Source organism: Lampris incognitus, chromosome 4 (genome assembly GCF_029633865.1).
Source record: "Lampris incognitus isolate fLamInc1 chromosome 4, fLamInc1.hap2, whole genome shotgun sequence".
NCBI classification, from domain to species: Eukaryota; Metazoa; Chordata; class Actinopteri; order Lampriformes; family Lampridae; genus Lampris; species Lampris incognitus.
In genome coordinates, this window is record NC_079214.1 from 52097728 (window position 1) to 52169816 (window position 72089).

A 72089-nucleotide genomic window follows, 5' to 3' on the forward strand; every position below is an offset into this window, starting at 1 on the left:
TGCAACTTTCTGGTTCGTAGAGCTGTTTTCACTGGGAAATCGGTATCATAGCTTTTGTGTACCAATTTAAAATGCTGCTCCAAATTACCCTTCTTCGGTATATCCACACTAGCATTGCAGATCAGACACATGGATTTTGCGTTGGAATAAACGAAAAAATAATCTTCCTCCCATTCATTGTGGAATGATAAGTTTTCAATCTTTTGGCTTCTGCCATTTTTGTTGTCATTACCGAACACGCAAAAGAAAATTAAAGAGAAGTCGATCTTGTTAACGTTAGTCACAGCTCTCGTCTCTTCGACACCGAGTGAATGTAAGGTTATGCCTTCATACGTCAGAGCTTGCGAGTGAGATAATTTGCCAATAATATCTTGATTGACGTTGAATCTAATACAGGATTAATGCATACCTTGCCTCTTAATGGTTAGTCAGATTCGATGTCAATTAAGTTGTGAACACAAGGGACTGCCAATTTTTTTTTTCCAAAATCTAACTCCATTTTTCTAAATCATCTCGCAATCGACTGGCAATCAGCCCGCAAGCAACTGGTTGATCACGATCGACTGGCTGGGCACCTCTGGTCACTGGTACTCGCTAGAGTACCAGTGACTTGGTGCAGCTGCTCATCCTACATTAGTTGGCAGCACTGCTAACTCTTTAGTAACACATGCCCTCAATAAGCCTCATGCCAAGCGAGTATGTATAAAATGAGATGCTGAAAAATCCTGGTAGGCAAATTTGCAAATTTTATTGAATTTCACAATATTTAAAAAATTAAAAAAGTAATTCACTAGGAGGCATAAAATAGTCAATGCTTAACAACTTTTTAAACCGTAAAATAAATGTTATCTCTCTTAAGCAGCCGTAGTATGATTGTGCAAGCTGTTAGGTTCAACATGCATTGGTGGTATCAATTTTTCTGCTCTCTCAACTTTGAAAGAGATAGCCTGGTTAACACTGAATATTTCCTGCCTCTATTGTGTTACAAGTGACAGATGGTCTGGATTGCAGAGCTTGATATGAGGATATTGAACAAAATGCTTACATTTTCCTTTAGAATATCATCTTTCCCTCTGCCCTGAGACTTAACCTCAGAAAGGCAGCAATAGCTTAGAATTAATGGAATGCCATCTCAGAATTTCTCACTGCTGATGATCGGGCTGAAGGGTTTTTCGGAGTCGGCCATGCAAGCCTCCACCTCCTCCACGGTGCGGGGGACACAGGTCAGCAGCTCTATGCCGTTAGCGGTCACTGCGATGTCGTCCTCAATACGCACCTGTGCACAGCGGTCATACGGCACAATTAGCTCAATCATAGAGGCTCAGTTGGACAAAGCAGGTAGAGCCAGTTAAGCAACAATCAGCTGTATCTGAACCAAGATCTATTTAAGCATTCTAAAACATGAAAAAATAATTCATTTGTTAAGACTGATTTGCAATCATTCAGTCTGACAGCATCTCATTTCAGCTACTTCATTGTAGGAATGAATACGTTAACTTTTTGATGGCAGGAGTCTTCATTTATCCAAATTTGAATAAACAGTAACTTCTTAGACTGAATTATATAAACCGATCCGGTGCTGAAATGTACAGCATACAGCAATGCCAAGATCAAACTATTAATATCTTGTGTAATTAAGGTGCTGTGGGGCTTGTTACTGAAAGGTAACAGATGGTTAAACCGAGACTCGTAAAGCCACGGTCTATCATCCTGACGATCATATTTATGTTGAAACTACCTTTGCGTGGAGGTGAGCTACATGTCGAGAAGTCAAAGCCTGTCATAATGACTGTTTTTGAAATTGAATGAAAGAGACTTACTGAGAGGACTAGAAAGTAAGAAAAACCTTGGGTTTACTTTTGTAATTTTGGTCTTTTGACTATGTATATTCCATAATCTTGCATTTTGTTGCTAGAGGGGATATTTTAGCTCCATTAGGCAACTGAGTTAAGTCATCTTATGGACCCAGTATCACAATAATGTTGTGTAGAATGGTTTCTAGTTGTTCCTTTTAACAAATAGTTGATAATTAATTCCCTCCAAAGAAAGATACAACGCTTGGTAACACAGTAGAATGGGGGGGGGGGGGGTAGCAAATTTTACTGTTTTTTCCCTTACTTTCAAAAGTTTCCCTCCCCTAAAAATGAAAATGAAAAAATAATAATTTAGACAAATGAACTATGCAGGTATACTGACCCCTCCAAAGCCACGGAAGCGAGCCAGCACTTGGTTGTTGATGAAGCAGTTCTGGGCAGGGTCAGCCAGGGCCTGGTCCAGCAGGTGGTCGATGAAGTAGATTCCAGGCTCGACGGTAAGGACCATCCGCTCCTGCACCGGGCGGCCCATCCTCAGACTCTTTAGCCCAGGCTCGTTGACCCTCTCCGTGCCCTGAACAACCAGGGGTCCATTTAAAAAAAAAAAAAAAAAATCACAGCTACAACCTCTGCAATCTAAATCCATTACTGAGTACTCTGTGAATACTGAGACAGAAATAAGTCTGTAATAATAATAACGGTGTCAAAAAGAAAAGCAACATAAAAGGTTACCAGGAAAAAGAGAAACAAAAACGGAAAAGTGTGTTGAGACAAAGGATTCATGATATGTCAGAATTATACCCAACTATAACAAACCTACAGTGTTCACGCTTCATGCAGCTATACATTTTTAATATAAATCCATCCAAACATGACCACTCTTCTTCCAATTCACATAAAGTGCAGTATGTTCTTTATATTCTGCTATTGACTATAGGTCTGGGGTATATTCAAGAGTACAATCACCATAGCTGTTTATGGGTGGAGGAAGGGACCTCCCATTCATCCCCCCTACCAGATTCTCCTTACTGGCCAGAAGCAAGAGATGAAGGGCTCAAGAATGAAGAATCAGTGCACCTCAGTCAAAAGTGCAGCGCTGTTCCTCATGTTCAGCCATAACCTTGGTCTTCAGAAAACACTTCACCTTCCCAGAGCTGTTCCTCGTCTTCAGCCATAACCTTGGTCTTCAGAAAACACTTCACCTTCCCAGAGCTGTTCCTCGTCTTCAGCCATAACCTTGGTCTTCAGAAAGCACTTCACCTTCCCAGAGCTGTTCCTCGTCTTCAGCCATAACCTTGGTCTTCAGAAAGCACTTCACTTTACCAGAGCTGTTCCTCATCTTCAGCCGTAACCTTGGTCTTCAGAAAGCACTTCACCTTCTCTTCTACCAGTCTCACCAATAAACACTTTTTTGCATGGTTCTTACCTCCAACTTCTCCATTATGCTAAATCGATAACCCAAGAACACAGTTTTCACTTATTCTACTTTACGGGTGCTGTTTCCATTGTTGCACTCTGCTATCTAAGAATTTAAAGAAATAACTCATGTTTTCTGAAGCCTATCCCTAATTTTATACTCACCGCTCAAGTAGCCATACAGCCATGCAGATGAGTGTGCAGGAACTGTCTAAAAAGTGCAGCACCGAAAAAAGATACTACAAAAATATTCAATAATTTCACTCTTAAATAGTGTCCCCAAAATCACTTCACACATCAGTGGTCTCCTGTTGGTTATACTGCAACACTTAGTATGGGAAAAGAAGCTTTTGCATAATTATATCATAATTTTTATTAAAAAATATTCAATAACTTCACTCATACAGTGAGTGTAGTGTCACCAAAATCACTTCACACATCAATGGCCTCCTGTTGGTTAGAGAAAGAAAGAAAGCCACTTTATTTTGTCATTGTACAGGTTACAATGACACATTTAACCCATCCTATTGTATAAGAGCAGTGGGCAGCTGCACCACCCAGGGACCAACTCCAGTTCTTCTTTCAATTGCCTTGGTCAGGGACACAGACAGGAGTATTAACCCTAACATGCATGTCTTTTTGATAGTGGGGGGAAACCGGAGCACCCAGAGGAAACCCACGCAGACACGGGGACAACATGAAAACTCCACACAGTAAGGACCTGGGACGGCCTGGGGTTCGAACCCAGGACCTTCTTGCTGTGAGGCAACAGTGCTAACGACTGCCATAATTGTTATACTGCAACACTTAGTTTGGGGAAAAAGGCTTTTGCAAAATTTTGGGGAATCTTAATATTCAGTGTGGTGGGGACACTACACTGTATAAGAGTGAAGTTATTGAATATTTTTGTAATACCTCTTTTCAGTATTGCACTTTTTAGATGGTCCCTGCACACTCGTCTCCAGCCGGCTGTCAATAAAGACCATTGTTATTTGTCCAGCTCAGAAAACGGCTCGTGTTGTGAAAATTAGGTTCTAGCTCATTGTCCAACTTTGGTAGGAAAGAGGCATTGTTTATGTTTGAACAACATTTCGCTTGTGAGTTATTGATCCAGGATGATCGAATCTGTGAATATATTTCCAACTTAACTGAATTTCTTAACCCGAGGGCACAGTTTACAAATTTGTATACATGGATCATGCATTCATAATTCGAGGGCATGGATTATGAATTCGAGAGCACGGTTTATAAACCGTGCACAGATTTACACATGGGTCTTTTTTTCTTTTTTTTTAACTTAGCTGACCCCAGGGGGGCTCCATACAATTCAACAATCCTCGTTGACTGGAAAAAAAAAACACTCCATGGTTCAGCCAAAGCTAATGTAATGCAACAAGTGTCAATCACAAGGAATTCGAATGGTCGTTTTAAAACTTTACAGTCAATTTTATCACTAAATGTCCTCTTAGTGTTTGCTGTATTCCTGCTAGTAATCATTTGTAGGCTGTGTTTCAAGAAGTGTGGTAGGTAGGTATGGTAGAAAACGACTGTAATCGACCATAAAAAGCTGTTGTTTTTGAAAATAACCACTTGAATTAACTATGATCGACTGCTGTAGCATCACGTTAACTTAAGAGTGTTGACTTGCCCTGAATGAAGATTGTGGAGTTGTCCACCAGCAACAACAATGAAATTTAGATTGCAAGCCAGATCTGCGTATCCAGTTTGACAAAATGGAGAGATGACTGTGAAAATGAAGCCTAACATTGTGCTACATAAACGGTGTGAATAAAATAGGAAAAGCTACAAAGAAAATCTGACCTTATCCTTTAAATTTACCATGCTGTTGTGTTCAATTGAAGTACATTCTTGAAACAGAAAATGTCTATGGAGGCAGTTGCATAAATTAAATCCAGTGTTCATCTTTTTGGAGGCGGCACACTCCTTTAATAGCAGGACATAAGTTCAAGCCCGTGTCAAGAAGCTTCTGCTCTTCTGAAGTGTCCTTGATCAAAACATTTAGTCCATATTCACTTTAAATATGCTTAGGAGGTTGGGCAAGTGGAGAATTTCCCCTTCGGGAATTGACAAAATATCATGTTATTCATATAACCTTCTGGTCAATAATATTTCAGATGTAGAGAATAGAACTGACCTCAGGGTAGCCTCCCACATCGTGCACATCAATGCCCAGCAGGTGTCCCAGCCCGTGGGGCATAAAGACAGAACCCAGATGGACCTTCAACATGTCCTCCACGCTGCCCTTCAGGATACCGATCTTCAACAGCTCTTCCAGATGGACCCGGTCTGCCAGGCGGTGCATGTCTGTCCACATCACACCTGGGGCACCATGAGCCTCAGTAAGATGAAAGCCTAAAATATGACTCACTACCACAAGCCCTGCTGCAGGCTTGGTTATATGAAAGGCGTTTCTGAGAGAAATTCATCAGCTTGATATATACTTTAGTACCGAGTGTTTACGACTTTCTGCAAACTACATTTTATAGGCTTTTTCAGATTTTTCAATCCAGAATAAAATTTCAGGGCAATTCCACCATCATATAAACTGAAATTGAAAACATGAAAAAGTAGAGCCTGCTAAACTATTGGCCAAGCGGTAGAAAAGAACATGAAGGTAACCCTGAATGTGGCTAAGTGGCTGGTATAATTTACAGTGGTATTTCTTAACACTAACTGAATGCATCAGTGCATCATGACTCTAATGAATAATATTTACCATCAGACTAAGTGTGTATAAAGGCAACTGCCTTTGTGTGTTTCTAGAAGGTCAAATGTAATGACTAGGGTTTAGTTTTTTTCTATTAATTAAATATATATGCTAATGAACAACATATATATAGTCTGCTGTGTTCAAGCAGTACATTTGTCAGGGCCAATAATATTCAAGAGGTAATTTTTCTCAGTTTCACCAGACACTCTTCAGTGCCACTTTGCTCTGTCCTGTACAACAGCAGTTACTTGGCCTATAAGGGGATACCTGGTTTGATGGCGGCCATCACAGTTCGGGAAGACTTGAGCACTGCCTCGTAGATGCCCTTCTGGTCTGGAGTGAACTTGCCGTTGGCTGGGAAAGAGCAGGTGATGTCTGAGGAGTAGCAGTAGTACTCTCCACCCATATCAAACAAACTGCAAAGGGTAAAACGTCACAGGTCAGATCAAGTCTAAATGATTTATATCTTACATGATAGAAACAAGGTCATTACGAAGGGCTTCAAACCAAACCAACCAAACCAAACCAAAGCATGCTAGATACATAAAATGAAAGAAACCCCACTATTATAAAGATATTTAAATACCACGTTTCATTTATTTTTTTAAAATTTTGAGATACTTTTTTAAGCCCAGTGGGGAAATTATGCTCTGCATTTAATGCATCCTAGCTGTGTAGCTAGGAGCAGTGGGCACCTGCTGTGCAGCACCCAGGGACCAACTCTAGTACGTCTTGCCACGCCTCGGTCAGGGGCACAGACAGGATTATTAACCCAAATATGTATGTCTTTTTTTGATGGTAGGGGAAATCGGAGTTGCTGGAGAAAACCCACAGCAGACACAGGGAGAACATGCAAACCCCGCACGGGACGACCCCACGGTTGGACAACCCCAGGGTTAGAACCCAGGACCTTCTTGCTGTGAGGCGACAGCACTAACCACTGCACCACTGTGCCTCATGTTAAGATGAAATGTACGTTAGGATGAAGCCAGAAAAACCTAACAGAAAAGACAGCAGTGATTGTGTGCGTTTTTCCTTTTAAGTGTATCAAAAGAGACCCCCTGCAATGTCTGACCAGATGTACATTCCCTGAAATTACAGACAAACCAAAGCATGCCCTTAAAGGTAAAATAAAACCACTAAGCTTTAATGTAGTGACTAGCCCGGCCTTAAAATCAGCCACTTTGAATGTTCATTGATGAAGAGCCACAGCATGTTTCAGGACTAAACCCAGACCAGTAAGTCTAGACTATTAGTGATTGCAGTGCAGCATGATATGAATGTAGAAATTGAATGTAGATGTGGAGTAAGCCTATTAGAGGCATTGCACATTGGTTTGGCATAAAAGGGACTAAATTGGAGGTACTTACCACATGTCTCCATCTTCAATAGTCTTGTCATTGGGAGCTCCAGCATGGCCGTAGTGTAGAACGGAGGAATTGTTGCCCCTTTTGAATAATGAGACATTAAGTTAACACGGGCACTTAACAATATTTTAATTTCAGATTTTGAAAACTGTAATGCATATGGTATACACATTGAATACATCAAGTGTTGGTCTCGTGCTTTATGGGCTAAAAAATTGTTCAGTTTTATTTTTTCAATTTACTCCCCTTGTCATCCCAATTTGACATGTGTAATAATAGCCTTTTCCCCCAGGGACCCACCCCTTCAGGGGTCGTGGAGGGCATAAAATTCCATTCATGTCCTCCGATACAGCCCAACAATTAAATACTAAAACTAATCACACCAGCCACTAATTGAAGTTTACGGGAGGGAAGTTTCACATCAGATGGCAACCACTAGACTAGTTTATATTAAAATAATCCCTGATTTATATGCATATAAATGTATTTATATGCTTTGAAAAATGTAGATCAATTTTAATGAATTTTTTTTGTAATCTAGAGGCGATATATAAAAACCTTTATGCAACTTTTTTGGTTCTTTTTGGATATTCTTGGTATAAAAGAGTGCATTTATTTATTTAAAACAAAAAGTGCTTTTAGATGTTATCCTGAAATGTTGCTTCACCACTCTTCTGAGGGTGTTAGTATACAGTGCACTACATGTATAATTCATTATATCATATGTGCATCAAAGTTTTTTGCAACATAAGTAGACGACATAGTAGTAGGCTCCAACTTTTGCTGTGGAAAATGTGTCTTTTTCGTTCTTCTTTTTCCCCTTGATGCCAGCACACACAAATAATTCAATAGGTACAATACTAAAAGAAAAATTCAACAAAAAACTTAAAGTATAATTTTAGCATATGATCTTTCAAAATAGTGACTGGGTAATTCCGGACCCCTATGTTGATGGTGTGATGGTTTTGTCATACAAAGTGACAGACTGACCCCCTCTCGCCAGCCCAAAATTATTTTTGCAGATTTCTATAACGTGATACTACATAAGCATATATCAATCACAGTAATGGTTTTTAAGAGGATGGAAACCCTTCATGGAGACAAGAAAACTTTAATTCATGGAGATGCACAGTTCTGCATAAGACATGCTGACTAGTTTTCTGATTAACCTTCTTCCTTTTTTGTATCTGTGACCAACATACTACGCACATCTCTATCCTTGCTAATGTGAAATCCATAGATTGATGCCAGCTGAGTTTACTTCATCTGACAAAGTTCCTTTTATGAAATTTAACTCAATCAAATCTTTGACTTTGCTTCACATTGTGTTTATATTTTCACAAACCTGCATGTTATCCTTAAAACAAAATTGAACATCACTTTTCTGTGCAGCATCATTCCATTCAAGGAAACAAGTTTAATCTCTGAACAATCATCATGTATCCAGCTCTTTATTCTTAATGAAATTACTTTAAGTTATTTCTTGGCTCTTAATGCATGTAACCTTTCGGCTGGAAAACTCAACAGAGCGACAGTGCTTCAAGCAAGTCACGGTGCAATGCTCAGGTTCTCATTTACCGTGCCCTTCATTTGAACAGGAGAATACTTTCCATTGTCTGACCACTAATCCCCAGGAAAACACTCTAATAATGGGTTTGCAGAAAAAACCCCTGGGTACAAAAAGGCCAGACTAATTAGCAACAGCATCTTGTAATTCTCCACCTGCAATGATGCTGCTAACCACCAGGGGCTGGTGCAAGAGAGAGAAAATGGATCATCATCTACTCTAGTAACACAGATGGCGAGGCCTGGGCACCCAGCAACAAGACACCACAGATACTGTAGGGGAAGTGCCAATTTCCCTGCATCCCAAATTCTATCTCTGAAAACCAGCTGTCGGCCTTTAACAGCTGAAATGCAGAGCTTTAAACTGAAACTATCAAGGGTATTCGCTTCCTCTACTGGCTTGGAGGATGTCCTGGGAACAAGTAAATTTGAAACTGGGGGCTTGTTGAAATGAGAAGCATACATTTTGATACACTCTTGGCTGGGATGTATGTCTATAATGTATGTGGAAAGTGAATAAAAATAAAAGAAACGGAAACACATCAGTTGTGTGTACTGAACATGTCAAGGTCCATGTACACTGGATCAAAAATTGATATCTCCAGCAGCATATATAGTACACTGTTATTCAAGACATTTGGCTGGTGCTCTTGTCCAGTGAGTTGAACGGAATAACCTTTCAGTTTTGAGATTTCCAACATCACAAGAAACAAAAAACAAGGAGGTCAACGGTTGGCACTACAGCACCCAGGTAATAGATTTGTGCAACATAAGCATAATTATGTATGGCAGATAAGATGTAGATGAGGAAAAATTTGTGAGTAGACTCAGTGGTGGGCAACCGAGTAGGTCTACTGGGGTGAATGTGTGTTGACAGCAAGGGCACATTAACAGCAATACTTGAGGGAAGGGAAGAGTGTTCTTCATTTATCTTGCCAATTGAGATTTCCTTAAGTGCAGTTCAGGTTACAAGTCCACTCCTTTAGGCTAAAGCTGCACCTTTTTAGATTGCAGGCAAAACCCTTAGTTCATTATAGGGATTAGGCCCGAAACATAATCTGCATAAGTACGCAAACACTTCAAACTAAGCAAAGTCGATTTCACACTTTGTTGCGTTCTAAATTGTCTCTCCTGAAAGTCTTAATGCGAGGCAAGTGCAAGCTGCAGAGGTGCTCTAGCAGGCAACAACAGAATGAAGCAGTCTTTTTTTATTTCCGCTTTCTTTCTTTCTTTCCCAACTGTCATAGGAGACAGGAAAAACATCCTTCCCATTCATCAATAAACATATCCAGATGAACTGATTCAACCTTCTTTGATCCTCCCCATGCTTCCACCGAGAGCAATTCACTGGTTGCACATACCAACTTGTGAATATTCTTTTCGTTTTTCTATGGTGCAGTAAGTACAACAGTGTACATTCCTAGTCTACAGTGAAGTTAATTAAGTGGAGTAGCACAGTCTGCTTAAAGTAATCTGATATGTCCTACAGCACCCCCTTGAGGATTTGACTTTATTACCTCCACAGAGACATAAGGGCACGCTGAGTTTGCGCAACCGGGCAGTGAGTTTGCAGTGCTCAGGCCAGGGCGTTGTTATTTGTGTTTGCATATTTACGTACCTATGCAGAATATATTTCAGGCCTCAAAGCATTAAAGCTAGTAAAACGGTGAGTAACAAATCAATCAATCAAGTGAATCATAAAAAGACAGAATTGAAGAAAAAGGGAACAAAGAGTACAGGATAGAGAGGGAGCTTGGATCGCTGATGTCTTACGTTCCGCAGATGCAAGTGTATGACGTGTGGCGCATGCCTCCTCGGGTAGAGCAGTAGTGCTGGAACAGACTGCAAGAGGAAAAGGAAGGCCTTCAGAGAGAGCAATACATCTTCACAACAGAAAGGAAATTAAACTATTTCCAACAGCTGAGCTCTAATTAGTGTAAAAACTAGACGCGCCCTACTTGCGACCTCGTGCTTTTTAGGAATTCATTCACGCCCTAGTCCTCTAATCATCACACGGCACATTGCTTCATGCTAACAAAATACCTCCAAGAGTCAGAATGCAAACTGAGGCGATGAGCTGCCATTTCATGGGGGTTTCTTGCACACCAAAGGAAGTCGGAGATGTACGAGGGGCGCGTCTTGGTTTTAAAATAAAGAAAAATGTTATTAGATGAATCTAACGGACAATATAAGTTGAACACCCCTAAGCATGGCTGTTTCGTGACAAGTCGAACATCATCCATCGCAGTCTGTGACGTTGGGCGGGTGGCGGTGGGGAGAGCTAGCGGCATGTGGCTAGTTAGCCAGAGCCCCGGGATAACTGATTAGCTCAGAGTCGACGGACGGCGAGATGGGGATTTCCACACTGCTACTTTGTTCTGTAGCACATACGTCGACCATACAATGCCAGGTCTCCACGGCACTATGTTCACCGATTACACATGAACAGTAAAACGTGAAAATTATAACCTGCACCGATTTGTTAGGGTGAGAGCTCGCTCTTGTCGACGTCGGTCGAAGCAGCACTGACACCGGCTCTACTCTAGTACGTCGCAACAAAACAAAAAGGAGAAGCCACCTTGTGGCGCTATTTGGCATTGCATTTATATTTACCGGCTGTTAAAAGTCGAGGCCTTTTCAATCACCAAAAATGAACACTGCCCCACTCCTGCCGAACCCCAAGGCAGTAAGGTATATTTTGGGCATGAAGCAAATTCTCAAATCCCATTCTTAGAAGTTTGGACTCAGGCAGGCAGTGCACTGACCTAAGCTGCAACAAATAAACTGTACCTGTTGCACACTATACAGTGCATTTGGTAAGGCACCCTTGTACTTGCAGTTAAGCGCAATTGTGGGACTACAACTTTGATTCTAGTAATTTGAAGCATGTGATGCGATGCAACTTTATCAACAAGAAGTAATACCTTTTTTCCCTCTACTGTGCCTACACACAAAACAACTCAAAACCAACGCACACTGAAACACAATATGTATTTGGTTTTTTGCTCTGTACCAGCAGGGAGCAATCCAAACTACTCATTTAGTGTGAACGCCTCTTCACCCGCTACTCATGTGAAATGTCAGCAAAGAGGTCCTAACAAGCATACTAATCCACTAATGATATTTTGCCGAAACATTGACTTAGTGAATGAGAAGCAGTGATGGCATTAAATCGGTGGGAGGTTTTGAAGGGCACAAAGTTTCTTTCTGATGTGCCAGCTAGACCAGATTGTCACGTTATCATCGTCTTTCTATCAATGTTTATCTGAATGGAAAATGGCCAGAGGAGCAAATTTCTGCACCGATAAGGAATGTTCTGTTCTGCACTTTTTATCTCACACAGACTGTGCAATGGGCAGATAGTACAGCTCAAAGCTGATTGCCTTAAAGGATCAGTTCACCCCAAGATCCAAGAATACATGTTTTTCCTCTTACCTGTAGTGCTATTTATCCATCTAGATCATTTTAGTGTGAGTTGCCGTGTTTTAGAGATATCGATCGTAGAGATGTCTGCCTTCTCTTGAACACAGTGTTACTGGTTGGCACTTGGCTTGTGTTGCTCAAAGCAGCAAAAAAAATAAATAAATAAATAAAAATATATATATATATATAAAAATAAAAATAAAAAAATTGAAAAAAAAAGATGGAAAAACTCAACAGCAATGTCTTTTTCCAAAAATCATGACCTGGTTACTCAAGATAATCCACAGACCTTGTTGTGGGCAATTTCATGTGGGTGGAGTTCGGTCTAGGAAAATAGTTCTTACATGAAACTGCTCACAATGAGGTCTGTGGACTATCTTAAGTAAGCGGGTCATGATCTCTGGAAAGAGACTGCTGTTGAGTTTTTAATTATTTTTTTTGGCATTTTGAGCAACACAAGCCGGGTGCCATCCAGTTCCATCGTATTTGAGAGAAGGCAGACATCTCTATGGTGGATATCTCCAAAACTTAGCAACTCACACAAAAATGATCAAGATGGATAAATAGCACTACAGGTAAGAGGAAAAACATGTGTTTTTGATTTTTGGGTGAACTGTCCCTTTAAAGATAGAACTGTAATTGGTTAATCAATATGATTTAAACCATCACAATTTAGACTTTTTTTTCAATCTTCGATTCAAACAATCATAGTAAAAACATGTTTTAAACGTTTTGTCTTCAAAGGCAGGTAGCTGGTGTTGGTTTATTTGATGGAAAAATATACAGTGATATGTAGTCTTACTTCACACCTACAAATGTTCAGTTGATGCTGTGCTCTCTGCCTCCTCACACTGTATGTAAGGCATTGATGTCATTGTACCATGTGTGCTAGCATGCACTTCGAATCTCTGCCCCGATAAGTGGTTGATGTGTCATGATCATCATCATCATACCCCAAGAACAATTTTCTACCATACATTTATTACACTCAGTACCGGCTAATTTTGAAAAAAGACTGACATCAGCATTTGATCAAGTTCCTGCTAGTGTATAGTTTCTTCAGGGTAATTAGTCTGTTAACTGAGTGGAAACAACTCCAACGGCCACACGGATGCACTTCTATGGCTTCTATTCCCTGTATGTTAGTATGTACTGTAGAAATACTTGCAAAATAGGTCTATGCAATAGTGCAACTTGGAAAAGCTCTTTAACATGAACTGCTCTTAGGGAAGAAATTGATCACATGCATATCTCACCTTTCCATTTCATATTCCTTCTGTCCAGGTTTCACATGCTTCATGAGCTGCATAGAAAAAAAAAGTACATTAAATTTGATGAGATTGGGAAGTAGTGGCCAGCAGAAATTCAAAACCAAACCTTTACTGACTAACTCAAAGGACCCAAATTTAGCTAACAATTAAAATTAAGTGGTTTTTATCTCCCCTTTGGAATTTTTTTTTCCCTTTGGAAATTTGTGCACATGTCTTGCACACACACCTAACAGGAGGCCAAATAGTCAACCAGAAAATAGTAGCTCTAGTTTATCATAGTCAGCACCAATTAAAATGTGAACTTCTACTCTAAAAATGTTACCTGGAACCCGAACTAACTAATCTACAAATGAATAAAGTTGGACTTGGCAAAAAATATTTTTTCTAGCAGTAGTTCTGCATGTTTGCGATCACTGCAATTAAGAGGTGGGGGGGGGATCCTGAATGGCAGCTGTGCCTGCAGAATCCCAGGCCTGCCAACACTGAAGGCTGATTGCTGCAGAACTTCCAAGGGAAGCCATGCTGGGAAAGTAAAAACGCTCTGCAGTAGGAAAATATCACTTTAATGTTTCAGCTCGCTGGTTAAAAGCTATCTCTCTCCATCTCTAGCCTTTGAGTTACCAGGTGAAGCAACACCCCCAAAACTTTTCTCTGGTGCCTCAGAGGATCCTGACATCCCAAATATTATAATTCTTTTTTTCTAAATCATGAATAATATTTTATATCCTGTCCACTGCTGAATACACTGGGTATCTAATTTTCTGCAATGGCCTTTCCATGTGTTTTACAAGACCGACCCAACTGAAAAGCTTGCTCGGATTTGACAATACCCTTCATTTCCCACTGTTGTGTTTGATATGCAGTGTGTTTACTGTGCTGGCCTTGCAAACTTAATTTCCCTCAGGCCAAAAAAATGTTATTGTACGATAACAAAAAATAACATTCAAAGTATACAGGTTTTCTGAGGTCTACGGAGCTCATTCCTTTGCTGAGGGGCTGTCCAGCCCTGAAGAAATTTACCACTTTGTGGGCTTCACTTGAAATCTTGTTAGTGTAGCGTAGGACTTCCAGCTCCATATCTGTTTTAATCAGGCGGCTGTTGGAACAGACAGCAAGAGAGTCAGAGAACAGCTCCCTACAAACATTTATGTCAACTGCTTCCCCGGCCAGGTGACTGTTTCTTCATGTGCAGCACAAACCAGTCGAGGCCAAACAAGCAGTATGCACTCTTTTATAACACACACAATGGATAATATACAAGTGTCAGGCAGACATGGCTTTCTCATTCCCAGATATGTTCTGTAAAACTCACTCACAACTGGTGATTTATCTGTGGCACAGATACACTAATTGCACTTGACATGACATGCAATCTCGGTTATGATACGATTACCATTTAGTTTGAAGACGCCTGATGGGGACACACATTTATCTGCTAATTGCTGATTCTCGTAAGTTGCTTTGGATAAAGCATCTGGGAAACGAGAAAGTGTACATGTAATAGTGCTATGTGAGCCACAGAGGGACAAATTCATCTTTTTGCATGGAAAGGACATTGTAGCCTCAAAGTAAAACAGAAACCTATTCACTCAATGGAATCATGTCAACAACAAAGAGCTTTAATAGCTGATTTGGTATGATATACTTGAATGATCCCCGCGGGGAAATTCTTCTCTGCATTTAACCCATCCTAGCCGTGTAGCTAGGAGCAGTGGGTAGCCGCCGTGCAGCGCCCGGGGACCAACTCCAGCTCATCTTGCCATGCCTCGGTCAAGAGCACAGACAGGAGTATAAACCCTAACATGTATGTCTTTTTGATGGTGGGGGAAACCGGAGCATCCAGAGAAAACCCACCGCAGACACAGGGAGAACATGCAAACTCCACACAGAGGACCACCTGGGATGAACAACCCCAGGGTTTGAACCCAGGACCTTCTTGCTGTGAGGCTACAGCGCTAACTACTGTGACATCGTGCCGCCCAATTTCATTGATGTGAGTATATCTGGCTGTTGATTCTTGCTATTTGCTAATTATGTTCACTTCTGTGTTGGATAAGCCGACACACCACCTTAGATGGCTAAGTGGGAGACAAACATTGGAGAGTAATGAGAATATTCATAAAAATAGCACCTAAAAGGAATACCACAAGGACTGTGGTAACCAGTGGTAACACTATGAAAGACACATCGATGAAAAGAGGCACTATTAAAAAGAAAGCTATACAAAACCAGTGTGTAAGAGAAGGAGAAGACTGTGTCTCTCGCTGCCTGTGTGTGTGTGTGTGTGTGTGTGTGTGTGTGTGTGTGTGTGTGTGTGTGTGTGTGTGTGTGTGTGTGTGTGTGTGTGTGTGTGTGTGTGTGTGTGTGTGTGTGTGGGTGGGCAGGGGTGGAATCTTTCCTCCCGGGAGGTGTGACTGAAAAGCATTTTTTCTTATTTCAGAAAATGTCAATTCATCTGGAGGGTGTAAAGTCTAATGCCAAGGACAGCCAGGCAAGCACGAAAACCATTACAAGCGCACAACACTGGCTTACAGCCCTCGAATAGAGGGAAATTTACCCACAGAAAAGCCCTTGTTTTCGATTGCAGGAACACAATCACACTGAGGGACAAATGTGCTGGAGTTTGCAAGCCGTCAATCTCCAACTGTGAATCACATTTCATGTACATAGATGGGGAAAGACAAGACCAATAATTGCATGTTTTAAAGGAAGACGCTCCCTCAGTGACATACCTTGGAAAAATCACTTACCATTCCACAATGACCGGGTGCAAAAGCGTGTTGTTTACTTGGAAGCTGGTAAAACACAAGTCACCGGAAATAGCAAAAGTTAGTGATACAAGTTCATGCAAAATGCATCATTGAGGCCTTACCCTTTGTAAACACAGAGAGAGACACAAGTTTGCAGAGTTTAACTGTAAAGGGGAACGCCACTGCAAAACAGCACTTACCCACATAGCAATGTACAAGACTTACTAACAAATTACAATATCTGAGCAAGCAAGGTAGACTCATCAAAATCCCGATTCTCCCCACTTTTGGATTTCAGGCATTAATATTACAGTTGTGCTGATAACAACTCTGCACAAATGTTGTATAGAAATATGGGTTTGCATTTCAAGCAGTCCCAGTTTAAGACGTGCACTGCCATTCAAGTCCCAAGGGCATCTAATGCCCCTTTTCCACTACATGGTACCAGCTCAACTCGACTCGACTCGCTTCTTGTCGTTTTCCATTACTGTAACAGTACCCCACTGTAGCCGGTCGTCACAGAGATCTGCACTGACTTTGGGACCCGCTCCAGTTTTTTTTGTTTTTTTTGGAACCTCGACAAAGGTGGTACCAGAAAAGTGGCAACGGTTACCAAAGTCGAGTCGAGTCGAGCCGGTACCATGTAGCGGAAAAGGGGCATAAGTGACCTGAACAGACTCGTGTGAACAAGTGGATTCACCTTTTACACACCTCCAAATGAGGTGGTTGTGAAAGTGAATCACAAAGAATGAAAACTAGGACTACAAGAATCTTTTCTTTCAAGCAGAGCTGTTGAGTGTGGAACAGATCAAAGAGCGGGAACACAATCATATATACAGTAGAAAAAAAAGACAAAAGAAAAAACGAATAATAGCAAAGATAAAAATGTAGGCCAACTGGCGAAAAAAAATTCCATGAATAAAGAACTTAGAAGAAAACGCAAGATGCATTTATTGTTCTGTATAAAATCCGCTCCAGAATTAGGTTAATCACCAATAACATGTGTGCTGGAGCATCTGTTGCAAAAACAACCTCCATCTTCCCTAACCAGTTTACAAATACACTAATGAATAATTGGTACCAATTAAACATACCGGCTGATTCCTTCAAAGGAGGCTTCACGGCAGATACTCCAGCTATCCGTATTCTGTCCTCGCTGGATGCATAAAAACACAAAAATAGCTGAGTTTAAGTCATTGTCAGCGGCATCTTAATCCAAAATTCAGCCAGCTTAACCGATTCAAATGAACTTTTGTCTCATCAAGAAGATTGTTTTAGTGGCCCTGACTGCAAAGAATCAATCATCATTTGATTGGATAAATGTAGAAGAAATGCAAAGAGAGTGTGGCGGTCTATTCTGTTGCCTACCAACACGGGGATCGGCAGTTCGAATCCCCGTGTTACCTCCGACTTGGTCAGGCGTCCCTACAGACACAATTGGCCGTGTCTGCGGGGTGGGAAGCCGGATGTGGGTATGTGTACTGGTCGCTGCACTAGCGCCTCCTCTGGTCAGTCGGGGCGCCTGTTCGGAGGGGAGCGGGAACTGGGGGGAATAGCGTGGTCCCTCCCATGTGCTACATCCCGCTGGTGAAACTCATCACTGTCAGATGAAAAGAAGCGGCTGGCAACTCCACATGTATCGGAGGGGGCATGTGGTAGTCTGCAGCGACCAGGGTGGCAGCGGCAAGGGTGGCTCGGAAGAGCGGGATAATTGGCTGTATACATTTGGGGAGGAAAAAAAAAGGGGGGGGGATGTAAAGAGACATACCAATGTCAGGAGGACAGCTGGTTTCAGGTTGGACAGGACATCAGCGATCTGTAGGGATGGAAAAAGAGTCGGTTTGTAGGCGAGTGATATGCACAATAGAGTTGGGGAGATTCTGTTGGCTCTTAGAAAGTAAGGTCAGTCTACCAGACACAGTTGTGGGTATATGACTCCCTTGGCACTCAGCGGCACAATGAGTGAAAAAACACCCGTACAACTTTATTTCTCCTCTGCCAGCTGATTAAATGTCAGGGAAGCACATTCTTCACTCAAAGGTCACGCATCCCACTGTGGTGATATTTGAGAATTGTTGGTATTATTATCCATGAAACTGGCCTTTTAAATCATTCACTAATCCTCAGGAACTTTTTTTAAACAAAGGGTAAAACATTCAGTACGCCCGCATGAGTGGGACTTCATTTAAACAACTAGTGAATGAAAGATATTTGACTGAAATTGAATCTCACCGAAATAAAAACCCTTCCTTAATACTGCAAATAAAGTTTTATTCAAGTTGATAAATAGCCTTCGGATAATAAACTGCTGTGCTCAACAGCAGGGAACAGCATTTTTCTTCCCTTCATTTTAGACATGGCATATGAACCATAAATAACTATCAGTGTCATCAAATTGTGAACCAAATTGTATATTTAAGACCAAATCATGTTTGTGATGCAACGGCTGGCAGTGTGTGACAGTAAAATATGTGTTTTTGTTTGTATCATTTATTATCCCATATATTTTTTTGCAATGTCCCCGGGGGCGTGGTAATAAATTTAATAAAATAGGATCTAATCGTGGATAACACACAGTAATACACATTAAACAAGACACCAATCAGAAAGATGGTGGCACTAAAATGAAATGTTGTGCTAATGAGGTGATATCTCTAAACTGATCCCACAGAGAACACAGTTCATAGTGAATGCACACAGCGGCAGGACATTATCCACATCTGCACCACTGGAAGGACCCCTGTCGGCCATACGCAGACTTTCTGATGACTACCATTAAATGATGATTTTGAGAAAGTGCAAAAGGTAAGCAGAAAAGGAGAATAATCCTTGACTTCTGGTCCATCATCAAAATACCTGCTGCAAAATTGGCAAACCTAAGAAAGCAAACGTGTGAAAGTACACTTTACAATGGCAACGCCACAGATCTCTTAAACAGGACAGTTATCAAATCATTGGTTAAAAAAATTAATGTGATCCCTATGATAGTTTTTTCCCTACAATTAAATGACACATGAGCAGCAGTTTAAAGGTTTAAGTGCCTTTCTGTCCAAATGTCTCTTACTCAAAGATGCATGCTACAACAACATGTGAGCTGCTGTGGCAATGACATGTTGGTTGATTCTCAAACTGGCTCGTTTGGGGAGGATCAACAAAAGCTTATGGATAAAACAATGTCTAAGGGGCATCTGGGTGGCATGGCGGTCAACTCCGTTGCCAACCAACACAGGGATCGCCGGTTTGAATCCCCATGTTACCTCTGGCTCGGTCAGGCGTCCCTACAGACATAATTGGCCATATCTGTGGGTAGGAAGGCGGATGTGGGTCTGTATCGTGGTCGCTGCACTAGCGCCTCCTCTGGTCAGTCGGGGCGCATGTTCGGGCGGGAGGGGGAGCTGGGGGGAACTGGGTGGAACAGCATGATCCTCCCACGCACTACACCCCCTGGTGATACTCCTCACTGTCAGGTGAAAAGAAGCGGCTGGCAACTCCACGTTTTTGGAGGAGGCATGTGGTAGTCTGCAGCCCTCCCCAGATTGGCAGAGGGGCTAGAGCAGTGACCGGGATGGCTCGGAAAAGTGGGATAATTGGCCGGATACAATTGGGGAGAAAAAGGGGGAACCCCCCCCCCCAAAAAAACAAAACAATATCCATGATGTTTCTGCTTTGTGTTTTTTCTTCGTTTGCATTGACAAGTTCCAAATCTTGGTTTTCATGTAATATCTGTAAACTAAACAATTGGGCAAACCAATACAGACCTCACCCCATTTTTCCTCTGTGACTGTGTCTAATTTTGAGTGCAGAAATGCCATATAATGCAGCAATAGCGTGTGATGTTGAGTGGAAAAAAATTGACATGGGATTAACTTGGCTAGAACCGTTTCTGGATAGTAGCAAATGGACAGAGCAATTTCATGATCTTTCCTTTAAATTGATTTTCCCTCCTTGACACAGGTCAGTGTGTGGCAGTGGAAAAAGTGTCATGCCCCCTGTGCGATATCAACACTTAAATGCAGTGCCCTTTTCAATGACTGAACAGGTTTAGTGGGGAAAGGATGGAATCCATGTCACCAACGTGAGGGGTGCAAGCTAATCCACATATCAAAATGGAAAAGAAATGAATATTGTTTGTCCTCATAATGTGCAGCCAAATTAAATTGTTCCTTGACGAATCTAATATGCGACAAATCATACCTCCTGTCGAGCTGTGTGTTAAGTGAAATTACATAAAATGCTTTGGCTTCAGTTACACTTTATACCGTCAAAATGATTTTTTATTCAAACTGACAATGTTAATGGCGAGTCAAGGAAACAACGCTGGGCCTCATTTGTGAAACATGAGAAGAATGAACTTGTAATTATGTTTGCAGAGGCAGCTTCATACACATTGTGGTATTCAGAGCTTTGGTGGGATGTGACGGTAGGTTCAACACAACAAACATACTCGAGGCTGTTGAAATTTACAGCTAAATGTGGATTTTCCCTGTAAATAACATTCCCTTCTTTTTTTTGCAAATGGGTATAATGCATGCATGGTAGAAAGATAAACATACCTATGTTCACTAAGTTAATGGATGCAGAGGGAAATTATGTTGGAGTGCATTTTTATTATACATAGATAAATATAAGCAAAAGCGGCTATGAAAAAAATATCTTTGCTGTTTATCCTCTTGATCTTTAACACAAATTTAGTAAAATCTAACCTGTAATTGAAGCAAAATGATTGAAAGAAAAAAAAAATAGAAAATAGAAAAAATTCTCAAAAACATCTGTGCCACAATGCAGCCTTAGAAATTCTTATGAGTAAAACCTAACTGAAGTATACTGCCATTCCTAATTTACTTTTTTTTAAGTTCAGAACAAGAATCTGACACGCTGTCCTCGATACTTGCAGTCAGAAATTCAATAAGAGCGTTTCTGGTATCTGATGGAAGGTCTGTGTACCGCAACGACACAACAATCCGCTGTAGTGAAACAAACTGGACATATACGTAGTGAATCACATTGTAACATGGAAACTGGATGATTACCAACACCCGTCGTTGCTTAACATCGGAACACAAAGAGCCATGGACATCAATAGCTCTAATAACGACTCCAAAGAGGATAAATATCTGAGTCTCATCACCAGCCAGTCAGACTAGCTTGGTCTAGTCAGAAAGGCACGAACTGATGAAGCCTCTTGGATGAGAGGCGACACGTCTTCACGGATATATACCAAGTCCAGTTGCACGATATACATAGGTTGCAATTTCACATTAAAGGTGAAAACAGTTCTGAAATTATTTATCTCGGTTTCATTCTTTACATCACAAAACTGCCATTTTAATAGGGGTGCGCATGTCTACGGTATTTTTGTTTTATCAAAAATTCCAAGTAGAAAGGAAAAGTACCAACACTTTTTTCCCCCAAAAACACATTATCACATTATTGATCAAAGTTTTGTTAGGGGGTAATTGGAAATGTCCTCTAACTGTCCTGTTACAACACTATTTATTATGGTATATCATAAATTCAGTTATTACAGTTCAACATATTTGCAGGCTTTAAGAATCCATGTGCACAAGATACTTGAGCGTTTTGATTGGAGCTTTTGATCCAGATTACAAAATTCATATCATGTCTTTATTCAAATTGATCATCTTCTTGCTGACAGACAAACAGAATGTTGCCTGATGTTTTCAAAGACAGTGGAGTAAATCTTAGAAACACTGCTTGTGCATTTTAAATCCACATGTAAAGGTGCATTTAAGAATTTCATTTTGAACTGTTTGCATGTGGAGAATGTAAAATATGCTGCATCCCAAGTTTAATTTGCTACAGAACAAACATGGGATCTGCCACCGAGAATGTACAGGAATGGAGTAAGGGCGGGATCCATGTTACCAACATGAGGGAATGCAAGCTATTCCAAATATAAAAATGAAAAAAGGAATATTGTGTGTACTCATAATATGGACCCCAATTAAATTGTTCCTTAACTAACCTAATACAGATGCCTTTTTTACAGAAGCATAATGCATTCTCTTGCAAAAAAAACTCTGCCCTGTTTTACTGAATTTACGGGATACCTCTCAAAATCCTGTGAGGAGGGTGTCCAGGTAGCGTGACGGTCTGTTCCGTCACCTACTGACACAGGGGTTGTCGGTTCGAATCCCTGCGTTACCTCCGGCCTGGTTAGGTGTCCCTACAGACACAATTGGCCATATCTACGGGTGGGAAGCCGGATGCGGGTATGTGTCCTGGTCGCTGCACTAGCGCCTTCTCTGGTTGGTTGGGGTGCCTGTTCGGGGGGGAGGGGGAACTGGGGGGAATAGCATGATCCTCCCACACGCTACGTCGACCTGGTGAAACTCCCCACTGTCAGGTGAAAAGAAGCAGCTGGTGACCCCACATGTATCGGAGGAGACAGGCGGTAGTCTGCAGCCCTCCGTGGATCGGCAGAAGGGGTTGGAGCAGTGACCGGGATGGCTCGGAAGAGTGAGATGATTGGCCGGATGCAATTGGGGAGAAAAAGGGGGAAAATTCAACAAACAAACCAAAAAAAAGTCCTGCAAGAAGCTTTCACCTGCATGGAGTACGGTTGCTACTGCTAATCCGCCTGACCCTCCACCACAAGTATCTCCCAATGTCTCAAACCAAAACCAAAATAAAACTGGATTAAACTAAACAGGCGGGACATGGATGCTTCTATGCAATCTCTCGAAATTTTGAGTTATCTCATTAATTTAGAAAAACATAGCAAACTTTTTTTTCCCCAAGTGGATGCATTATGCTTATGCGACAAATAATTTCTGTGGGGAGAAAAAAAAAATCGACCTGTAGTGTGTAGAATGAAATTACATAAAGTGCTTTAGTTTCAGTTACACATTATATGGTTGAATTGATTTTTTATTTATGCAGCCAATGTCAAGGAAACACTGGGCCTTATTTATGAAACATGAGAAAAATGAGCTTGTCATAATGTTTGTAGATGCAGCTTCATACACATTTTGGTATTCAGATCTTGTCAAATATACAGTATCACAAGTAGGAAAGTTTGCTACCAAACATGTGGTCAGCAACTCAGAACGAACAGGATTGAAAATATAAATCAGAGGCTAATATTCCTGATGTGTATAAACAACAATTTCCAGAATGAAGTGTCGGAATATGCCTTGTGTCCACATATATATATATATATATATATATATATATATATATATATATATATATAGCGGTTTTTTCCGAAACCGTCAATGGTGTTGAGTGCTCGACTGATGAGGAGCGGAATATCAGCTATACATAGTGTATATATATATGACTATATATATATATAGTCATATATATATGTATATATAGTCATATAGTTGATATTATATATATATACACTACCGTTCAAAAGTTTGGGATCACCCAAACAATTTCGTGTTTTCCATGAAAAGTCACACTTATTCACCACCATATGTTGTGAAATGAATAGAAAATAGAGTCAAGACATTGACAAGGTTAGAAATAATGATTTGTATTTGAAATAAGATTTTTTTTACATCAAACTTTGCTTTCGTCAAAGAATCCTCCATTTGCAGCAATTACAGCATTGCAGACCTTTGGCATTCTAGCTGTTAATTTGTTGAGGTAATCTGGAGAAATTGCACCCCACGCTTCCAGAAGCAGCTCCCACAAGTTGGATTGGTTGGATGGGCACTTCTTTGAGCAGATTGAGTTTCTGGAGCATCACATTTGTGGGGTCAATTAAACGCTCAAAATGGCCAGAAAAAGAGAACTTTCATCTGAAACTCGACAGTCTATTCTTGTTCTTAGAAATGAAGCCGATTCCATGTGAGAAATTGCTAAGAAATTGAAGATTTCCTACACCGGTGTGTACTACTCCCTTCAGAGGACAGCACAAACAGGCTCTAACCAGAGTAGAAAAAGAAGTGGGAGGCCGCGTTGCACAACTGAGCAAGAAGATAAGTACATTAGAGTCTCTAGTTTGAGAAACAGACGCCTCACAGGTCCCCAACTGGCATCTTCATTAAATAGTACCTGTTAGAGCCTGTTTGTGCTGTCCTCTGAAGGGAGTAGTACACACCGGTGTAGGAAATCTTCAATTTCTTAGCAATTTCTCGCATGGAATAGCCTTCATTTCTAAGAACAAGAATAGACTGTCGAGTTTCAGATGAAAGTTCTCTTTTTCTGGCCATTTTGAGCGTTTAATTGACCCCACAAATGTGATGCTCCAGAAACTCAATCTGCTCAAAGAAGTGCCCATCCAACCAATCCAACTTGTGGGAGCTGCTTCTGGAAGCGTGGGGTGCAATTTCTCCAGATTACCTCAACAAATTAACAGCTAGAATGCCAAAGGTCTGCAATGCTGTAATTGCTGCAAATGGAGGATTCTTTGACGAAAGCAAAGTTTGATGTAAAAAAAATCTTATTTCAAATACAAATCATTATTTCTAACCTTGTCAATGTCTTGACTCTATTTTCTATTCATTTCACAACATATGGTGGTGAATAAGTGTGACTTTTCATGGAAAACACGAAATTGTTTGGGTGATCCCAAACTTTTGAACGGTAGTGTATGTATATAGAATATCAACTATACGATGTATATATATATAAAATTTATATAATTTATATAATGTCAATTTTATATATAATTACAATTATAGGTTCTAGACCAAGATCACATGTAAATAATTAAAGATATAGAGTCTTCACACTGTTGGCTCCCATGCAATTCTTTAAATGCACAGAAATAAGGCAACGTTTCACATTTAACACTTCGTTATTGGTGGACCTTTATCATCTCTTTAGCATTTTCAGCCCGTCTACTGTGGCACCCCTTTGCAACTTAAAATCTTTAATCGTAACTCAAATATGTCATTAGTTTAGATTCATTCAGCCTCTTCTCCTTACCTTATGACAGTATGATGGGTTTTTTTTATACTTAATGTTTGGTCATACTGTAAGCACTGACTTTGTATATATATAGTAACCTATCTTTTATTTATGTACATACCTTTGATCATGTGACACAAATGGGGTAGGCTAATGGTATGCTGTCTCATTAGTTCTTCTTCTTTTGCCTGGTCCCGTTAGGGGTCGCCCCAACGGATCATCCGTTTCCATCTCTTCCAGTCCTTTGCATCTTCTTCTGTCACATCAGCTATCTGGATTTCCTCCCTAACCACATCCATAAATCTCCTCTTTTAGCCTTCCTCTTTTCCTCTTACCTGGCAGCTCTCCTTCTTCAGCATCCTTCCCCTAATATACCCAGCATCTCTCCTCCGCACATGTCTAAACCATCTCAATCTTGCCTCTCTTGCTTTGTCTCCAAACCGTCCAACCTGAGCTGTCTCTCTAATATACTCATTCCTAATCCTGTCCTTCTTCATTGCTCCAAACTAAAATCTAAGCATATTCAACTCTGCCACCTCCATCTTCGCCTCCTGTCTTTTCATCAGTGCCACTGTCTCGCAAACTGTAAAAAAATAGCTGGTCTCACTACCATGTTGTAAATAACTCTTGCTGGCACCATTCGGTCACAAATCACTCCTGACACTCTTCTCCACCCACTCCACCCTGTCTACACTCTCTTCTTCATCTCTATCCCATACTCCCCATTACTTTGAACAGCTGACCCTAAGTATTTAAATTCATCCACCTTCATCACCTCTACTCCTTGCATCCTCACCATTCTGCAGTCCTCCTTCTCATTCACGCATATGTTTTCCATCTTGCGCCTACTGACTTTAATTCCTCTTCAGTGCTCCATCTCTTCAGGCTCCCCACCCCTTTAGGCTCTCCTCAACCTCACTACAGATCACTATGTCATCCGCAAACATCATAGTCCATGGAGACTCCTGCCTGATCTCGTCCGTCAACATGTCCATCAGCATTCTAAACAAGAAAGGGCTCAGAGCCGATTCTTGATGTAATTCCACCTCCACCATGAACCCATCCATCATTCCTACCGCACACCTCACTACTGTCGTACTGCCCTCATACATATCCTGCACAACTCTTACATACTTCTCTGCCACTCCCAACTTCCTCATACAATACCACACCCCCTCTCTCAGCACCCTGTCATATACTTTCTCTAAATCCACAAAGACACAATGTAACTCCTTCTGGCCTTCTCTATACTTCTCCATCAACATTCTCAAAGCAAATATCACATGTGTAGTGCTCTTTCATGGCATGAAACCAAACTGCTGCTCGCTAATCATCACCTTTCATCTTAACCTAGCTTCTATTACTCTTTCCCATATCTTCATGCTGTGGCTGTCCATCTTCTCAAAATGCTCTCCTCATTTGTCCGCACATTTCCATCTAGTCTTCATCACCCTAACCTGCTGCACATCTTTCCCAGCTTGCTCCCTCTGTCTAGCCAATCAGTATAAGTCCTTTTCTCCTTCCTTAGTGTCCAACCTCTCCTACAACTCACCATTTTCCACTGCCTTAGCCACCTCTCTCTTCGCCTTACACCACATCTCCTTGAACTCTTGTCTACTTTCTTCACCTCTCTGACTTTCCAACTTCTTCCTCACCAACCTCTTAATCCGTATACTTTCCTGTACGTCTTGATTCCACCACCAAGTCTCCTCGTCTTCCTTTCTCTGTCCAGATGAAACACAGATACCTTCCTAGCTGTCCTCCTCACTATTTCTGCAGTAGTTGCCCAGCAATCTGGCAACTCTTCACTACCACCCAGTGCCTCTCTTAACTCCTCCCTGAACGCCACACAACTGTCTGTCTCATTTGTAATGGTTTGTATTGTGGACTTGTTATGGAATTATTCAATTCACTTTGACAGTGAGATTTATTAATGTCATAACATGTATAATTTTTTGACAATGAAATTGATTGATATGTGCATTTGATGCATTGAGTTGTTACCCTCAATATATTCCTTGGTAATATTCTGATATCGTTATTCACTTGTGTCCTTAAACTGGACTGCACTTATTCTAGTCCAGTTTTTTTTTGTGATAATGTAAGAGGCTATCTTCTTTTAAGCTTTACTGTAAATACTAGGACTTTTCAAGTGTAAGTCCAGGTGTGTATATGTTCCTCAGTTAAGATTAGATGTGGGGGTCTGTGGGTATTTATCAGCGGGATTGGCTGTTTGTCTATTGTTTGTTGAAGAGCACAAGGTGCTCGAAATGTCAATTTTTTTTTCTGGCGTTACCAAAGAATTGCATGGGAGACAACAGTGTGCAGACTCTATATCTTTAATATCTATTTGCATATGATCTTGGTCTAGCACCTTTGCCTTTAATATTTTGGATGTGTGCTTTGTAAAGTACCTATGTCACAATACCGGCCAAGTGCCAAACAACCGTTTCAAGAGTTTTCGTTAATTGTAGTAATGCTAAAAATAAATGGTGAAGTCAGAATTTGGCTATGAATGTGCCTATACTTGCTAATGTTTTCTGGCAGCTTTGGCTGTTGGCTGAGCTGGTAATTAGGATCAAAATCTGCAAGTGACACATGGTCACCTCCACCAAAAAAGATTTATTAAAACAAATCTGGGTTAAGAATAAATCATCAATAGTTGACAGCATTTTTACAGGAACAAGGGGCAAACCCCTGTGTCAGCTTTCATATTATGGCTGAGCATATTGCTTGACAATTCAGACATCTAGTTTTATGTGGTCTTCAAAAGGACACTTTAGAAAATATTCACAGGTTAGCAGGTGAAACTCAAGTGATTTGGGAACAGTCAAACATCTCATATTAGTTGCTCTGGGGATCAGCTGCCAACCCTAGCTTTCAGGCTTTTTCTGCCAGCTCCAATATGGGGAACTGCAAACAGGTTTGACCTCATGAAAAGACAAGTACAGCAAAAAAAAATTACAACTTGGGTCTAATTTTGTTTGCTAGTAGAGCAGCAGAATATGATTTTCAGACTAGGTGCCAAAATGAAAGCAACAGAGAAAAGCTAAATACTGGCCCCTAAATAGACAATTTTTATGGATGACGATTCATGAGCTCCCTTGGAGGCGTGTGAAAATTTCAATTTTATACTCCATATGCCTTAAGTGAGCCATCTTCAACTTAATATCAAACCAACTAGCAAACAGATTTTTTTTTGGTTTCCCCCCCCCCCCTCTTTTTCTCCCCAATTGTACTTGGCCAATTATCCTATTTTCCAATCCATCTTGATCTCTTCTCCAACCCCTCTGCCGATCCGGGGAGGGCTGCAGACTACCACATGCCTCCTCCGATACATGTGGAGTCGCTAGCCACTTCTTTTTACCTGACAGTGAGGAGTTTCACCAGGGGGACGTAGCGCGTTAGAGGATCATGCTATTCTCCACAGTCCCCCATCCCCCCTGAACAGGCGCCCTGACTGACCAGAGGAGGAGCAAGTGCAGTGATCAGGACACATACCTACATCCGGCTTCCCACCTGCAGACATAGTCAATTGTGTCTGTAGGGATGCCTGACCAAGCCAGAGGCAACACGGGGATTCGAACCAGCGATCCCTGTGTTGGTAGGCATCGGAATAGACCGCTACGCTACCCAGATGTCCGCGTACAGGTTTTCTGATATAAAGGCCATATGCATGGACTTAGAACATTACTGTTAAAATCGTCCTCCATAGATTTTCTGGACTCCACTGATTTTCCATATCTCTACCCACGTGTGTGCAAGCTTAGCAACACATGTCATACATACATGCACAAACACACATTGTATGTAATCTTACATAATTTGTCCTCATATCTAAACATTCTCTGATGTGTTCTATCTTGTTTATATTACATCCTTCAACGCTTTGTAAATAATATTGTGAAAAATCTGTTTACCAACAGCACTTTATAACTAACAATGACTTGACATGTTTAGTCAGGCATGTGAAGTTATTGTGGAAGGAACAACTCCTGAAGTTAAAATGAATGCCATGACAACTTCTAGAAGATTCTCGTACCAACATATCACAGCTCGGGCGGCCACACACCACCAATTTCATTCTTTACCCATGGGTTCAGATAAAAGAATAATGGCTTTCACCTTTTCAAACAGCCTATGGGAGGGACTGATGTCCTACTCTGTAACTTCATGGCTCACCGACTTAACATCAAAGTTCAGTTACTGTGTAGCTGTGCAAAGGTCACACAATACACGAGGACATGCACACTTGCACCAACACATGCAAACTTACGTCACAGGTGTATTGCACCTCATCAACAGCATATTTCTCTTTGAAGTGCTCCTTAGGATGGATCCTGTGATAAGAGGCAAAGCACATTTAGTTGGTCCAGAAATAACAGAAATCAAATTAGGGCTTTGGATTACAATTTATTCACCATTGCAAAATGTCTATTACTACATAGGATGACTTAGAAGACATCTGCAGAGCAGAATGATCTACGATAAAAATATGGGTAAATGAAAGTGAGGGATAAAAAGTAAGAATCGTGAACCAGTGTTTCCCTATCCCATTTATGTCACGGCTCACCTTTTATGATGGAAAAAAACCCATGGCACATCACTATCCACTATAGCCCTATTCAAACTGGATTTGTTTGATTTGTCAGGCCCATTTGTGCAGTGTAAATAATTTGTGTAATTTCACCCAATTCATCACAGATAGCCCCGACATAAATGCCATCAATGCCATTTTGCCAAAAAAGTAAACATGGCATCTGGTCGTACGTTAATTGCTTTCATTATTAATTTCGGCATTCCCAAAAACAGTTTATTAGTGGTGCACAATTGTATTGTATGGGAAAGCGTCTTCAAAGAACTGCACAGCAAGTGTCCTCCAATAAAAGCTGTGTTTGACGACCAAGACAAGTGCCGTGGAAGAATCGAAAATTTGAAATGAAAATGTACAGGGAAAGAGGTAAGGAGACTTAAAAAAAAAACATACAAAAAACTTGTAGGCTACTGTATTACACTGGTGTGTATTCAAACTGGATTCCTATAGCTGAGGGAGTGTTCCTTTTCCGAGCCGTAAAAACCATGAACATGTCAGGTTCACATTAGATTAAAATCACACATTGTCACGGTAATTCCTTAAATTATGAAACCTCGGGGCGTCCGGGTGGCGTGGCAGTCTATTCCGTTGCCTACCAAACACAGGGATCCCGGTTCGAATCCCTGTGTTACCTCCGGCTTGGTTGGGTGTCCCTACAGACACAATTGGCTGTGTTTGCGGGTGGGAAGCTAGATGTGGGTATGTGTCCTGGTAGCTGTGCTAGCGCCTCCTCTGGTTGGTCGGAACGTCTGTTCTGGGGGGAGGGGGAATTGGGGGGGGAAATAGCGTGATCCTACCACATGCTACGTCTCTCGGCGAAACTCCTCACTGTCAGGTGAAAAGAAGCAGCTGGCAACTCCACATGTATCGGAGGAGGCATGTGGTAGTCTGTAGCCCTCCCCGGATCGGCAGAGGGGGTGGAGCAGCGACCGGGAAGGCTCGGAAGAGTGGGGTAATTGGCCGGATACAATTGGGGAGAAACGGGGAAATTGTTTTTTTTTTTAAATAAAAATTATTAAACCTCCCCAGGTGAAACTAATCCAGTTTGAATAGGGTTTACAACACAAGGAATTAGTACACAATACCTCTTTTCCATTAATAAAAATATGAATTTATTTTTATTTCTAAGATAATTAATTAGTTTTAATTTGAATTTTTTCCACGGCACATCTGGTCAACTCTAACAGCACATTGGTGTGCTGTGACATACTGGCTGAAACATGCCACCCTAGATGAACTGAGAGGGCTCACCAACCGACTGACATGAAATGGATTTGACTCTGCATGTCTGGTGACAGACAACATGGTCTATAGTTTATAATATTGTTCGTCTGTAGTTTATAATACTGTAAAATTAAAACCCTGCCCTTTATACTGAGCATTAACATGAGACAGATGGGATCTAAATATTAACCATCCACATTTCATACACACCTGGCATTTTAAGTATTCACACAAAATTGGTTTCCTTTGCAAAATGCAAATATGTACAGCCAGCCTGTCCACTTTCTCTCAGAGTTAATCCAAAATTATTAAACCTCATGTGTTTTATGAATAATCTCACAAACCCTAGGGAGGTTGTAGTGCTGCATGCGCCATTTCTTTTAATTCACAACCTGTCTTTGCCAGTTAGCAAACTGCAGCCATCATCTGGTCCTTCGAATTTATATTAGATGCTGTACTGGTAGCCACCTGGGACACCATCAATTACTGAGGCACCATTCAACTCCTATACATTAATGGCAACCAATATAGCAACTACCCATGTAAACCATTATTAAAAATGGGTAAAGAGAATGATAAATTGATGGATAGATAGACCACATATCTTAAACCAAATATGAGTTTATGTGATGGTTTAGAATAAACATATCCTTATCCACCTTAAAATGGGTATTGGTTGTGTTAAACAGAGGATATTCATACTATGCTACCAGGCTTTCCATGTGTAATAAATGAATGTATGTACGTTATCATATCCAAATACATCCAAACAGCTAAGATGCATATTGATACTAGGTCTAAATAATGTCTAACTGACTGTACAGCACATGTCATGGTCAACGCCCCCCACCCTTTATCCACCTTATCCTTATCCACCTTAAAACGGGTATTGGTATTGATTATGTTAAACAGAGGATAGTCATACTATGCTACCACGCTTTCCATATGTAATAAATGAATGTAAAGTCAACAGCCAAGTTATGGAGCAAGGGCATTGTGACTCACTCTCCCATCCATGTTGCATAGCTTTCATGTAGTTTGGGGACAAAGAGAATGGATTTTCCTGTGTCCACATTGATGGATCCAAAGCAGTCAGCCTCAGTCACTCCAAAAGCCCAGTGGAAGAAGGACTCCTACAGGATCAAAACAATCAGCTGACACCAAAGAGGGGCACTTGTATGGACATGAAATTACAATACCTTCAGAATACCTAAGAATTCCTTTAAGGCCATAGCTGTTAAAGGGACATTTCACTGGTGGTTTTGTGTATGTGCAAGCAGTACTGATTAGTAATGCAGTGGATTGAAACATCTCACTGTGTAGTATATTGACAGCGAAATCCATGTTCTCCTGCTCACAGAGTCTTTCCCACAGCACCTACACATACCAGAATGCATTGCTGCATACTAGTTTCTGTAACGTTGTCCACAAAATCCTCTGCGTTGATGTTGCAAGAAGTTATTTCTACCATCGGAACTGTAGCTTAGTTGAGAGAGTGAGAATTTGTTTTTTTGTTTTTAAACACCAGTTTTTGAGTAGATTAGAGTATCAGAAACCCTGCTAGGCTGTAGTTTTTCTGTTCCCCAACTGGTATCATTGCCAAACCAGAGATGCAAAAATGATTGGGAACAACTGCAGGTGTTTTTCATGTGCTATCCCTGTTGCAGATAGACAGAGATAAGGTTGAAAATTGGTGAATTTTCACTTTAAAGGCACAACCTATTCATAATGGCCAGAATAAACATAGTCTGGGATTTTATGAAAACAAAATGGGCTACACTCATGTCAACTGGAACACTAAGGCATATAGTATCAATAATAGCAGGGCACACCTATTCTTGCTACCCAAACCCTACTCTATACTTGGAGTGTGGAGTAGGATCTAGTTGAACCCATCACCAAACTTTGATTATGAACAAAAGCAGTGATGGTCCCGTTTTAAAGAAACCAAACAATATTCTGGTAGGCAGAAATGACTGTGCTCCTCTAAAAAACATTGAGTTGGAAATCTTCATGGGTAATCTGACCTATTCGTACATGTTAGTGATTTAGGGAAGTAACCAATGACGTCTCCCATCAAAACATGATCAAAAAATGTTGATATGTGTCAAGTTTGTGGTTGTCATTATTAAGACAAATATTTGAGAGTATCTCTCTAGATACCTTGACTAAGCTCATGTCAGCTTCTAAACCCACTACTTTTCTACTTGAACCTTTTCCAGCAGAACATTTTAAAAACCTCTGGCCTTTTCTGGGACCTACAATGCTAGACATTGTTAATTCATCACTTACTAGTGGCACTGTTCCCAGCAGTTTTAAGAAAGCTTTGGTGAAACCTCTTCTTAAGAAACTGCACCTCAATCCAGGGCCTCTCATTAACTATCAACCAGTCTCTAATCTTCTATTCTTTTCTAAAGTACTAGGGAGAGCTGTGTATCAACAACATTCAAACCATATAGAAGAAAACAACAACTTTCAACCTATATAGAAGAAAACAATCTATATTAACCTTTTAAATCAGCTTTCAGGGCCTGTCACGCCACTGAAACTGCTCTAACCATATTGGTAGATGATATACTTGCTATGGATTCTGATACAACTTCTGCGCTTCTATTACTGGACCTCAGCGCAGCCTTTGATACCACTGATCACTGTATACTATTAGAATAAATTGTAATTTTGGTGTCTCTGGCCTAGCTTTCGCTTGGCTTAAGTACTATTTATCTGAAAGACACAGGGTTTATGCTATAATAATATTACATCAAAATTCTCTGATGTTAAATATGGCGTACCTCAGGGCTCGGTTCTTTGCCCTCTACTTTTCTGTCTTTACATTTTGCCTCTTGTCCAAATTATATGCACTTATGAAATAAATTTCCATCGCTATGCTGATGATACTAAGCTGTATACGCCTATAAGGGCTGATGGTTGTACTCAAATTACTAATTTAGAGGCCTGCTTGGCTGCTGTGAAAAATTGGGTGTCACTAAAATTTCCTGTTTTTAAACTCGGATAAAACTGGGATGCTGATTGTTGGCCCTGCAAGACATGAACATTTGGACACCAATTTGATCAAGTAACAGTAACACTTGACAACGCTGTGATTTCACATACTGTGGCAGCCAAAAATCTAGGTGTTGTATTTGATTCCAGATTCTTTTGATAAGCACATTAAAGAAATCACCAAGACCACCTTTTTTCACTTACATAACATAGCTAAAATTCGGTCATTCCCGTCAATGGCTGATGCAGATATTGTAATACATACCTTTGTTTCATCCAGATTTGATTACTGTAATGTTCTGTTATTGGGTCTGCCATGTACTAGTATTAGAAGTCCTCAGATGATTCAAAATACTGCTGCTAGAATCCTAACTAAAACAAGAAAATGTGACCATATTACACCAATTCTTGCCTCCCTTCGTTAGCTTCCTATCCACATTAGATCAGACTTCAAGGTGCCTCTGCTGACTTATAAAATCATAAATGAGCTTGCCTCATCAAATCTACATTCGATCAGACTTCAAGGTGCCTCTGCTGAATTATAAAATCATAAATGAGCTTGCCTCATCAAATCTACATTCGATCAGACTTCAAGGTGCCTCTGCTGACTTGTAAAATCATAAATGAGCTTGCCTCATCATACCCGTCTCATCTCCTTAAACCGTATATTCCATCTTGAGCTCTCTACTCTCAAAATACAAGGCTTCTGTGTGTACCCAAAGTTAAAAAGAAGTCAGCAGGTGGCAGGGCTTTTTCCTATTGGGCCCCGTTCTTTTGGAATAACCTTCCTGTTGCCTTCAGACAATCAGTCTGTTAAGCCCTTTAAATCCTAACTCAAAACACATCTTTAGCCTTAACCTATTGAGTACTTCACAACCTGTACTGCATGGTGGGACAGTTTCTGTCTCAATGAATTTACCGAGCATTATCCTGCCGACGAGATTATAGAGTATAGATTATTGCAACAGTTCCCTTTTCTCTTACATATCTTTCTCTTTCTCTGAATGTTGTCTTTATCCTTCTGTCTCTCCTGTGTGAATGATGTCTTTTCTTGCCTCTTCTCCCATGTATCTGAATGATGTGATGTGAGTCTCCCCTGAGTACATGTGTAGTCTGCCCTCCTGTCAGGTCTTTTTTTTATGTGTATGTATGCACCATGTAGACTGTGTTTTATGCTGTACACATATCCATTGCACATCTGTCCATCTTGGGGGAAGGATCCCTCCTATGTTGCTCTCTCTGAGATTTATTCCTATTTTTTCTCCCGTTAAAAGCTTTTTCTTTTTCTTTTTTTAAAAGAGTTGTTCTTTATCCAATGCGAGGGTCTAAGGACAGCATTGTTGTATTGCTGTAAAGCCCTCTGAGACCAATACTGGGCTATACAGATAAAATTGACTTGACTTGACAAGAGGACCAAGTATAATGTATTTAATGGTACTATAAAAGAACAATACACTTTTAGATTTGGAAGACCTAAGTGGGGCCATTACAGCTATGTTGTGCTACACCTTTCTAACTCCCTACAAAAAAGGGCTATAATTGAAAAACCAGGCTTTTACTGTAGCTAGTTGGCAAACCAGCAAGGACACTGTGGTCTGCAACTAAGTGTTTAAGACATATTCTTTGGAAAGCTTTTATAATGTGTATAGAATGAGTCAAACATGCTTTGAATAGAGCCTGATGAAATTCCTCATCATAGTTATCCAAGTTGACATGAGACCATTTCTAGTGTTGTCGGTGGGGGGGGGGGGGGGGGGTGTTGAAATCTGTAACACAAGAGGCTCGAAGGGGAAAGGACATGATGTGTCTGACTAGATTCGGTCGGCACCAATCAGATCACCGTGAGTTTCTCACATCTGTTAGGCTAGACTAGCATACACATGGCCTTCTATGGCACATTGTTTAGCACTGTGATAGCTAATTAAAGGACAAGCTCTGGAGCAAGGGTAAAAGGATGGACCCCATGATGGTTATTTCTTACCTGTCTGAAGAGGATGTCTGTGTCTGTGCAGTATCTCTGTCTTTGCTCTCCTCCCTGCAGCACCACCATTGACCCGGCCACCAACCCTTCTTTGGCCCTTAACCCGTGGCACAGCCGCCGGCGGTTCTCAGCAAACAGGGCAGCAGAAACCCTGAGGGTGTCCTTACCCAGCCAATAGACAGGTCTACAAGGAGAGAGTAGACAGGAGCTTAAGCAGTATTTGAAGCAGTGGGCTTTTGTACTTAATGAAAAAAATCTTTTAAATAAAGTAATTTATTTTCATGATTTAAATTTCTTTATAGACTTCTGGGCTTCAGAATCTCAACTTTCCAACAATTTTGTGGGTAAATATGGCCTAATTTTTTAAGTATAAAGTGTGGGGGGGAAAAAGGATCAAATGTATCTGCCCAATTAATAGTGGTGTGAACTAGTCTTGAGCTCCTTGAATGTCCCGTAAACCTCTTCAGAAAGACAACCTTGAACACATCTGACGGCAGCAATGATCTTGATATCTGGCCTGTATCTCCACTGATAATTTAACAACTAGGTCAAGGCTGTTTCAAGCCGGACAGTGCAAAGGTGAAACCTCAAGGAACTTTTACAGCTCAAAACCTAGCAACATAAGAGATCCCACGGCTGGCGAAGTTTTACAGTTTACCGTGTTGAGAAATGACTGCCACTACTAAATGAACTGAGATGAGCTTAGATCGTCATGTTAATTACCATTTGCCTTGCAGGTTCTGTGATGATTCATAAATCCAAGATTACTTCCCGAATTACTACGTATGACATTACTCGAAAAATCAGAGCTGACTGAATGACCAGTTCCTCTTATTTCTTAATACAGCAAATACAGGCGTACAGGACATCAATCGAGTATACTGACGGACTAGAGTGGAAAGGAACAGTTATTAGGCATAGGGCACCTTTGCTTGCGCTCAGGTCGTTTCTTACACATTGTACTGAAACAAACCCGTTACACGTCATAACGGCACCCTGATAGGTAAAGTTAGTACGTCACTAAGGCATTTTTGGTGGCGCTGTGAACCAAATTATTGATCGTGTAAAAAAAAGCGCATACACGACGTGAGCGACGACGTCAGCGATGCGTTGCAATATCAATCGGTTTCTGAGAAATGTTAAGTTTCTTCAACAGATGTCGCTTAACGGCTGTCCCAAAAGTGACGCTGTGTACAACGTCTCCCTGCTGACTACAACGGTAACTTGAGATGACATTTAAAGCTAAAGATCGCTGTGAACGCATACATAGCTCAGTATAACGTGAAGACAAGCTGAAAGCAGACCCAGTTAGAGAAGTCGCTGTGATTTTAAACGACAGGGGTCTAACAGCTGACACGTATTACGGAGATGAACGCAGAGCAAAGGAATAACTCACCCTGGTCTTGCAGCCATGACGCTTGCGTCAAAGTGTCATGTGCCAGCGGGCGTCACGTGTTTTTGTTGCGGAAGTTGGTCAGCTGATCTGACTGACAGACCCACCCGCGCAATACGGAAGTCTCCACAGCCAACTGAGAAGTAACGTTAGTGTACATAGAAGTACAAAAACACCCATTTTAATTGGGGGTTTTTTCAAAACGGTGATGTGGGCTATAAACATACTGTATAGGCATTGGAGGCAACATTGACTTCATCCCGTGTGCGTGTGTGTTCTTCTCCTGGATCGCCACTTGCCGTGGTGGAGCTATGTCCTCCGGAGCTTGGCTCCTGGTGGGGGCCCCCTAAGGCGGATAGGTCAAGGGGGGAGGGTCCAGACGAAGGCGATCTAACAAAGACCTCAACGGCGGAACTGGCAGAAGACGTCTTCCGGTCACAACGGCAGTGAAGGTGGATGAAGGCTGCAACAGAGGGTGGTCCCCAATCGTCTTGGTTCGCCATGCCATTGGACTCTGGCCACCCATTGGACAGCCATGTGGTGGCTGTGAGCGCATCAAAAACAAACAAAAAAACTGTCATGCGCTGGCGTCCTCCTATTATGCGGCTCCAGGATCGGCCTCTACGCCCACCAGAGGACCCAGAGGGAGGACAGTCATACTCGACCCCGAGTGACCGCAGTGTGTGTGTGTGCGTGCGTGTGTGTGAGCGCTTTTTAAAAAAAATTAGATTATTTAAACAAGGGAACAGATTGATGTGCCCATCCAGGAATGTGTTGGAGACTTGCTTTTAATTGTTTCTTTCAAACTTTTGTAAAAACGTATTTTGTTGTGCTGAGGAGGAGGGTGTCATGCCTTGTTCATAAACTAGTTTACAGTAGGATGATCGACTCTAAGGATAGCTCACCGTACTCTTTCTTGTAACTTCAAATATACCAGAAGAGCAATTGCATAAAGGATTTGCTTTATGTAAGCCGAATACTCAGAAAGTGATAAAAGCATGAAAACAGTACAAGTGGACTCTGATACTATGTAGTATGCATTAAATAGCCGTTTTGAAGACCGTATAGATAACTGTACAATCTGGGTTTGCCACGGTGGATTATACAGTTCTCCTGTGGCGACCCCTGAGAAACAGGGAACAAGCTAGGAGGAGGAGGAGAAGAAGAAGAAGGAAAAGAAGACGAAGCAGCAGCAGCAGCAGCAGGTAAGCAATAAATGAACCCAACACATTTCTCTCATGTGTTAACATGCATCCACATTCACCCTCTCAGGTCTCTCTCTCTCTGTCTCTCTCTGTCTCTTTGTCTGTCTCTCTCTCTCAAAACTTCCCTCTACTGTCTCTCCAATCTGCATTTCGTTCTCCTTCTTCTATCTCCCTTTCTATCTCCCCTATACTCATCACACACACACACACACACACACACACACACACACACACACACACACACACACACACACACACACACACACACACACACACACACACACACACACCACACACTGCACCCATACAGTAAAAACAGTAGGGGGAGATGCAACCCTCTTTAGATTCTGTACTGACTGAGTGCTGATATGATACCTACATGATACAAGAACTGTAGAACGACATATAAGATACTATGTAGACAGTGAAAAGCCAGTGCTGACAAACAAATTGAATTACCATGTGAAATTATGTGCTTTAATGGCAAAATCTATATACTGCAGCGTAAAGTTAAAATTATATATATATATATACTCAATGGCAGAACTGACAATAATACACGCTATACTATACATCCATCCATCCAGAGCAGGATAAGTTCTCAGGGTCACTGGAGCCTATCCAGCAGTCATTGGGCGGCAGGCAGGGAGAAGCCCCGGACAGGCCGCTAGGCGATCTCACACACACACACACACACACACACACACACACTCATACCTAGGGGTGATCTAATATGGCCGATTCACCTGACAGTGTAGACAGTGAAAAGCCTGTACTGACAAACAAATTGAATTACCATGTGAAATTATGTACTTTAATGGCAAAATCTATATACTGCAGTATAAAGTTAAAATTATATATATACTCAATGGCGGAACTGACAATAATACACACTATAATATCTATCCATCAATTATTTGAACCACTTATCCTGCTCTCAGGGTCACGGGGATGCTGGAGCCTATCCCAGCAGTCGTTGGGCGGCAGGCGGGGGAGACACCTTGGACAGGCTGCCAGGCCATCACAGGGCCCACACCCACCAACACACACACACGGAGGAAACCGGAGGAAACCCACGCAGTCTCTCTCTCTCTCTCTCTCTCTCTCTCTCTCTCTCTCTCTCTCTCTCTATATATATATATATATATATATATATATATAATCCAGTGAGTCAAGTAAATTCTTTATGAGACAGTACAAGCCTGTTTCATGCCATGAGTGTTTCTTTTAATAAAGTTATATATATAATATAGTGTACATTATGTGAAGCTCACCTGTTTTTCTGCTGCTATATATATTGCAAACTAGGCCTGTTAGTTTCATCACCAGTTCAGACATGGGCCACAGAAGGGTTGGACACAGTTGTGAGTATTAAGTTTAGTCTCTAACCTCCAGGACATTGTGGTGGAGTTTACGCAGAGTTATATTAAAGTAATGTCCGTTATCAAACACAAAATAATTTGCTTGATTGCCTTTCACTCCCGGGATTGTATAGCGAATCTTTCAATCGCTGTAAGACCATATGAGGCAAACTCCACCGTTATGAAAAATTAAAATTCGAACGTCCTGAACTGATTTAATATCATGCCATCCAGAAAGGGCATAACATTCTGCTGCAAAATGAACAGTGGGTTATTTTGAAGTGATTAAGCTTCTTCCCTGCCCATCACCCTTTCCGCTGTTGTATATGACATTAAATGGGCTCTCAACCAATTTGTTCTTAATTCAGACCAGAGAATGTCTCATAATTTCAGTCAATAGTCATTATATTCACCGGTATGCATTTGTAGCTTTCCAAAGCTCAAATTGCAATCAGCACAATGAGTCTCGTTCTATTTTTTATTTTATTTTTTTAAATAGCCAAGTAGCCTACCATACATTTCCAGGAATTAATCATGGTTCCACTGATACTATGATGTGCAAATTCCAGATACACAGAGTTCATATAGACAGACAAAAATAGCAGGACCATATGTTATGTGGCCATATTGTTGTTCTCCCACAATGCCACTGTTGCAGCGACAAAGTGGTTCTGCTGGTAGTACAAAGTAAGGCTTGAAGACACCAAGTGACAAGATACTACAGTTATTGCGGAGTGAGTGCCAATTCCCCTGCATCCCAAATTTTATCTCTAGGGCCAGCTGTAAGTTGTGATGATACACTTGAATTGCACAGCTTTGAACTCGAAACTTTACTCCTTGGGGGTCTTTGGACATTTACAGTGGAAGGAGGGGATGTCTACAAAGATACTAAGACTTGCAGTGCAGAAATAGGACAAAACAAACTCATGTTGGCTCGCTGGAGAACAGGGTAGCTGGATCAAGCTCAAAATAAATTTTGCTGTAAATGTCGATAACAGGAGACAATTTGAGCAACGTTAGAGTGAGTTTGAAGATGCTAGTTCCAATCCTCAAAATTACCACAAAAAAAAGTGAACACAACATCCCTTCCATTCAAACATGGTGCCGTGGAACAAGGCAGCTAACAACCAACTATGCAATATTGTAGTTGTTCAGGACAACTTCGACGTTTGTGTGTGTGTGTGTGTGTGTGTGTGTGTGTGTGTGTGTGTGTGTGTGTGTGTGTGTGTGTGTGTGTGTGTGTGTGTGTGTGTGTTGGGGGGGTAGGATTAGGGTTATTAGGGGTTTATTATCAACAAAAGTTGATCAAAAAGTCTTTTTGGTGCTCAAAATATATGGGCTCCTTGTGCCTTTCTAACTCTGACCAGCCGAAATCTTTTTTTTTCTTTTTTTTTTTAGCTGGAACAATATAAGTCCTCAGGAACAATAATTTTATTCAGGAAACCACACTGGATTTAAAGAAACCAATGCAGAGTGGTATTTACCTTCAGTTTTCAACCTTCACATATTTTATATCTTTAAAAAGATAAATATTGGCAGTCAAATTTATCTGGTATTACATAGAACAGAAGAGACGGAGGTGGAGAATACCAAACAGCTCGGTCTCCTCTTCTAACCAACCTATATAAATGAAACAAGGGTGTACCAAAACAACCCAAAAATAAATGCCTGTGGGAAACAGGAAATGGATTGTGCTGGGTTGGGTCTCCCTTTAACATGTGCAGTATGTCACTTGTGATCATCACCACTTCCGATGTGGGAAGATGGCGGCGCGAATTCATGTTTGCAGCGGCCTCACTCAGTACCGGTGTGGGAAGATGGTGGCACGAATTCATGTTTGCGGCAGCCTCACCCAGTATCGTCCATGCAGTGTCTTTGTCCACGTCTGTGTCTAAGTTTGTGTCTTCGTTTGATGGCTGGGAGAGCTGGCGCTGGATCAGCTGGAAGAGCTTGGTCTGCTGCAACATGTGGGCCCAGGGACCATGGCCCTGCCCGGAGCTGCGCCCGAGGAGGTAACACCGAGGGTGGTCTGACGCAGACGTGGGGCAGGCTAAGCTAACAGCTAGCCCATGCAGACCGGCACTTCTGATAACACCAAGGGCGATCTGGCAGCAGCCTCACCTGGCATTGACTGTGTTTTTGTTGTCGTCGTGTGGAGTGCGGGGAGGTGTGTCGAGGGTGTCTGGCTGGGAGAGCTGGCGTTGGATCGGCTGAGGGAGCCTGGTCTGCTGCGTCCGGTGGGCCCAAGGACCACGGCCCCTGCCCAGAGCTGCGCCCGAAGAGGAAACACTGAGGGTGGTCTGACAGGACGCGGAAGCAGGGCAGGCTAAGTTAACTGCTAGCCCATGCAGACCGGCAGTTCCGACAGTCATCCTGGCTGGCGTTCTTTCCCTTGGACAGTGATTTTTGTTTTTTTGTTTTTTGTCTTTTTATTTTGTTTAGTTTGGACATACTATCTGTTAGTTTGGTTATATGTGTTAGTTTGGATGTGTGTTGTTGTAGGTCTTGTAGGTTTTGGATGTGTTTTTGTCTTTGTGTTGCACTGCTGTGGGCTGGGGGATAACAATATTTCATTTCATTTTATGTGTGCAAGTACATTAAATAAAATGACAAAGTATTCCTGATCCCTGGAAAACAAGAGGATGGTATAATATGAACACGCATCAGAGATCACCGCAACACAAACAGCCACAAATGATAGTAATTAAAAAAGATTATTTTCAGCAAATAACCCGTTCAAATTCTGAGGGTATGTTAACATATCATTTAAATGTTAATTACATTTCTAATGTTGAAATAACAGTGTGACAATCAGTAGCATTGCAATGGTTGTGCCAGCACTGTGGACATGGATGAAAGAGAGAAAGCAATCGACATACTGGTTTTATTCGACCATTTCTAAAGTCACAGCCATCTTATAAAAAATATGGTATCCACTCCAATTTCCCTTGGGAATTTTTTTCCCCCTGATCAATCTGGGAAATATAATCCTTATGGGATAGCTGAAAGGGTTGATGTGCTGCTTGTTGGCTCATTAGGCGGCTCCTTATCTCTCCTCGGTGCTTTGCCTTGCTCTCACATGCCAAAAAGGAATTAATTTGAATGCCAGTCATAAGGATTCCCATTATCTTGGAAAGGTGAGCTAACTTTATCTCACTGAAGAAGAGGAGGGTTAAACTGTACGTTTGGTTTCAGTGAAATAAAAGGAGACGTGAGGTGGGTTTAGGCCTCAGTGCATTTTCGCATGTCTCCATGATGAGGAAGTTTTCTTTTTGTACCTGAGAATATGGGAAAATTTGTGTCAATGATAGAGCAGGTAGGACTAAACAATAATGATGTCTGTCTCTTTTTTTCTTTTCTTCCATCCATCCATCCATTATCCACACCACTTAGCCTGCTCTCAGGGTCGCGGGGATGCTGGAGCCTATCCCAGCAGTCATTGGGCGGCAGGCGGGGAGACACCCTGGCCAGGCCGCCAGGTTCAGTAAATGCATTTGGGATTCCTTTGAGCACAGCTCCTGAATTAATGTATCCATTCACTCACTTGTTCTTTATTTTATTTCCGAATTGTAAGTCACTCCAGATAAGAGTACCAGTTAAATGCCCCAAAATGTAAAAAGTAAAGCACCTTATCTCTGACTGTCGGTCAGCTGTGAGAAATGGGACCATACAGGACACTTCCCAGCAGGTGGAGATGCATGAAACTGAATGAATGTGAGCCCTTGTGAGTTGAGAGGGGAAAAAGGGGAAAAAAGAATAAAAGTGATTGCGTATTATATATTCACATAGAGTTTGACCCCAATTTGAATTTTGAGATACCTATTAGGGAAAGAAAAAAAAACCTGTAACACTATTTTCACGAGACAAAGATGACAGATCCTCCAAATTATGGCGTGAAGCGAGCCACATTAGAGAATACACAGTAAACATTGTGCTTTATGACAACAGCTGAGGAGATCAGAAAAATGCTCATCACCTCTGAGCGGCCCTACAGGTTTTCGACAATCTGCAATACTTCCACTAGCCTCGTCCAAGCTTGTGAAGCTTTGAAAATGCTGAAATATTTTTCTAATTCTCACACTATTAGACATATACATATCGCTGCTTTTCTGACTCCTTCATAATAGCATGCCTTTGGAAAAACAGGAGGTTTGAATGCAGACATGAAGAGTTATTAGATATTCTGGATGCACTGATTTTGATTTTGAGATACTTTATTGATCCCTGTGGCGCAATTCTTCCTCTGCATTTAACCCATCCTAGCTGTGTAGCTAGGAGCAGTGGGCAGCCGCCGTGCAGCGCCTGGGAACCAACTCCAGTTCGTCTTGCCATGCCTCGGTCAGGGGTACAGACAGGAGTATTAACCCTAACATGCATGTCTTTTTTGTTTCTGATGGTGGGGGAAACCAGAGCACCTGGAGAAAACCCACCGCAGACACAGGGAGAGCATGCATACGCCACACAGAGGACGATGTGGGATGACCCTCAAGGTTGGACAACCCCGGGGTTCCAACCCAGGACCTTCTTGCTGTGAGGCGACAGCGCTAACCACTGCGCCATCATGCCACCCAAATTCTCATGTTCACAATATGTCTCTCTACATTGTATGATGTTAATGAAGATACTTTCATTGTCACGGTACATACATACAGTGAAATTCATTCTCTGCATTTAACCCATCCTCTATACACATACTAGGCGCAGTGGGCGGGGACCAACTCCAGTTCTTTGTTATCGCCTTGCTCAGGGGCACAGGCAGGAGTATGAACCCTAACATGCATGTCTTAGATGGTGGGAAGAAACCGGAGCACCCGGAGGAAACCCAAACATGTGGAGAACATGCAAACTCCACACAGAAAGGACCTGGGACGGCCTGGGGTTCGAACCCAGGGCCTTCTTGCTGTGAGGCAACAGTGCTAACCACTGGGCCACCGTGCCACCCCACATATGTAAGGACACGCTGGCTGTGAACTTTGCATTTACATGCGCCAAAAACATCAAATCAAAATTCTGCTGCATTTCTTGTTCCTACCTGTTAAAGTCTTCCTGATTCAAATGTGCAAAACAAGCTTGTAATAAAAGGAATAACACCGAGCAAGTTAAGGCAGAGTGGGGGGCAGAGGGGTTGCAACACAACAAAGGTAACAGCGGTTTTGTAGGTCAAGCATAAATACACTTAACATTATTCTGATGAACTGCACATTGTTCACAGACTGAATTCAAAACATCTGAATGGTTCACAAATGAAAAGAGATGTGCACATCGTGTTAAATAAAGCTCAAGACGCTGACTTGCGTTCTAAAAGGCAGAATGGAAGGTGTAGCTCAAGTTCTCTCTGTAGGAGGTCTGTTTGAGGCAGAGTTGACCCCATTAGTCACTACTGATGCAGACAAGTAGTAATTACTGCATTCCGCTCCTGTAATGAAGAAAAGCGCAGACTATTAACAAAAGCCGACGTACACGTGCAGTCACAATAGAATCTCACTTCACAGCAGCTGTGATAGGAATCTAGCTCAGTAGAAAAGTGCCCACATCAGCAGAGGCGAAACTACCGTATATCCAGGCGGAGATGGGCACAAATACATCAAAAAGTACCTTGTTGCAAATTACAAATACTTGCTCATCAAATGTATCAAAATAAAACACAAAATACTGGTATGAGAAAATGTATCTAATTAAAATACAAGTTTTTTTTTTTAAATCCCCCCTTTTCTCCCCAATTGTATTTGGCCAATTACCCCACTCTTCCGAGCTGTCCCGGTCGCTGCTCCACCCCTTCTGCCCATCCAGGGAGGGCAGCAGACTAACACATGCTTCCTCCATTACATGTGGAGTCGCCAGCCGCTTCTTTGCACCTGACAGTGAGGAGTTTCACCAGGGGGTCATAGCGCGTGGGAGGATCACGCTATTCCCCCCAGTTCCCCCTCCCCCCTGAACAGGCGCCCCGACCGACCGACCAGAGGAGGCGCTAGTGCAGCGACCAGGACACATACCCACATCCGGCTTCCCACCCGCAGACACGGCCAATTGTGTTTGTGGGGACGCCCGACCAAGCCGGAGGTATCACAGGGATTCGATCCATCGATCCCCGTGTTGGTAGGCAACGGAATAGACCGCTACGCTACCCTGACAAGTCATCATATTTTATCCTCTTTGAGTGTGCCGTTCTTGAAATTAGTCTCCCTCTCATTATTGCTTTAATTGTATCCTATAAGATAGTTGGATCTACTTGGCCAATCTTGTTACCTTTTATAACTAATTTATTCCTTGATCTCCTTACTGACTCGTTGTTTAAGATACTGATATTTAGTCTCCATAGTGTACTCTTTGGGCTGTTATTCAAGGGTATCGATGACTGAATTAAGTTGTGATCTGATACATCTGCTGCTCCTGTTAAGCGCCCCTTCACCCTGTCTCTGTCAATAATGTTCATCAGAAAGTAGTCTAACGTGGAGTGTAGCTGGTGAGTGGCTTAATAGTGAGTAAAGTCTTTTTCCTCTGGATGGAGATTCCTCCAAACTTCACACGTCTGTCTCTTTGATTAACATGTTGAGGTCTTTTGACCTGTGGGGTTTATATCTTTTTGCAGTTGTTGTATCAACAGAGTGGTTTAGAGACTCCAGCACAGACTAAAATTCCTTCGCTTTCAGAAATTATCGTTATCAAATAGGGACTTAAAAGAATGTTCTATTGCTTTCTGGTGGGGTGTATATATTGGCAAATGTGGCCAAAACGTTTATCTATCCTTCCTTTTACTATTATATACCTGCCCTCTTTGTCTCCTTTTTCCTTAACTAATTCAGAGTTGAGAGAGTTGGAAACCAGAGTCGCCACCCTTCTTTAATGACTATTATTACAGGAACTGAAAAAAAGAGTTTAAGTACCCAAACGTTATCAACTTGTCATGTTCTTGTTTTGACATGTGTGTCTCTTGTAGGAATACAACTTGTGTCCTGTCCTTTTTAATTTTTGCCAGCACTTTACTCCTTTTGATTGGATTACTCAGGCCATTCACATTTAAGGAAGCAATTCATAGCTTATGTGACCCTATCATGCTTGTACCAGATAATGAATGAATTAGTAGTCCCCCAGAACAAAATTAGAACTAAAATCACAACTATGTAACTCAAAAATGAAGAAACCTTGGGCGTCCAGGTAGTGTAGCGGTCTACTCCGTTGCACTACCAACACGGGGATCGCCAGTTTGAATCCTCGTGTTCCCTCCGGCTTGGTCGGGCGTCCCTACAGACACAGTTGGCCGTGTCTGCAGGTGGGAAGCCGGATGTGGGTGTGTGTCCTGGTCGCTGCACTAGCGCCTCCTCGGGGTGCCTGTTCGGGGAGGAGGGGGAACTGAGGGGATTCTCCAATGCACTACGTCCCCCTGGTGAAACTCCTCACTGTCAGGTGGAAAGAAGCAGCTGGCGACTCCACATGTATCGGAGGAGATGTGGTAGTCTGCAGACCTCCCTGGGTCGGCAGAGGGGGTGGAGCAGTGACCGGGATAGCTCGGAAGAGCAGGGTAATTGGCCAGATACAATTGGGGAGAAAAAAATCTCCAAGTGAGGAGGTGGTTCTTGCTCCTCAACTGTGACCCCGTTGGTGGGTTGAGGGTGAAGCCTCTCAGTATGAGAGGCCCAGTATTAAGGATGGCTCATGAGTCGAAAAGCAGTAACTCTACCATCCTATGATTCCAACATGCCCTGTATTGAAAATGGAGCCACACAGTGAACAATGCACGGCCAAAATATAAAGCTGTCATGACTATTTTAGAGTTTCGGAAATTTAAAAAGTCGTGCCGTTTCGTGTAATTCAAGTCCCTATTCGAATTCGCTCGGAACATCCCTACTCTGGAACACTTGAATATTTCCCCTCGCTCTCAGCTCCCACTGCGCCTCCTGTGCACTGCTGTATTTTCGAGCCCCCGTATCCCAGTGGATCCGTATATTCGTGTATGGCGTTTAAAAGCGAATCCCCCCTCCTTTAGGGCTTTCTTGATCCCGCTGTATTCCCTGCGCTTCTTGACTATCTCAGTCGCATAATCATGGTCCAAGTAGAGAGACCTGTTGCCCCATTGGATTTTTCCCCTTTTCCAAGCATCGCTCAACTCCATCTCCTTGATGGTGAACTCCTGGAAGCTGATAATGATAGGTCTCGGAGGGGTTTCGGGTCAGTGTTTTTGCGCAGGGGACCAATGTGCACTTAACAACATACACTATATTGCTCTGTTTGTGCCGGGGGACCAACTTCTGGAGTAGCGTATTTTGGGGTTTGAAACCTTTTCCGACACCACTGGTTTATGCTTAGGCTGCTGTTGTCCTTCACTGTTCGGGCAGCTTCCTGGTTTGGACAAATGCCCAGTTAGGATAACCACACTTAACCAAGGCCTGTTTAATGTGGGATTTCTCCCCTTCCTCGGCCGCTGTGTCGGTAGGGACATTGTCAGCTCAGTGGTACAGCATCCTGATGACTCCTAGTTTGTGCTCCAGTGGATGATGAGAGTCAAACCTTAAGTACTCATCAGAACACAGGAGAGCTAACGCGCCAGGCCAGGACTCCGCAGTCTACACCCATCTACAAGCCAGTGGCCACTCTTTCAAGGATGAGGATGTGAACATCCTTGATAGGGAGAAACGCTGGTTTGAACGGGAAATCAAAGAGGCCATCTATATGTTAAGAGGGAACAACCATCCTGAACTGGGGGGGGGGGGGGGGGCTAAGAGTATGTCTGTCACCATCTTACAATGCTGTGACTGCAAACATAACCCAAGTCCTCTGTGAATAGTACACTTGGCCAATGTAATGGTCACGCCCATATTTGCATATGAAACTGGTCATTGGTTTCAGTTGGTATTGTTTATAAGGGTGGGGATACCTGCAGTCAGTTTAGACTGAAGAGGTCACTTAGATGAGTGATGAAATGTATATGTCAATAAACGCTGTATCCAGATGAACTGATTAAACCTTCTTTGATTTTCTACCTGGATTATTGAGCATATGTCAAGACGAGTTAACAAGTTATTTGGCAGGAAATTTGCGATTGATCTGGGAGAGCGCTTTCACTATGTGTCTGACTACTCCACCGGCAAACCGGTAGTCCCAGGTGAGTATTTTTTATGTATTCTCACAGTCTGGGCCCTGCCTGTCAGGAAATTAAATAGCCAATTACAGATAGAGTTGCCCAGACTAAGACCTCTGAGTTTCAACACCAGTTTGGATGGTACATTCCGACATAGTTATTTTTCTTTTCAAGGTGTATTAGAGCAGTATGCAGAGCAAGCGAAATAGCGTCATCTACAGATCTATTGGAACAGTGGGCAAACTGTAATGGATCAAGGGTAGCAGGAATGTACAGTTTATATTTGATATAAGGGTGCTTTGAATGCACTAATTGGAATATATTTAGTGCAGTGTGCAACTCTCTCGATGAACTCACTGACACAGTGATGTCATACAACAAGTTCTGCGAGGAAATGTGCATCTCTACCAAAACAATCACATTTTACAGCAATAAAAAACCCTGGTTCTCCAAAGAATTACACCTCTTACACAAAGAAAGAAACTGGGCATACAAAAACGGAAACAGGGATCAGTACAAAGCATTCAAGTATAAGTTGCGTGCTGCAATAAGAAAAGCAAAGTCTAGCTATGCAAACAAAACTCGAACTACAATTCTCTTCCATTAATTCCAGATCAATATGGGAAAATCTTAAGGAAATGACAAATTACAAAAAACGCCTCTGCTCCCCTCCAGATAATGACCATAACCTCCCAGATAAATTAAACATGTTTTATGCAAGGTTTGGAAAACCTATTCTACCAGCCACCCCCCCCTACTCCCACTCCAATGCCACCCTTCTGCATCCAGGAGGAGGAGGTGAGAGCAACATTCAAGAAGCTGAACATTAAAAAAGCAGAAGGGCATTAGTCCTGCTTTTTTGAGTCACCGTGCAACACAATTGGCCCCAATATTTTCCACCATATTTAACATCTCTCTAAGCCAATGTACAGTCCCACGGTGCTTCAAACTCTCTACCATCATTCCTGTGCCAAAGTCCTCAAAGATCACCTGCCTCGATGACTTCAGACCAGTTGCCCTAATATCTGTGGCCATGAAAGCATTTGAGTGCATCATTCTGTCACACTTGAAATCTTGCACCTCCTCAATGATGGACCCATATCAGTTTGCCTATCAAGCCAACCGGTCTGTTGAGGATGCAGTTAGCATAGCCCTGCACCATGCCCTGCAACACCTGGAATCACCAAACACCTACGCACGCATCCTGTTCATAGACTTTAGATCCACCTACAACTCCATCAACCCACTCAAACTCTTTAGCATATTCTTGGATATGAACATTGACCCAGCCATATGCCACTGGATTCAGAGCTTCCTGTGGAACTGGCCACAGAGGCTGAAGGTTAATAACTTAACCTCACACCCTCTTACCCTCGGTACAGGTGATCCTTGGGGCTGTGTTCTCTCCCCCTGGCTCTTCTCACTTTACACCACCCACTTTACATCCATGGATAACTCAGTGAAAATAATAAAATACACAGACAACACAACCATTGTCGGTCTCATCTCCAACAGTGATGAAACCCAGTACCGCACTGCAGTAGACCAAGCTGTCACCTGGTGTGCAAACAACAACCTTCTGTTTAATACAGCCAAAACCCCAGAACTCATTATTTACTTCCGATGCATGCCAAATCCTAAAACACCCATACAAATGAACGGAGACTGCATCACCATCACCGACTCTTTTAAATTCCTTGGAACATACATCAGCAATAACCTGAAATGGAAAATTAACACAGCACACATCGTTGCAAAAGCTAAACAATGACTTTACTTCCTTAGGTAGCTTAAAAAATACCGGATCAAACATCAACTGCTCATTCTGTTTTACTCAGCCATTATCAAATCCATCATAACAGCTTCTATTACAGTATGGTACGGTGGCATGGACAGTCAAACACAGAAAAAAACTGCAGCGGATTGTCAACAAGGCATCCAAAATCATAGGCAACCCACTCCCCTCAGTTGAATCTCTACATACTAATCAGACTGTAAAGTGAGCAAAGAAGATCATCTCTGACCCCTCACATCCTGCTCATCACCTTTTCCAGCTCCTTCCCTCAGGAAGGTGCTACAGGTCAGTGTCCACTAAGACTAAACACTCCATGAACAGTCCCCCCCCCAGCCATCAGGACTCTGAATTCCTCCCTATAGTCCCCTCCTCCCACGCCATTGGCATAAATACCACCATTCACCTAATTGTTATGTGTGATATGTTTATTTCTGTTATTGTGTGACTGTATTGTTCATGATAATATGTGGAGTGTCTGTTGTTGTCCATGTATGTATTGTGCTGCAGAGTTTGTGTACCAAAAACACATTCCATCGGCCTTGGTCGTGTGGCTAATAAAATAATCTAATCTAATCTAATCTAATCTAATCTAATAACCATTTTTTCAGGAACTTCATAGTAGCAGCGGTCAAAGCAACAGGTCGGAAATCATTAAGGCAAGAGACAGGTATTTTCTCAGGTACAGGCACAATGGTGGTTTTCTTAAAACACAGTGGAACCACACACAATGACAGGGACAGGTTAAAAATGTCAGTAAAAACCTGAGATAGCTGAGTGTACCATGCCTTGAGGACACGGGAAGGGATGCCATCTGGGCCAGCAGCTTTATGACCATTAACTCTTAAAAGTTTTACTCACATCATCAGCCTCTGTCACCTGTAGATCGACTTCGTCGAGTGGTCACTGTGCTGCTGTCACTGGGTCCAAGTTGGGAGATTCAAAGCGGGCAGAAAAGTTGTTAAGCTCATCCGGGAGAGAGGCAGAGGTGTTGATAGCCACACTGGGTTTAGATTTATCGCCTGCAGCCCGCTCCACATGCGCCATGAGTCACAGCCACTGTAGTCATTTTCCAGTTTGTCCGTATATTGTTATGTAGTGGCTTTGATGGGCCTCCTTAATTCATACCCGGATTTGTTGTAGCGTTCCTTGTCCTCCCACTTACAAGCAGTGTCAAAATCCAACCTACGCAACTGCTGCCTATTTCATTATAACAAATATATTTGTTACATTTCATTATAACAAATGTTCATTCAGCTCAGCAAATAAAAATAAAGGCCTTTTCATTTATCTAAATAGTCAAGTCAAGTCAGTTTATTTATCGAGTGCATTTACAAACAAACATTGATCAAAGTGCTTTACAGAGAGATTAAATGTATTACAGTCAAACAAAAACATAGGAATGATCAAATATAAGCACAGACAGAAATAAGAGGATATAAGTAAAGTAATACTTACAGATAGACACAAATAGACACAAATACACTGGTGTGATACCTTAGTACATGTTTGGTTGATTTCTGGTACAGCCCCTTGGAGAAAAACGCACCAGCTGCCACTAGTCAAACCCACATTCAGCTGCTCTACATGTAAATCACATCCCAATCCCTCTAACACTCAGACACCATCATTTTGTCTCCAAAGTACCTCATTCAGTAAATTTTGACAATCTTATTACCATTACACACACTATAATTTCATCCTCGCCTTCCCTTTCCTCCAGATTTGGTCGGCTGGATATGAGATCGCTGTCAAACAAATCATTTTTTCTGTCAGGGTTTTATTTTGTCCCAAAATCTAAACTGCTTCTTTATCCCGAGTCATGGCTTACCACTGATGACCTCACCCCTCTCACTGAAGCCACTCCTTATTCAGGCTACTCTCACTTTCATCAACCCAGGTTATATTCACGAGGTGGTGGGGCTGCCGTAATTCACAAAAATGACCTCAAGTGCTCCATTATATATTCATTTTATTTTATTTTTTGATTTTTCCCCCTTTTTCTCCCCAACTGTATTTGGCCTATTAGCCTATGTTCCGAGCCGTCGCGGTCATTGCTCCACCCCCTCTGCCGAGCCGGGGAGGGCTGCAGACTACCACATGACTCCTCCGATACATGTGGAGTCGCCAGCCACTTCGTTTCACCTGACAGCGAGGAGTTTTGCCAGGTGGACGTAGCGTGTGGGGGATCACGCTATTCCCCCAGTTCCCACTCCCCGCTGAACAGAAGCCCTGACCGACCAGAGGAGGCGCTAATGCAGCGACCAGGACACATACCCACATCAAGCTTCTCACCCGCAAAAAACTTTGTTGTAAAGAAGTCGATTTGTGTTTCGGTTGCGTTTAGTGGTGCAATGTGTTTGATGCATCAACGTGTCATGTATGAATGCAGAGGAGGAGGACAGATTAGAGGAGCGCCACTCCTGATTCTCTGATTCTCTGATGCCCTCAAGCAGAGCATTACACGCGACTGTGTTCTAGTCTACGTACGCCCCCTGCTGATAGGAGGCTACAATAGCCAGCTAGGTAGTCAGGCACTTATATGTGCAGTCAGGAAGCAACCTGCCACGTGTAAATATATCCTGAGAGACTTCACTAAAATAATCGTTCACTCCAATCGTTGTCTGCCCATTTATTGATGTTATGAGAAGCACAAAACATCGCACTGATCAATGCGTTAAAAGACACGGGGAAATGTAAAACAACCTCAGCAAAACAAACAACATAGGTTCTAAGATAATAAGGCAAATGAATACAGTTCAATTTTGCCCTGGAATAGGTGTACTTATCGCACTGGAAGATCTGTAATTATTGCACTAGTATCAACGTAATTATGCACTAGAGGGTCATTTCCCTCCGTTATTACCGACAGGTATGCATCCCTTTATCAACAGTACCCAGTAAAATAATGTGGTTTCCCTGCTGGGCGGGAGAAGACACAAAATCAATGGAATTCTACTGTGCGGGCCTGAATGGTCAGAATGTTTGCGGGAGCGGGCGGGAGTGGACAAGCACATTGCGGGAGTGGACAAGCACATTGCGGGAGTGGACAAGCACATTGCGGGTGGGGGTGGTAATGGTCAGAAATCCAGCGGGAGCGGGATTAAGAAAGCCCCGCGCAGGGCTCTACTCTCTATCTCCTACCCTAAAATAGAAGATTTTCACCTATCTGATCACAGGGCAATCATTTTTTACCTCGATTTGACACACGTTTCTCCTGTCCGCCCTACTCCACTCCCTGCTTCTTCCACTGCCAATAAGTTTGCAAAAGCCTATAGAGAAGCGCCCGCCATAGTCAGTGTCAGAATCAGAATCAGAATCAAGTTTATTGGCCATGTAGGTTTGCACACACATGGAATTTGACTCTGGTTTCGTGTCTCTCATGGTGTACTTAACATGGAATAACAACACAATAACACAACGAGGTATCGAGGCTGCAACATCTCATGGAAGCGCAGAGAAACTTGTCTCTTTATTTAACAGTACTGTTTTGGCCAGCTTTGGCTCTGCTGCTCCATCCTCTTGCTCCTTGATCTAACTGCAGCCTTTGACACAGCAGATCATCATATTCTCAATCACAGATTACACCAATGGGCGGGGATCTTTGGCTCTGTCTTAAACTGGGTTTCCTCATATTAATATAACAGATCTTTTAGTATGTATATTAGCAACTCATCTTCTTCCTCAGCCCCCATTTTCTTTGGTGTTCCCCTAGGTTCCATACTCGGTCCAAATCTGTTCTCCATCTATTTGCCTCCTCTAGGCCACATTATTCAAAAACATAACGTATCTTTTCACTGTTATGTGGATGACACACAGCTCTGCCTCCCCCTAGAGCTTAATAACTACAACAAACTGACCGACCTCAATAACTATCTGCAAGACATCAAATCCTGGATGGCTGCACACTTTTTTCAGCTCAATGAGAATAAAACTTAAGTTATGTTATCTGGACCACAGCATTTGACCAACATTATTTCTCCTCATCTTGGCCCACTGACTCCCTCTGTTAAATCACATGTAAAAAAAATTTGGGAGTCATATTCCATTCAGGGTTAATGTTTGACAAACAAATCAATCAGGTGGTAAAATTGAGCTTCATGTAGTTCCACTCCATCTCCAAACTCAGATCAATTCTCTGTACTTCTGACCTGGAGAAAGTCATCAATGCCTTCATATCCTTCTGCCCTGATTACTGCAACTTGTTATATTTTGGTATCATTCACTCTTGTTTATTCAGTATCCAACTAGTTCAGAATGCAGCAGCAAGAGTTTTAACAAGGTCAAAAAAGAAGGAGCACATTGCTCCCATTCTTGCCTCCGTACACTGGCTGCCTGTTAGCTACAGGGTTGTTTTTAAAATCCTGATGTTTGTCTACAAAGTGTTAAATGGTCTAACCCCCTCTTACATTACAGAACTCCTGCCCCCATATCACACCGTAAGAGAACTGAGATCATCTTACTAAAGACTTCTGTCTGTCCCAAGATCCAGGACTAAATGTTATGGGGACAGGGCCTTTTCTACCGCTGCTACATAACTATGGAATTCCCTTCCTCCCACCATACAATTCTTCTCCACTACTGAGGTTTTCAAGAGTCATCTTAAAACATACTTTTACTCATTAGCTTTTAACTGTGCCTAACTCAACCAGCTCAGGTATTTCTCCTGAAGTCTCTGTAGGCCTGTGTTGTCAGTATGGGCTCTGTGTGTCCATATGCATTTACTATTATTATTGTTATTATTATTACTATTATACAAATTTCCTTTAACTTCATGCCATAATACAACATAATAACCAGGCAGGTCTATTCCTTGGGCCTAGGGTTAGAATGAGGTAGAAGTCTATGTGATTGATAGTGCCTTTCTTAGGATATGAGATGTTCCAAGTAGTGCGGTCTTCTGTAGTTCTTGTATTTTGATGTTACCCGGAATCCGCTGGGTGTATTTCTCCATCCCTTTTTTTTACAAGTCCCAGGGCTCCTATCACTACTGGTATTGTGGTTTTCATTCCCCACATTCATTCAATCTCTATTTCAAGGTCTTTATATTTCGACAGTTTTTCAGTTACTTTTACTGTGGTGCTCCTTTCAGCCGGGATGGACATGTCGATGAGTAGGCAGCTTTTTTCTTCTTTGTTCTTGATGACAATGTCTGGTCTGTTGGTCTTTATCTCATGATCTGTCTGTATTGGCACGTCCCATAAGATTGTGATGTCGTATTTTTCTGTTACTGTTTGGGGCTCGTGCTCGTACCGTTTTTCTTTTGTGTTGATGTTGAATTCTTTGCAGATGTTCCAGTGCAGGTATGTGGCGGCCTTGTTGTGTCTTTGTAGGTATTCAGTTTTGGCCAGCTCAGGGCACCCTGCACCAATATGCTCATTATTATTATTATTATTATTATTATTATTATCATCATCACTGATTTTTCTTCTCGTGTTCGTTTCATTCTTTTGTTTTCCTCTGTGTGCTAGAAGGCACTTTGGATCAACTGTGTTTTGTGTAAAGTGCTACATAAATAAATTTCAGCTGAGTTTAGCTTAGTAATAAGAACATTTTGAGGAGTCAAACGTTGTGCGCAGCACCTGTTATTTCCTGATGGATGCGGTAGAATTGCAGGATGGGAGACTTCTTGTTTGGCTGCGACTGTATATCTTGTCTAAAAGACCCTAAATCTGTCTTTGATTATATAAAATGATCCACTGTGACATGCATGGGTTTGGCTCAAGGTCAGTGTGATTTTGTGTTAGTGAGCAAGTACATTCAATCTTATTTGTCCACATCAAAAGATACAGATATGTAATATATTGATATTCATTGTATTGATACAATTGTAACAATCACATTATTATTATTATTACTATTATTATACAATACTTGATCTTGATCCCTGTGGAGAAATTCCCTTGTTCCTCTCCTCTCAGAGCACAGTGTCAGTGGCATATTGTTGCCACTGGAGCTAGCTGAGATCTAGTGTGTTGCTCAAGGACACTTCAGAAAGAACAACGCTTGTGCATATTCAGGACCTTCAGCTACTTACTAGGCCATGCTGTCCCAGGATTTTTGATTGCCCACCAGCGCTTTTTCCAAAATCATAGTGAAGCTTGCAAAGCCTTCTTAATCCCAAGGACCTTAAAAGTTTCTCACCTATGGAAAAATATGTAGGCTACTGGAACTCAAGGAGAGTTGTACCGCTACAAGGTCATCTCGGGTATTTGTCATTGAAAGCTGGCATACTGTGTCCAAATACGCACCTTTCAAACACCCACACACTTTCCCACTTGACGCATTCACATCGACAATGCCCACCACAAACACCCACACACTTTCACAAAATGCTAGCATCAAAGCCAACTTGAAAAGTCTGGGATTTGGCACACGTTGTACGCTGTCCTTGCCGCGCCACAAGACGCCCATCCTTCATATTCAGACGGGCCGTCCTCTGGCTCCCCTGTGAGTGCTTATGTTGGTGGCACAAATATGATGTGCCAATTCCCATCCATCTGCCATGATGTCAGAGAGAGAGAGAGAAAGCGAGAGAGAGTGAGAGAGAGACAGAGAGAGAAAGAGATAAATGTACCACGAGGGTTAGCGCTGCTTGTTTCCATCTTGTTAATAGCCCTCTGAGAGGCCAACTGTAGCCAGGAGACTCACTGGAGGGTTGGCGATGGAGACATGGAAAAGACAAACATGGCTACAAATGGCACTGGAGACCTTAAGAGTTTTGTAAATAACCTTGCGTGAGGTAGAGGACAGGCTTTGCTCTTCTGGTGCTGCCGCTGCCAGGGGAACTGGCTTCAAGGTACTGACGAATACTCAGCCCTGCCAAGACAGGTCTTCACGTTTACTGAATCAATGCCACAGCAGAACGGAGAGGAATTAGTTAATTAACCTTCATTTAGCCACGCACATTCTCTGAGAACACAAGCTTATTTACGGCAATGGCGTGGAGAGCTGATTATAGAGGGATGAGTAGGTTGTATGATTTCATCTCCATGACCTGGCAATTACTACTATGATCTTCTGAACTGTTGATAGCTACAAAGCTTCGCTGAAGCAAATAAGTGGGCTGTCACAAACACCTCAGCAATATTTATTCATAGAAGCTGTGTCTCGTTTACTTCCCCCAATTTTCCCAGCCAGAATTGAAACTCCCGACTTTCTGGTCCCATGGCTTGCTTCCTCAATCATTATGTCCCTCCCCTAAACATCCCCTTTTGAGAAGTCTCTGTCTACTACTTCACAAGCATAACACTGCTCCAGATGACAACAGAGAAAGTGGTGCGAGATATTTTCTGAATCAGAATTCTCTCTTTTTTCCCTGTTGGTTTTCTTTTGCGGGCAATATTGTTTTCTGTCACATCAGTCTCCCGGTGAAGGGTAAAGTGGTGAATACACGTCTAAGCCAGCAAACACTTCAACACGATTAACGGCAGTATTCACGTCCGTCTACAGTGGGGAATACAGATAGGGCCATTTTAGAGTGGCAATCTGTCTTGTAAGGCTATCAGCCTCTGATTGATAGAGAGGCTGTGTTTATACTACAAACTTTCATTTATCCAGGGTGCGTTAACTGAGCATACACCCTCTTCCCGGCAATGGAGTAGCTCCTCTGGTGCAGTCCGGAGTTAATTGCCTGGCTCAAGAGCACCCAGATTGTATTTACTGAGGAGGGGGAGTGCCTTCCCGCTCATTTTTCTCTACAGATTCTTGCACATTTGAAAAAGATTTTGCCATCTTCTCAATCTTATTACCACAGTATAAATGACACCGTAAGAAGAACGAGAGTGCTGTAGGTTACATCAAAATGGGTTGTTTACCAGAAAATGGAGACTTCCCTGTAAACATCTCTGCAGATACTGAAGAGGTTTAAACCTCGTTTATATTTCCGTTTACAAGCCTCTCATTTATCAGCCTCTCATTTACCAGCCTCTCATTTACCGGCCTCTCATTTACTAGCATATCACTGCTCATAAATTAACAAAGCAATTTCTCACTGAAATGCAGCATTTGCCTTTCATCAGCACAGTCAAAATGGCTCATTAGAGGAAACGTGAACACAAAAGCTTGACTTTTAGGAAAATTGCATGATCCAGCGAGAGGATTTTAGTTTGATAGAATTGTTTATACCGACTGCAGAGCAGAACCAATACAATGTGGACTGCATTATGACACATCTATCTTTGGTCGAGAGAGAAATGAACACAGCGGGATGTTCATATTCCTCATCCCCGCTGATGGTACATGCAAATACAGCTCAGACCACAGCGTGCAGTTTGGATCCTCGGGGAATGCAGTGGATCTTTCAACCTTGACCTTTACACTCAAAAACACTGGATTTGTCTATAGCCATTGCCGTCAAGAGCGAAACTATTATCCTCCTCATCACAATGGCATAAATTACATCAGGTTCACTGAAGGAGGAAACAAATACACGATCAGCCAAAACATTAAAACCACTGACAGTTAAGTGAATAACAGTGATTATCTGGTTACAATTGCACCTGTCAAAGGGTAGGATATATTAGGCTGCAAGTGAACAGTCAGTTCTTGAAGATGATGTGTTGGAAGCAAGAAAAATGGGCAAGCGCAAGGATCTGAGCATCTTTGTGATGGCTAGATTACTGGGTCAGAGAATCTCCAAAACAGCAGGTCTTGTGGGGTGTTGCCGGTATGCAGTGGTCAGTACCTACCAAAAGCAGTCCAAGAGAGGACAACCAGTGAACTGGCGACAGGGTCATGTTGCCCAAGGTTCATTGATGCGCATGAGGAGCGAATGCTAGCCCGTCTGGTCTGATTCCACAGAAGAGCAACTGTAGCTCAAATTGCTGAAAAAAGTTAATGCTGGCTATGATTGACAGGTGTAAAAACCCAGTAAATCGCAACTTGCTGCATATGAGACTGTGTAACCAGTCAGAGTGCCCATATGACCCATGTCCACCACTAAAAGCACCTAAAATGGGCATGTGAGCATCAGAACTGGACCATGGAGCAATGGAAGAAGGTGGCCTAGTCTGATAAATCACATTTTCTTTTACATCATGTGGACGGTATCTGAGGAAGAGATGGCACCAGGATGCACTACGGGGAGACGGCAAGCCGGCAAAGGCAGTGTGATGTTCTGGACAACTTTCTGCTGGGGGAAACCTAGGGTCCTGGCATTCATGTGGATACTACCTGGACGTGTACCACCTACCGAAACATTGCAGACCAAGTACACCCCTTCATGGTAACAGTATTCCCTGATGGCAGTGTCCTCTTTCAGCAGGAAAATGCACCCTGCCACACTGCAAAAATCGTTCAGGAATGGTTTGAGGAACATGACAAAGAGTTCAAGGAGTTGCCTTGGCCTCCAAATTCCACAGATCTCAATCTGATCGAGCATCTGTGGGATGTGCTGAAACAAAGGCTGATGGAGGCCTCACCTCGCAACTTACAGGACTTAAAGGATCTGCTGCTAATGTCTTGGTGCCAGATACCAGAGGATACCTTCAGAGGTCTTGTGGAGTCCATGCCTCAATGGGTCGGACCTGTTGTGCGGCACGAGGGGGGCCTACACAATATCAGGTAGGTGGTTTTAATGTTTTGGCTGATCGGTGTATGGTTTCTAAGCAAGCGACTCAGAATATACTTATCTGAGTAAACACGCACACTTCTGAAAAACTGGGTTTCAGCACATTTCCTTTTTATTTTGTTAAACCTTTTGTGCTTGTAAAAAAAAGAAAGAAACTTATTTCTAATGCTCTTATGATTTATAAACATACTTAAAAAACCCAGAGTAATGAAACGATGGCAGATGGTAGGGGAGAAGAATCGGGTTAGTGTGGGCCGAGCCAAATCCTGATCAAAGCCTTTTTCTCTCGGCAGGTTAAGCAACAGCCACATTCGTAACCCAGGACAGCTGTTCATGATTGAAGAAGATTTGGCTTATGGGACGGCACCCATATTTCATCTGGATTTATCCTTGTCATTTTCAAAAACTGGATCATTCCAAAGCCACTCAGTTTAGCCGCTAAATTATTTCAATTATTATGCAACTTCTTTCCAGCAGAGGCCAGCTGTGGCAGAGGGATCTGAGTGTCCCGGGCTTTTGGCAGATCTGTCATTATTATGACAGCTCCCTCAAACGTCCTTGGGGTTTTAGACGCTGCAAGAGGACAAAGAATAAAAACCGTCTTATTCTTCTTCTTTTTTTAAAAAAAAATGACAACAGTGTTTATCATGGTGGAGAGACAGTTCATTCAAATCTAACTCACAAGGATGTGCTAGGCGTCTGCGATGTTTGCAGGCTAGCTGTGGGGGAAAACAAAGGCAGCCGGGGGATTATTTCACCTCGCTTATTATGGACTCTGTTCTGTGATGTAACTTTGATCATGTCTGAGCGAGATGCCGAGGAGAAAAGGGATAGGATTAAACCTGGTTAAGGCTTGGCAGATTTTGTTCATAATGCTTTGGGATCTTTAAAATCAGCCTTTTTAAACAACCAGGCCAGTCTTGTGGTCCCTCATGGTTGGTCACTATTCAGGACCCGCAGACACATAAGCCATGCAAATAGGAGTGTGGACATACAGCGATATAACCTGATAGAATTTACAGTCAGATCCCTAAAACCATACTGAAAAGATGAGTGAAACAGTAGCACAAAGGTTTCTTTCACTAGACTGTGTATCCCAGGTCCACTGTCTGACTTCACAGCCCAGGGCAGAAGCTACAGACTACTTCGTTTGGCACAAAAACACAACACAACACAACACAACACAACACAACACACACGCACACACAAAGAAAATCTCTCTATTCCATCTTTGCTCTTAAAAGTCTTCCCTCTCTAATTCTCTCTTTTTGAATGGAACGACAAGAGTAAATAAAGGGGGAGATATTTCCAATTAGTCCATCTAGGATATTACTCTGAATTGCACAGAATGTCTCCTAATTTTAATTACAAACAATACACACACACACACACACAATATATATATATATATATATATATATATATATATATATATATATATATATATATATATATATATATATATATATATATATATATATATATATATATATATATATAATTTGTGTGTGTGCTCTGAAAGTGCCATGTTCCAAATGTGTTTATGTTCAAACAAAGCAAAATTAATACAAGTAGGAGGAAAGATTTTAAAAAAAAAGAAAAAAGAAAAAGAAAAAGCCATGCTTATTAGTTTAGCTTAAAGCGATTGGTTGAGAGAACGAGCAACCGGAAGAGAGGATATGCTTTTTTACTGCCAAGGACACCAAAAAAATTCCTCTAAAAGATCAATTGTGCGTAGTGAATAAGATGAGTGATTTAGGTAATTTATATATCTAAAGTTTGGACAACACAACAGACGGAAGAGGACATGAAAGGAAATAAGATGCCACATAACGTAAATCAGAAGGCAGCATTGAGAAATCAAATGAAATGGAGATAGATGCTGGGATTTGTTTTCCCATCAGGTGAGACGTCTCATTTCCAGCCTAACAAAGGAAATGATGAAATAATAAAATGAGAATTTTATCATTGGAACATAAACAAGGAGCTAAAATCAAACCCATCTGTCTCTCGCCCTGAAGAAGGAAAGAGACAGAAAGAAAGAATAAATAAATGGAAAAATAAATGGTTAAAGTTATAATTGATTCTTGCTAACTCATCCAATTAAAAAAAACTTCAAAGATAAACAAAAATGGCAAAGAAAAAAAATTTTGCCCCTCTTTTTCTTTCCAATTGTACCCAGACAATTACCCCACTCTTGCGAGCCATCCTGGTCGTTGCTCCACCCCCTCTGCCGATCTAGGGAGGGCTGCAGACTACCACATGCCTCCTCCGATAATTGTGGAGTCACCAGCCCCCTCTTTTCACCTGACAGTGAGGAGTTTCACCAGGGGGACATAGCGCGTTGGAGGATCACACTATTCCCCCTAGTTCCCCCTCCCCTCTGAACAGGTGCCCCCACCGACCAGAGGAGGTGCTAGTGCAGTGACCAGGACACATACCCACATCCGGCTTCCCACCTGCAGACACGGCCAATTGTGTCTGTAGGGACGCCCGACCAAGCTGGAGGTAACACAGGGATTCAAACCAGCGATCCTCGTGTTGGTAGGCTCAATGGCAAAGAAATCTTTATTTGAAATGTCTTATTTAGCTTGTGTTATGTCATCTACAGTAAGAAACACACACAGTAGATGCAGACTTGTTGCTCTCTCACAAGAGTCCAGTTATGCTGTGTGACTTGAACACTCGCAGCATTCCCACATCATTTCTGAAAAACAGATCAACATTGAGAGGTTAATATGTAGGAGCATGAAAATCTGTGTGATTTGCAGCCAACCCTTGACCCCTTTGACACAACTTGCCTTTTCTCCCTGCATCGGATTCCTTCTCCAAACCCTGTCTCTACGTGAGCTTTCCGAGGGCACGGCAATATCTGCTGCATTTACTGTCTGTGTTCAGTGGCTCTGACCCCTGCACCCTTTAATACTGGTTGCTGCTAATGCTGGCAATGTGAGAATTTAGCCTCTATACTGTAACATTCACCATGTCACTTTGGATAAGAATAAATGTCTGAAACGTGAAATACATCGATATTGCCGTTGAGAGAGCTTCAGGACTGCAGCCTCTGATGTCTATGGGCCACAGTGTGTAGGAAGACAATGGAAGAAAAATAGTGCTGGGTCATAAATACTCATTAGATGAAGACGGTGAGAGTTAGGGGATATGGGCAGATTAATGAGAATAAAGGAGCCTGTGTGTTAGACACTGAAATGAGTTGATAATAGGCCTAATCCTGCAGAACAAGCATCACTGATAGAAGCTGTGGAACGCAAATGTTATTTACTGGATGGACGGGAATGAAGGAGAGAAGTTTCTTTGTTGATATATTGGCTGCATAGTCATTCTGCCATGTGTTAAGCCTTGAAGAATGTGCTGGAAGATACGGTTACAACTAGGTATGCATTTAGCAGTGGTGTTCCGTCACAACATGATAGATAATGTTATTGCTTGAGAACATGCAATAATTAGTCAAAATTTTGCTTAAATGTTTTTACATTGGGAAACGCTAACCAAGAACATTAATTTGCAAATTCATGTTCTTGTTAGGACATATGGCCCTAAGATAAACAAACAAACAAAACTTTTTTGACATTGCAACTTGCAACAGATCCGTAAGTGGAACCAAAATGGAGATGAATAGGGAACCAGATTGGAATTATCACTGAGGCATCGCTCTTGTGCGGTATTATGAAGGAAAATAATATTTTGCATAAAAATACATTTCATACTTCATCTTTCAGAATCAGCCAACTGACAGAGCCTAATATCCTCTGTGCTAATATTTTTACCCATGGGCATCATTACTGTGTGAAAAATATATACTTCTTTGGTCAATAGCTGATTCCCATTAGTGCCCTTCTGACTGTGTCCCTAAGCACAGTTTTTATCTCTGAGTTTCTAACTAACCATAACATAACAGTTTTAAAATCATAATGATGTCACAACATCATCTCAGAACCTTTCATATTTTATGCATCTATCCAATGCAAAGAGATGAGAATTACAGCAGTAAGAATGAAACCAGATAAGCCAGAATGACTTGGAATGGATGCACACGTATTGCGAGCTCAATATGCTGGAATAGCAAAATCATTAGCGGCCAAAAGTGAGCAAATAAAAACCCACAGCATTCAACCAAAACTTACTGAAGTCTAAGCAAAAAGATTTAATGTAAGTGCAAATGGTTATTTAGACAATCTCGGGGCAGAAATAAATCCTCATCCGCGGTGGTGTCCAACTAGCATAGCGGTCTATTCCATTGCCTACCAACTGGTTCAAATCCCAGTGTTACCTCCGGCTTGGTTGGGCGTCCCTACAGACACAACTGGCCGTGTCTGCGAGTGGGAAGCCGGATGTGTCCTGGTCGCTGCACTAGCGCCTCCTCTGGTCGGTCGGGGGGCCTGTTCGGGGGAGGGGGAACTGGGGGGGGGGGGGGGGTATAGCGTGATCCTCCCACGTGCTATGTCCCCCTTGTGAAACTCCTCACTGTCAGGTGGAAAAAAGCGGCTGGCCACTCCACATGTATCGGAGGAGGCATGTGGTAGTCTGCAGCCCTCCCTGGATCGGTAGAGGGGGTGGAGCAATGACCGGAATGGCTCGGAAAAGAGGGTAATTGGCCAAGTACAATTAGGGAGAAAAAAGGAAGAAAAAAAAAAAAAGAAATACAGCCTCTTCCTCCCTTGGTTGCAAATTCAATCCAAGGGAGGTTTTGACAAAATGGGTTGAAAGCTGCTCATGGGAGAGGAAACAGGCAATGTGTAGTACCGTTACTGGAGCCACTGACTTACGTAGATTTCAGTGAGACCTTCTTTGCTGTGTCCAGAGTAAGTCAAATAGTGTACTATCATATTCTTCCATCCATTATCCAAACCGCTTATCCTGCTCTCAGGGTCGCAGGGACGCTGGAGCCTATCCCAGCAGTCATTTGGTGGCAGGCGGGGAGACACCCTTGGACACGCCGCCAGTCCATCACAGGGCCAGAGCCTGTGAAAGTCAGAGCCACTATCATATTCTTCTCTTTCATAATCCCGTTGGATGTAGTTAATGTGATTGGGTCACATTTTTCAAGACAAGTATAAGACTTCAAAGTTTCTTAAAACCAATAATGCTCATTCTAGCTTGGGTAGCAGTCAGAGTCCAGCGAAGAAGATGAACATGGAGGAGCTGAAAGAACTTTAAGGCCCTTAAATAACATGACATATCTCTCATGTCTCCCGTCTCTTTCCTATTACAGATTAGGAAACAAGATTTGTAATCAGCCACGCAGATCCATAGTGAGGAATGAGCAGCCAGATCTCACTTAATCCTCCTCCAAAATGCTATTTGATCTGCTTAGTATATGTAAATAATGTACGCAGTGTTATATAATAGTGCATACTCCATGAAAAGTTCTCATGGATCCTTACAATAAAAAAAGCAATTATAAAACTGCTAAATACAATCTGAGGGCATCTGAAAGTGAAGAAAAGAGTAGCTTATCTGTGGAGTGAAGTCAGTGAAATATACTAGTTAATCGGAAAGGAGTGTGGGGGTGGTAACCCCTCAGCAACAAAGGCAAAAACAAACTAAAAAAAATAAATAAATAAATAAATCACTTCATTAATCCTCCAAGAACAGCATGCAACCCTGTGTATAATTTAACTCTGCACTTAACCAATACTTACCTAACCTACAAATGTATGCAAACAGTAACGGTTATAGCCTGACAACCTAGTCATCAATATTCATGAATGCGAATGTGCAAATGTCATTTAACTTTTCCTGGGGAATAGTAATTCTTTTAGGTTTACAGCAATCACACAGAGCTGGGAATGACTTTGTAATACTTCCTCCTGCTCCAAGCCTTTTGAGTTGATCACAAGGCCCCACCAGAGCTTGTTTCTGGAAGGTAGCGTACTCGAAAGGAGGCGATGGGGAATGATGCTGCTCGCTGCCGACTAGCAATCAGCAGGGGGAGGACATTCATACGGGCTATCTTATCTCGCCTCCCGTTCTCATCATTACCGGCCTCCGCTGTTGATGACACCCAGTGCCTAGCAACCCAATGCCACACTGATCAACCATTTGCATGCCCTCACTGGCCACAAACCTATATATTAAGTGCCCTGGCATGCCACAAATCAAAAGGAAGCCATGACTTGTTATCTCCGCACAGCTTTCCCGGCCTTGCAGAGAAGCCATATCTCCAGCTTTGAAGTCAGAGCCACTGGCAATGTCTCAAACACTGCTGCCATCAAGCGAGCGCCTCTTCATTAAATCCTTGAGCTGCTTCTAATTACGAACAGTATCAGGAGCCCCTCAGAGCTGGGCACTGGGGCAGACAACAATGTGCATGACACAAATGCCAAACGCCACCAGGGGAGACTGGGAAAACCGGCCTCTCCAGACGTATATACAAATGGTCCGCATCTAACTGGGACTACTTTCTGTTAACTTACGTATACTCCGCTATACAACGGCAGTGTCGCAACACCCATCAACAGCGTTCTTGGCCGGCGACTTTCGAAAGATCGATTGCCAAAATGTCAGTGCTAAATACAACAGGGAAGAAGTATATCTGACTGTATGCACGGTACAGCTACGTGAAGCAATATGCTGCAGCTTAATTGAAGCAACGTGAGCCTGACTTTGTTGAATGATGCGTCAGTGTCTGGCTGTGTGAGTGCTTCCCAGCAAGTTGACTGAGCTTCAGCAAGGGATTGTGGGCTGGATTTCTGAGGAGTCTTTCATCCAGAAAGTCTCAGTTCCCTTGTCACCTGCACTCCCAGCTGCTCTATTTATAACTTGTAACCATAACAACAGCCCACCCCACCCCCCTTCAATCTAAGAGCATTCCTGTCACCAGGTGTCTTTTGTGTATGAGAGAGATGGGATGTCATATTAGCAGTATAACTTTCATCAGTGTTGTTAGAGCAGGAGACACTCTCACAACATGCTATTGGATCCAACGGCAGCTATTAGCAGCGATCTACCTATTATAGTCCTCCAAGAGTCCCAATTAAGACATTTCCTTTAGAGCAGAATCGAAGCGCTTTGTCCACGCATGATGAATGGCTTGCCGAAGTTGAAGGGTGACTGTCTGAGATGAATGAGACTTTATGAAGAGGAGCAGAGGAATTGTCTTGTGAAAGGTTCGGTCCACTTTGCATCATTTTTCAAGATTAAGAGGAGTCGGCAGACAGTTTTCCAGCTCAGATCTGACGTGCATCAGTTAGTCAAAGCTTTGACTTTGAAAGTTTGGGAGAAAACAAGCCTGCAAGCATGACTGTGAATCTGATTAACAAGCAGGTACATAAGGACAGAGAGCATAAGGAACATTTAAACAACCTAACAGATGCACTTTTTTTCTGTCAAGAGAGCTTGCATGAGTGGCGCCAGCATTGGTATCATGTTTAACCGCGATGCCAACTCTGAGATACACATTCCTCTGAGCCATAGCAATGCTGGCTCTGTGTTGTGTCAGTGATACCATAGAAAGGCAGATACACACATACTTATATGCGCACACACACTGACTCACACAACTGCACATGTACACAAATGTGCATGATAACACGCACACACAAATAGAAATGGACAGACTGACATGAACACACAAATGCACACATACAAACAGGAAACATGGGAAAACACATGTGTGCATAAGCAAATTAATCTCCCATTAGACTCCCTGACATGAGGCAACGAGATCATTTTGAACAAGTTCAGATGTTTGCATTAACACACACACACACACACACACACACACACACACACACACACACACACCATGTCGCCCTAACTACATTCATCCCCTAGCCCTTAACCTTAGCCATCAAAAGTACATGCCTAACCTTAACCCTTACCCTAATCTTAACCTAATCCTGATTCTAACATTAACCCTAAAACCAAGTCCTAAACCTAAAACAGACCCTTTTCCTCATGGGGACCCAAAAAATGTCCCCACAAGCTAGGTGGTTTCAGGTTTTTCTATCCTAATGGGGGACATGTGGTCCCCATTAGGATAGAAAAACCTGGTGTACACACACACACACACACACACACACACACACACACACACACACACACACACACACACACACACACAGAGTCCTCCCTCACACACCCTGATATGAGACAAGGCAGCAGGTTATGTTGGACAGTCTCAGAAATCACTCTGAGACCCAGCGTATGTAGCCTGGAAGCAGTCATGCAGAAACAGCCAGCACTGGTGCGTTGCACAGTCATATGAGCTGGGGTAACAGGCATTTAGCTGATGAGGGGCGAAGGCATTGTTTGACATCTCACTGCTTCCGCCATCCCAGATTCCTTACTAAGGACTAATTGCTCCCGGAGAGACCAATCCTGTGGTCACACCCAAGTGATCCTGACCCAAGCGTGTTGTGGGGAAAGGGGTGAACGCCTCTTCTTCGGTATGTAATGGTTGCATTACCCAGCCTTTCCCTGTCACAGATTTAAGAAGGGAAGGAGATTAAAAAGTGATGATCTAAATGTCATTATTTCTGAATTTGCCATCATTGGCAGCACTAGTAAGAGGAAGCTTAGCTTCCCCACAATTATCATTGATTAATGCAAATCCTAAAAATCCTATCTATCTATCTATCTATCTATCTATCTATCTATCTATCTATCTATCTATCTATCTATCTATCTATCTATCTATCTATCTATCTATCTATCTATCTATCTATCTATCTGTGATTAAAAGAATCATGCAACCTGTGAATGGACCACTGACCTGCATATGCGGTCAGTTATTTATCTTTTTATCTCTACTTTTTTTTTTTTTTTTAGCGATCGCAGCAGTAATTTAACTCCTCTGACATTGCAGTTCAGTTTAACATTTTTCACTGAGCAATGTAAAGGAATGAAGTATGTACATGTAGGAGTAATGCCATGATTAAAAAAAAAGAAAAATCCAATAATTTGGGGTCAAAGAAGTAAAAAATATCAATCAAGGTGCAGTTGTACACTGACATAAATTGATCATAAGCTGCAGGGCCTTTGGACCTGAACAGATCAGTGATCGGACTGGTCCTACTTCACAGAGGAAAACAATACAATGATGAAACAAAAAAAGAAAGAACAACTTAATTTGCACTCAAAGACAACGCCACAACAAGCCTATCAAAGACACATCATTCTATCATTGCCCAAAAAGAGCAGAAAGGCATACCACTTCTTTCAGAATTGAGTTTCTATCTCGGCAGAGTACATAAAAACCCTTCCCCCTGTTAAGAGGTGCCTACATGACTCACGGTTCAGCACCAAAGATTCAAACAGGGGTCGGTTCGCAGAGCATTTCACATGGGATATAGATAACACTGGACAAGGACGATTTTGCTTCCTGAACACTTTTGGGTGTATTTTATGGAGTTTGGGCTGCTGATCACGAAAATCATCTCAAAATTTTCCTATCACATACCGTTTTGTAGAAATAACCTATTTTTTGTGATTTACCGTCATATTTTAATTCTACTAGTATATTTCCCACAAAGCAAGCTGTTTTGGTCAGTCCAAGCAGGCCTGGGCATGCACTCAGTGTAGGTGCTATGCAAATGTTGTCTTGGGCGTGCCTGGATATGCTTAGTTAGGTTAGATGCTTGTTAGACGCTTGGCTCAGAGGTACTCAGAAGTCAATGCCATTTGCAGTCCCAATGATATGGCGAGAACAGAAGGAACACGTGACGAACTGTTACTTCTGTCTGACCAATGTACCTGGCTTCTCTACTAAAAACAAGAAATCTATTGAATACCCCAACCTGCCCTCAGCCATGAGACCAGTGCCACATGATGACAGTTTGCCAGTACCGAAGCCACCAGAGACATGGAGTCTAGATGAGGCAGATGAAGATGCCACAACACATGAACCAGATATGGAAAATGACAGCAGTGATCCAGATGGTGAACCCTTTATGCCCGGTTATCCTCATCTGATAACACAGCCAGAATTAAATGACCTGGGGTCTCATTTATAAAACAGTGCGAAGGATCCTTACTAAGAGTGTACGTGCACACAAAAGCCGAAAATGGTGTGCGCAAAAAAAAAAAAAAAAGGACTTAAATGTGTGAGAGGCATCATCATGCAGTCTGGCTTCAATTCACCACCTCACCATTTGCGTACATTCTCCCATCAAATGTGTTTTTATAGATCACAAATTTTGCATGGGAAGTGGTGTACGCCTCTTTCAGGCTGTTTTGTGCGTACGCAGTGTTATAAAAGAGACCCCTGGTCAAGGACTTAAGAGTTGTCAAAAGCTAAAGCAGAACTATTTGGTTCAAGATTGCAAGGACAGGGTTTGTTGTCACCAGGTACAAACATTTCTAACTTTTGGAACCGTCAAGAACTTCTTTATGCAGGTTAACAACCTCTGTTTCTGCACTGACATTGATTGTTCATGGCTTTGGGTTGTGTGCATGACCCACAACAATAGTGTGTCTTTATAGATTTTTCAAAGTTAAGCCTGAAAGCTGTCCTGTTACACAATGGCAGTGCCTACCCTTCAGCCCCCACTGGCTGTGCAGTACACATGAAAGAAACCTACAATAACATGGAACTGTTGTTGAAACACATACAACAATTACGACTGGAACATCTGTGGTGATATAAAAGTATTGGCACTGCTACTAGGAATGCAGCTCAGATATACAAAGTACTGTTGTTTCCTTTGTGAATGGGATTGCTGTGCTAAAAAGTCACATTACATTAAAAAGAACTGGCCCTCTGTAAGCATTTCCTTCCTGGGTAGAAAAGAGTGGCACATAAACCACTTGTTGACCCAACAAAGATATGTCTGCCCCCTCTTCATATAAAACTCGGATTGATGAACATTTTTGTGAAAGCAATGAACAAAGAAGGTGATGGATTTTCTATTTGAGACAGACGTTTCCAAGAATAACTGATTCCAACATTAAGGAAGGCATTTTTGTTGGTCCACAAATCAGTGACAGGGAGTTAAAAGATCTGGGACCAGAGAAAATAGCATGGGAGGCACTTAAGGAAGTTGCTGAGAATTGTCATGGCAACTACAGAGCACCAAACTACATTGAGCTGCCTGACAACATGCTTAAAGCATACAAAACCATGGAGTGCAACATGTCATTGAAAATTCATTTTCTGCATTCACACTTGGACTTCTTCCCTGCTGATCTTGGTGCAGTCAGTGATGAATATGGTGAAAGGTTTCACCAGGACATTGCGACCATGGAAAAGAGGTATCAGGGCAACTGGAATCCGTCAATGCTGGCCGACTATTGTTGGACACCGACACAAGAGGCACCAGATGCTGAGTACAAATGAAAATCAGCTGCAAAACATTTTAAGCTCAGTTTGAACTAACACAATGTGTCAGCAGCATCATTATGTGATTGAGCATGTTAAAAATTCAATAAAAGTTATTTTAATGTTTCTCCAAATTCCTACGTGATAGAGCAAATCTGATATTATTTTTGTGTTCAGCTTGACATTGTCTATAATAATCTCTTTTATTTTTGTTTCAGGAAGCAAAATGTTTGAAAAATGTTGTTGTCCAGTGTAGTTTGTCTTTACACTCAGCAAGGTAAGCTTATTTGGTTTAAATCGATGTTTTATTTTTTTACTTTTACAGTGTTTTTTTTTTACAGATGTGATTTTACAGATTTAGCCTTTAGCACCCCCATACCTGAT

At 42.0% G+C, this 72089-nt stretch overlaps 1 protein-coding gene across 1 annotated transcript; it reads right to left on the minus strand.

The window, feature by feature from the left end:
• Positions 1 to 729: 729 nt before the first annotated feature.
• Positions 730 to 37544, minus strand: pepd (peptidase D). The gene is made up of 15 exons (XM_056278408.1): positions 37423 to 37544; positions 36027 to 36210; positions 32048 to 32175; positions 29501 to 29564; positions 18107 to 18154; positions 17433 to 17494; positions 16339 to 16383; positions 14609 to 14684; positions 13574 to 13620; positions 10668 to 10736; positions 7332 to 7409; positions 6229 to 6377; positions 5386 to 5570; positions 2197 to 2388; positions 730 to 1276 (listed from the first exon to the last, which is right to left on the minus strand). The coding sequence occupies exons 1-15, from the start codon at positions 37437 to 37439 to the stop codon at positions 1133 to 1135; spliced, it is 1488 nt and encodes a 495-aa protein (XP_056134383.1). The 5' UTR covers positions 37440 to 37544; the 3' UTR covers positions 730 to 1132.
• Between the last annotated feature and the right edge of the window lie 34545 nt (positions 37545 to 72089).

Excerpts from the sequence above, each read along its gene's own strand:
- pepd (XM_056278408.1), bottom strand. Across the intron at positions 10,737-13,573 it reads AAGGAATATGAAATGGAAAG|TCTGTTCCAGCACTACTGCT; the intron begins GTGAGATATGCA and ends TTCCTCTTGCAG. Across the intron at positions 6,378-7,331 it reads ATTGAAGATGGAGACATGTG|TTTGTTTGATATGGGTGGAG; the intron begins GTAAGTACCTCC and ends TACCCTTTGCAG.